We start from the raw sequence: 70,365 nt of genomic DNA on the forward strand, positions 1-70,365 counted from the left end.
CATGTTAATTGAGCACAAAATTATGCACCACGTGAATATAAACAGTTTTCATGAAGGCATGTCTAAACTTCTCAATAACCCCGCACACATAAAAACACCACGCACGCACGCACACACAAATGGGAACCACCTATTATCATGAACTAGCCACTACATGTTAATCTTATAGCAGTTGGTGTAAAAAAATTAAAAATCATCCCACGTGTTTAGCTTTGGTCCTAAACACAGATTCTAGAGAGTATCAAGAAATGAATATCATAATCCAAGAGAATCAACAGCTATCAGAAAAGAAAAAGAAAAAGAAATCCAAGCCAAAATCAATCAATCTCGCATAAGAAATATATAAACACCAGAAATGGTTGCATGAATTTGTATGGAAAATTTCCCCTCACCAGTTTCCTCATCAGCCCTGGATTTCCACCCTTCACACCGTTGAGCAGAACCCCACTGCATTCTATAACATGTGTTCTGCTCAATCACTGGATGGCTGCTCCAGTCTCCCTTAAGCCTCGGATTAAAATGCAATATCCTTGGTGGATCCTCACCATCCACGGCGCTCAATCCCTGCAACTCCATGATAAACTGTGATACCATCGTATTCTCTCTTCTCTCCGTCAGCATTGCAATCTTGGAATCGTTAACCATTTGCGCCCACCGAGGCCTCCCCACCACCGTAACATGGGACCCCAACGACAAGCCACAAGGAATCACCATCAATTTCCCTTTCTTCACAAAAATATCACCCGACAACAATGCCGAATTGGGGCAAGGCTCTGCATCTTGCTTCAGCGTCCGGTTCTCTGCCTCAAACTGGAATTTTCCAGATTCCAAATCCTTCAATACTTTCTTTCCCAACACAAATGCGTCCCTAGCTACTCTATGCAACTCCAAAAATTCATCTTTACTAGTACCATCATACTCATTATAATTGAAAACAAGGCCTGAAATCTTCCTAAACTGGCCCATTTTCCGCTCCGGTAGAAAAAAGACTCCACTTTCCATATGTTGCCTTGAAAACTGATTATCGTTTTGGGTTCTGATGAATGGATTGGAGACGTCGGTTACAGAGGGCTCTCCCTCTGGCGATTCTAATCCCAACCCTGTTTTTAAAACCATTGGAATCTCAAAGCTAACCAGTATTAGATACAGAACCAGCAAACCCATCATGACTTGAATCGGGCGTAGACGAGTTAGTGTGATGAGCGAGTCGAACTTGGGTCGCTTAATGGTACCCATTTCAAAAGGTACAAGGAAAAAAAAAAGAAAAAAAAACACCCAAAAATGGCTTCCGAGCCAAAAAAGTTTTTTGGGTAATTTGGTTTCTAAGCAGAATGCGACGACGAAAAGCAGATCAAAGTCTTTCCATATATATAATCTTATTCAAATGTTTGAAAAGAAAATATAGAAACTGAGCTCGCAATAGGACCAAGATGAAGGATGTACACAAGAAATGAATTTACATGAATGAAGACACAGAGAGAGAGACAGAGAGAGAGAGGAGCTAGAGTGGAAATGGATCACTGATAGTGAGATGAGATGAGAGGAAAGATGAAAACTTTTTTTTTCTATTGTTTTTTTTTTTACAACATCATATGAGATTGGGGAAGCGGTTAGAAGATGACGAACGTATTGTATGTAAAGAAACAATAAACGTCGCCGTTTCAAGCATGATTATTATAACTTTAAAATGTATTTATTCTGGGTGGGGATCCGCTTTGAAATTTCTATTTAAGGTAAAAGAACCTGTTCATGTCCTTGTATTCATTATCCTTATTTTTATTCGAAAAATGCTAGATGAACACCTTGTAGTGAATACCTTGATTTATATTTTTACTTAAAATTTTCCTAATTTCTCTTATTAATTGCAAAATACCCATGATAAGAAATAAATATCTAGTTGATCAAATAAAATTTTATAATTAATAAGGAAGAATGTAAACCAAGGTGTACATCTAGCATTACTCTTATTATTATGATTACTCCTATATACATGCAGCTGAGCTGGCAAGATATTATATATATACATTGTAACTGTAGAATTTGGAAAGATGAGAATATGAAGAAACAACGTTAACAGGCAAGCTTCTCTCAAAAACAAACGTTAACAGGCAAGCTAGTACTACTGATCTTTAATTACATGCATTATTTTTCCCAAGAGGCAATTTATTTATCTACTGGATTGTTAATCCCAAATCCTATTTAATTAGTCGCTGAATGAATTGAAATCAATACGAAATTCACGTTTGTCATTGGTGGTCGAAATAATTCAATTCTCACCACCATGTCCCTGTCCTTGGCCTTAATTATATATTAATTAATTAACCTCTGCATGAAATTTAATTAAACTTTTCAACCTACATCGTCCAATATTCTTCTCTAGCTCGTAATCAACTCTAATTTTCAGCTCAAAACTTAATAATATATAAATCATGAATTCCTGATATCATGTATCTAGCTAGGGGCCGTATATATTAATTATATATGATCGATCGAGTACAATGCTTTGCCTATATATTATGTCACCATTCTATTTTACTTTACATTTTACATGTAAAAGAATTAATTCCAATACTTGATGCAAATTTAATTTACTAATTAATTCATTCAGAAATCTGACTTTTTCATGAATATATATATATAGTTTGGAATCTAAAAAAAAAAAAGGTATTATATTGGCCAGATGTATCTGGAAGATGCATGTAGATGATTCTATTCATCTGGAAGAAGAAGAAAAACAATAATGTCATATATATATATATATATATATATATATATATATATATATATATATATAGTGCATGGGATCCATTCATTCAGAGAAAATAAGAAAAAGCAATGAAACAATATCCATGCAGCTAGCCATATATATATGCATCTAGCTCATCCGCATGCCCGTAATCATATATTCGATGATATATATATACATGCAATTATATATGTTATGTGAGATAATTTTAATTTGATGCTCGCTCAAACAAATCCTGCATGCAGCTAGAATTATTTAAAAACAAAAGTATATATATACGGTTAATTTAATTAAGGAGTTTGAATGTTGCAATTCCCAGGGCCTCCCTTCCCTTAAGAGTACGTAGTTTGATCGAGGAATTGCATCTGAAGCCAACCACACACCACGTATATATGGGATCTTTCTTCATACCAGGCGGCCAAACCCTCGCGCAAGATTCAATCATACTTGAGCTTAAAGTACTTGACAGCTGGCTTATGCAGTTTTCGTGACGGTGGGAACGAACGACGCAGGGACCGATACCGTGGTCTTGTTTATGCTGATCACATTGAACATAATATTACCCCCAATCTCCAGAAACAAGTCTCCCGTTCTCGTCACCCATAACAACTCATAGAAAGCACCGATCGAGTTTTCATGATATATACGTACTTCTCTCTCCATTGTTTGTTATGTTGAATGCAACATCACATTTCCCCGTCACTTGTGAAGTCGAACTGCGATATATATATATGGTCAATGAATCTAGAGAAAACTCATGATCAAATCTACCGTCGTCTAATTGGAGCTAGCTGAGTGTTCATATAAGGGAAGAAGGCGATGACGAGTAGTAGTACGGATATGAAAGCTGATACAAATATACGGTCCCGGCCAGTCGATTATATATTTTTGAGTACTACATGATAATTAATACATGTCGAATTTCAGACATGAATTCCAATGGAATAATATTATCTTCACGTACGGGTGCTGCTTCATCATCGTCTTCTACGTACCTCCAACGTTGTCAGCCTGTTGTATCCTTCTTCATCTGTCGGGGGATATTGATGCTGCAGGTTGCGCTCATGATGATCGCCCATTTAATTTATAATAATCAATTAATTAATTATATATATATATTAATCTTTTCAATCTGATAATAATTAAAATCAATCAAGAATGCAAAAATTAAGCGTAAATGGAATATTATTGGATTTGTTTGCTTCAAGTTTTCTGGAGATGATCATGAATTATATATGGATCATCCATTTGTCCAATTCCACTTATATATCTCTCAATGTATGTACGTACGTGTTTTGTCATCCGCCCACCTCTCTTTAATTAAAGGAGAAGTGTTTCTTTATTTACCAAGTTTTTTTATTTATATATATATATTAATGTTCAATAAGTACTACTGATACATGCCTCGGCTCTTTAGACATACTTGACCAATTGTAATTTTGAGGGAGACAAGCCAGGAGCTGTCCGCCCTCATCTTATATATATTTTTTATAAATACTAGCGATCGGGCACACACGCTGTGTCTGTGAAATGATTAAAGTTTAATATATTTTAATATGATACGATGATGTTTTTATTAAAATATTGTGTACGTGGGATATCTATTCATATTGAATATACTCATCGGTGTATTATACAATATATTTGTATAAAATAATTTTATTGTAGTCAACATCACCATCAAAATGGAAATCAGAAAAGCTATAAATGATTTAAAGTGAATATGTAAACTTGTAACAAATAAAATGTAAATAATCTGAGAAATAAAATATAGATTTTTTCATGATTTAAATTTTAACTTGATCGATAAATCCAAATATATTTGTTCCTATCTTTTGTGATTCTCATTCCTAATTTTAAAATTTGAAGTAATATTTTTCAAATTTTAAAATTCAAATATAGATTGAGTGGATTCTAAAATCAATAATAAATCTCTTATGATTCTCATTCCTAAATTTAAATTTTGAAGTAATTTTTAAATTTTAAAATTCAAATGCAAATTGAAATTGAGTGGGATCCTAAAATCAAAAATAAATAAAATTAAATAAAAATAACATATGAAGAAATTGAAAATTTTAATTTAATTTAAAATACTAAATATATTGTGTAAGAATTTTAGGATATTGCCTCCTCCTCTCTATCATAAGTGAGGATACAATCACAAATATTTTAACACTTATGTTAAAACTCACTCATTTTTCTGAATGAACAACAGGATAGTAAGCTTAATCAATATAGCCCACCAAATTCATAATGAAAAAAAATTAGTGAATATTGGGGATAATTCCTAAATATGTCCCTGTATCTTTTCCATTTTTCGTATAATATCCCTCTCACTTTTCATGTTCCAAATATATCACTTTTTCATTAAACAGTTTCTTGAATTTGTCCTTAAAACTAAATAATGCACATTCTACCCTTTATTTCCCTATTTAATTAAAATAGTGCATAAGCCCATCATGCTTCCGTAAGATTAATTAAAATTAAATACCTCTTTGACCATAGTGTCGTCGGGTCATACCTGCTGAGTTTTACGAAGTGCTCCTCACACTCAACCACGCAGTCGCAACAGATGGTTTCTGCACAAGCTCCTTCAACGACACCCAGCACAGGCTTAATTCGTTTTCTACCTTAAGGCGTATGGTATATAAAATTAATTATAAAATATGAGCATGGATGAACAAGATATTTAGGAAATTTATTCAGACAACATATTATTACATAACTCAACCTCCTTTGAAGAGGAGGAGATAACTAGTTTAGCTACTCATAGTAGCCTTGTTCTTGAAATACATAAAAGTAAAACTTAATACAAACTTAGAAAGAGAAATATTACAATGTTTTATTTGTAAGAAAACTGAAGAGAATGATCGATGTCTTCAGCTTCCTTAAGAGCCTGTATTTATAGCTGAAGTTCCACTCGTTTTTCCGAAAAACTTCAGGGAATCTTACAGCTGTCTTGAATTCTTTATGACATTATTGATGGCATCTTTTGCTAATGGGTAAGTCACATGCCCGATGACATCTTTTACTAGTGGAGGAGTCACATGTTTGACTTTTCCTTTTGAATTTATTCTCCTCATATGTCTTTTTTATTGTTGTCGGGGCATCTTTTGCTTTTGCAGTGGGCCCCTGGGAAAACGCGGTTTTGGTGGTCCCTGTTCATATAGTGACCCATATCCGGATCATCTACTAAACAGAACTTAGGCATGCAATTAACTTAATCAAAACATTAATCAGAATTAAGCTGCGGAAACCATAAACAATATACAATCCCAAGTCAAGGAATCTGTAAATATCCAAAAATTATACAACCAAATCGAACAGCTGTAACAATCTAATAACAACAAAATAAAACCTAGGCGAAGCTCCAGCTGGCCAACAACTGTCTAGCCCCTCTTGGATCCACCCGCCTCATCCAATCGCAAACCTGCCCCATGGAATTGGGTGTCCAGAAACACAGAGTATGAGACGTGAACATAAAACGCTCAGTACGAGAGTATGAGTATACATGCATGCAAAGTGAACTCCCTATAAACTCGAGGTCAAGGATCATATAATAGAGACAGATCGGGCCCTGGTATGTAGCACGTTGTGCCGTCGCTTCAGGAGGTGGCTCCCATACCATAACACCAATGGATTTACCGGACTCAAATCCATGAAAGTCCATCCACTAACAGGATAGGGTACAACCCTACTAATAGACATCTCGAAGGAGATAGCTCAGTATGCAAATGAATGCAGCATAAATCAATGACATATAAACCATGCAGTCACATAATACATGCATACTCAGTCAGAATATCTCGAACAGTACTTTCGTACCTCAAATCAGTGCAAGCTCTACTAACTCTAGGTCCACGCCTATAGTCTGCTCTACACTGCCAAATGATACTACTATCATTATAGTACTCTAAAAGCCTTAACTAAGCTATTGCATACTCTTAAATATTTATAGGAAACAAAAGCTATACCTTCGTCCGTCGTTAGCCCTTTGATGTCGAGTGCCTCAAAACTAGGCCACAACTCCGCTACGATGCCTGGATCGCTATGCCACTTTTGGATTCCCCACGGGACGCCTAGAATTCCCTAGATCTGAGTTAGAAGGCTAAGGAATTGAGAGAGAAGAGAGGAATTGGTGCACTCAAATGTGAGCTCGGCACCCCTTATTTGTAGACGACGATCGGAACCTCCGTTCCTCGATCGGAACGTCCGTTCCTCGATCGGAACGTCCGATCCCAACATCGGAGCTTCAGATCTCGCTTATCTGCCACGTGTTAAAATCTCACTGGTTGACTTCGGATAGAGGTGATCGGAACTTCCGATCCTGCCACACGTCATGTCTGACGTAATTCGATCGAAGCTTCCGATCGCTCCTTCGGAGCTTCCGATCCTGTTCGGAGCTTCCGAACTCACCTTCGGAGCTTCCGATCCTTTTCGGAGCTTTCGAACTCACTTTCGAAGCTTCCGAACCCTTCCCAAGTAATTATGATTAATTTCTTAATCTTTGATTTTGGTTACGGGCTACTACATTCTCCCCCACTTAAGATATTTCATCCTCGAAATCAGATCTTAAGTACTCAATGTAATACAGAAATCAGAAACATTCTTTATTCAAACCAAACGTTTACAGAGTTGCAACTGAATACAACTAAAGAATGAAATCAAAATAACTCAGGATGGTCTTCACGCATCCTGTCCTCAAGCTCCCAAGTAGCTTCCTCAGTGCCTCAGCGCTGCCACTGAACTAAAACCAAAGGAATGACTTTGTTCCGCAAAACCTTATCCTTATAATCCAGGATACGAATAGGTTTCTCAACATAGGTCAAATCCTTGCTCACCTGAACCTCAGACCACTGCAGAATATGAGACTCATCCACCACATACCGTCGCAACAGAGATACGTGGAACACGTTGTGAATACTGGAAAGATGCGATGGCAAAGCTAGTCGATAAGCCAAATCTCCAATACTCTCCAAGATCTCAAACGGACCGATAAACCTGGGAGACAACTTGCCCTTAAGGCCAAATCTGAGAATCCTGCGGAAAGGTGACACTCTCAGAAATACTTTCTCCCCGACATCGAACTGCAAAGGCCTACGCTTGGTGTTAGTATAGCTGACCTGACGATCCTGTGCAGTGTTAATCCGTTTTTTGATTTGATCAACAATGTCTACCGCCTGCTGGATAAACTCCGGTCCCTCAGCCTGTCTCTCCCCCACTTTTTCCCAAAAGAGTGGAGTACGAAAACGTCGTCCGTACAACGCCTCAAAAGGTGCCATCCCAATACTAGTATGATAGCTGTTGTTGTACGCGAACTCGATCAATGAAAAATGATCCTGCCAGGCTGAACCAAAATCCATGACGCACGCTCTAAGAATATCCTCCAAAGTACAGATAGTGCGCTCTGACTAACCATCAGTCTCCGGATGATAGGCAGTACTCAAACTGAGAGTAGTACCCATCGCACGCTGAACACTCCCCCAGAATCTAAAAGTAAACCTGGGGTCCCGATCGCTGACAATGCTCACAGGCACTCCATGAAGTTGAACGATCTCCTGAATGTACAACCGAGCCATGCGATCCACAGAGTACTCTCGGCTATAGGCAATGAAATGCGCTGACTTGGTGAGTCGGTCCACCACAACCCAGATAGCATCACAGTTCCTCAGGGATACCGGCAAATGGGTCACAAAGTCCATTGTGATAAACTCCCATTTCCATTCAGGAATAGGTAGACTGTGAAGCAATCCTCCAGGTCGTCGATGCTCTGCCTTGACCTGTTGACACACCAAATATCTCGAAACAAACTGATAAACACTGCGTTTCATTCCCTTCCACCAAAAATGAGTATGTAGATCCTTGTACATCTTGTTGCTCCCAGGATGAATACTCAACTTAGTGCGATGCGCCTGAGACAAAATCTTCTCTCGCAACTCTACATCCTGCGGAATCACAAGCCTACCAGACAAACACAAAAAACCATCTGACTGATAATGAAATCCAGACGAGATACCCTCGTTAGCTAGACGAACTAAACGCTGGGTCTTTGAATCAGACATCTGAGCATCTCGAATCCGCGAATACAAAGCTGGCTCAGATAATATCGCAAACATCTGGATACTCTGCATACCTTTCTTATGCTTGAAAGTATATCCTGAAGTACAACAGTCACTGATCGCACTAGACATCGAACAATTCTGAAGTGCGGATAGTCGCACCTTACGACTCAATGCATCAGCGATGAGATTAGCAGCTCCCGAAGGGTACTTAATCTCACAATCATAGTCCTTAAGCAAGTCCATCCAACGTCTTTGCCTCATGTTCAACTCCGCCTGAGTGAACAAATACTTGAGACTCTTATGGTCGGTGAAGATCTCAAATTTCTTGCCATACAGATAATGACGCCAGATCTTCAAAGCGAACACAATGGCTGCCAATTCCAAATCATGGACTGGGTAGTTGTCCTCGTGAAGCTTCAGTTGTCTAGAAGCGTATGCGATCACATGTCCATTCTGTGTCAGGACACAACCTAACCCCTGAAGAGAAGCATCAGTGTACACCACATACCCTCCAGATCCTGACGGTAATGCCAACACCGGCGCAGAAGTCAACCTCCGTCGAAGCTCACAGAAGTTCTCCTCACACTCGGAGGACCACTCGAAATCCACACTCTTGCGGGTAAGCTGCGTCAAAGGTCAAGCTAGCTGAGAGAAATTCAAAATAAAGCGACGATAATATCCTGCTAGACACAGAAAGCTACGGATCTCAGCAACCGTCGTCGGTCACGACCAATTAAGCACCGCCTCAATCTTACTTGGATCAACAGAAATCCCTTCCCTGGATATGATATGGCCAAGAAAAACCACTCGATCCATCCAGAACTCACACTTGCTCAGCTTGGCGTACAACTGCTCATCTCGAAGAGTCTGCAGTACCAACCGCAAGTGAGAAACATGATCTTCCGTATTACGCGAATACACCAAGATGTCGTCAATGAAGACCACGAAAAACTTGTCCAAATACTCCCTGAAGACACGGTTCATCAGGTCCATGAATATAGCCGGTGCATTAGTCAAACCAAATGGCATCACTAGAAACTCGTAATGCCCATAGCGAGTACGGAATGCAGTCTTGGCTACGTCCTGATCTCGGACTCTCAACTGATGATACCCAGATCTCAAGTCAATCTTGGAGTAAACTGAAGTGTCATGTAGCTGATCAAACAAGTCATCAATACGAGGCAAAGGATACTTGTTCTTCACAGTGACTCGATTCAGCTGCCGATAGTCAATGCACAGCCGCATCGACCCATCCTTCTTCTTTACAAAAAGAACAGGAGCTCCTCAAGGAGATACACTAGGGCGAATGTACCCCTTTTCCAAAAGATCCTGTAGCTGATTCTTCAACTCACACATCTCTGATGGAGCCAGACGATACGGTGCTCGAGAAATAGGCGAAGTACCTGGCATCAACTCTATGCCAAACTCGACTTCCCTAACAGGAGAAAAACCCGGAATCTCATCAGAAAATACATCTGGAAATTCATCCACAACAGGAATACTCTCTATCCCAATACTCTCAGCGGACAAATCAACTGCATAGATAAGGTAGCCTTCCCCGCCAGACTCTAGAGCTCGACAGGCTCTCAAAGCTGATACCAAAGGCATCGGGGGTCGCGCTCCCTCTCCATAGAAAAACCAGCTATCACTCCCCTCCGGATGAAAGCGTACTAATCTCTGATAGCAGTTCACTGAATCTCGATAGGTAGTCAGCATATCTATTCTCAAAATGCAATCAAAGTCGTCCATCGCAAGAACCATGAGATTCGCTAACAGAATGTTCCCCTCGAACTCTAAAGGGCAACCCATAGACGCTTAGCCAAAGCAGATTGACCCATCGGAGTAGAAACAGACATCAATACGTCTAGTGCAATGCATAGTAACTTATGCCTCTTAACAAAACGTGCAGAAATGAAGGAATGAGATGCACCAGTGTCAATAATTACAAGAGCAGGTATACCATAAAGCAGAAATGTACCTGCGATGACTTTCTCATTCTCCTCCACTGCCTGATCATGTCTCAGGGCAAACACCTGGCCAGAAGCTCGTGGCCTCAAATGAGAACTCCCAGCAGGCTGTCCCTGCGACCTCTGCTGAACGGTGGCCTGAGAACCAGAACCAGAACCGCCTCCCCCAGATAGTGGACAATCCCTCCGGATATGACCAGTCTCTCCAAAACGGAAACAAGCTCCAGAAGCTCTACGGCACTTGTCGGATGGATGGTTCTTCCCACAATGATCACACTTGTCCTTTTTTCCGAAACGGACAACACCAGCAGAGCCAGAGGAAGAAGAAGTAGATCCAGACTTCTTGAAAGATTGGGCACGGGGACCCAAAGAACTAGCAGGTCTCGACTGAGAGAAAGACCTGTTCCGTCGAATGCTATCCTCTTCCTGGTGACAACGGCTCACCAAACCCTCATAGGGCATGTCGTCGCCGACCGCCACACGCTCGTGGATCTCAGGGTTAAGGCCCTGAAGAACATATTATACTTCATCCCAGAGCTGTCACCAATCTCGGAGCAATAGGATAGCAGATCAAAGAACTTCTGCTGATACTCATCAATAGACATGGCTCCCTGTCGCAGACTCAGTAGCTCGCCCGCCTTCGACTGACGGAGTGCAGGAGAAAAATACAGCTTCTGAAAAGCTGTGCGGAACTCGGCCCAGGTGGCCACTCCTCTCGCCGCAACAAAAGGTGCAGAAGTAAACCTTCACCACCTGCGCGCACGTCCATCTAGAAGATAACCAAGGGTCTCCATCTTCTGCTCCTCGGTGCATTGAAAAGTCTGAAAAGTCGTCTCCATGCGGTCTAACCAGTTCTCCGCATCCTCCGGAGACTCACCTCCAACCAAGGGCTTAGTCCCCATCTGCAAGAATCGACGTACACTGAAACGGTCCTCATCTCGATGACGATGGCGGCGTTCCCGACGAGGCTCCCGGTCGGCATCACCCCAATGCCCACCAATACTGCCATGAGAACTCTGGTCATCACGATCCGCCATCTACAAAATTAACCTAACGGTTATCTTATGTAGAATCTAAATCCCAAGAATACTTTGCATGCTCTGATACCATAAATGTAGTGACCCTTACCCAGATCACCTACTAAATAGAACTTAGGCATGCAATTAACTTAATCAAAACAGTAATCAGAATTAAGCTGCGGAAACCATAAACAATATACAATCCCAAGGCAAGGAATATGTAAATATCCAAATATTATACAACCAGATCGAACAGCTGTAAAAATCTAATAACAACAGAATAAAACCTAGGCGAAGCTCCAGCTGGCCAACAACTGCCTAGCCCCTCTTGGATCCACCCGCCTCATACAATCGCAAACCTGCCCCATGGAATTGGGTGTACAGAAACACAGAGTACGAGACGTGATCATAAAACGCTCAATACGAGAGTATGAGTATACATGCATGCAAAGTAAACTCCCTATAAACTCGAGGTCAAGGATCAGATAACAGAGACAGACCGGGCCCTGGTATGTAGCACGTTGTGTCGTCGCTTCAGGATGTAGCTCCCATATCATAATACCAGTGGATTTACCGGACCCAAAGCCATGGAAGTCCATCCACTAACAGGATAGGGTACAACCCTACTAATAGACATCTCGAAGGAGATAGCTCAGTATGCAAATGAATGCAGCATAAATCAATGACATATAAACCATACAATCACATAATACATGCATACTCAGTCAGGATATCTCGAACAGTACTTTCGTACCTCAAATCAGTGCAAGCTCTACCAACTCTAGGTCCACGCCTATAGTCTTCTCTACACTGCCAAATGATACTACTATCATTATAGTGCTCTAAAAGCCTTAACTAAGCTATTGCATACTCCTAAATATTTATAGGAATCAAAAGTTATACCTTCATCCGTTGTTAGCCCTTTGATGTCGAGTGCCTCAAAACTAGGCCACAACTCCGCTACGACGCCTGGATCGCTATGCCACTTCCGGATTCCCCACGGGACGCCTAGAATTCCCTAGATCTGAGTTAGAAGGCTAAGGAATTGAGAGAGAAAAGAGGAATTGGTGCACTCAAATGTGAGCTCGGCACCCCCTATTTATAGACGACGATCGGAACCTCCGTTCCTCGATCGGAACGTCCGATCATGATCGGAACGTCCGATCCAGACATCGGAGCTTCCGATCTCGCTTATCTGCCACGTGTCAAAATCTCACTGGTTGACTTCGGATAGAGGTGATCGGAACTTTCGATCCTGATCGGAGCTTCCGATCCTGCCACACGTCATGCCTGACGTAATTTGATCGGAGCTTTCGATCCTGTTCGGAGCTTCTGAACCCTTCCCAAGTAATTATGATTAATTTCTTAATTTATGATTTTGGTTACGGGCTACTACAGCCCACCTTTTCTTGTCTCGGAAAAATCCTTTCGATCTGTTCGGGGTTTGAAGGTTTTTCCGAATTCTGGCTCCTTCTGGTTTGGACATTCTGGGCAGATATTCTCTGACCATCTTCCGATGTGAGCCATGTTACAGAATTTTCGGCGAGTTTCTTTACTCCCCGGCAGCTTGTTGTTCCACAAAAAGTTCCTCTTCTTTTCGAAGAGTTCTTCCGCAAAAGCCATAGTTTTTCCTGTCATTGTGTTTAACAGGAATGATCCATTCACAGAATTCTGATAAAATTTGAACGGAAACTTGACCTTGTCCATCTCGGTGAGACAAACCCAAATACCCCATGCCCTTCTGGTTGAGATTTCATTTTCTCCAAAAGTGGACACCAATGGTATTTTTTCAGATATAGGATCCTTGATAAATTTTTGATTATTTATGTCAGGTCTCCTTAGCTTGATGAAATGAAAGGACTCATGTGATCCTTTCCTTGTTGGTTCTGGAGCTGAACTAAAGAAGTATAGCTCGAGCACATCTCCTCTGGACAAATGATCATTATTTGCCCATGTTTCTTGGACTGTTTCCTGAATCCATTTTGGTAGCTGTGATATTTCCTGGAAGCCTGGTGAAATTGTATAAACTGAGGCGAAAGCCCCAAATTCATATCATAGATTTACATCCTTAGGATTGACATTGTTTTTTAGCCAAACCCTTGGATATATTCCTGCAACATCAACCCAGCAAGTGATTGGGTTAATTTCACTTCTTGTACTTAATTTCTCTCATTTTGTTGATAAACCTGAAATGGAGAAATGACAGCTGGGTTAGTATCAATCTTAGATTTGCCCTTGTCAGTGTTGGGCCTAAGATTGATCTCTTCCTCTTTTACCCCAGAGGCGGAGGGTTGATTTGATGAGTTATCCTCATCGATTGTTGCTTTGTCTAGATCATCAAAAGCTGATGATAGATTAGCGCTTGTTTCTTGATTTACAACCGGTGGCTGTATTTCTTGTTCTTGTAAAACCAATGGTTTTAACATTTCTTGTTTCTGAGAAACCAATGGTTTCTCTATGGCACGCATAATTGGCCCTTGAATAGCAGCCCATAGTTGAGTTTGAGCTTGCATACATCCTGTGATTCGGTTGGATACTTTGATCCGATCAGCTTGTTGTAACCTGCCCGCCATATCAGCACTTATGACAAGCTGATTGAACTCAGTTTGAAGCAACCCAAGGTGTTCCCTGAGATGCCTCTGCATTTTCATGATGGAATCTACGTCACTGCCTTCCATCTCTTGTTAAGAAATCTGCAAGAATATTTTCATGAGATTTAATAATAATAATATCAAAAATATAATTTTGACATAAAGCTTGCCATCTTAATAACCTAGCTTTCTCAGGTTTAAATTCAATCTTATTTCTTAAGAAAGCTTTTACCTGAGTGTTATCAACTTTCAAAGTGAATTTTTTAGCAAGTAAAAATAATGGCCATTTTTCGAAAGCCCTTTTAACGGCATAAAATTCCTTCTCGTTGATATGTCATCTGATAGCCTCAGATTCTGAAAAAAGACCGCTACAATATCTGCATGGTATTTCTCCATCTGGAGTGATTTTAGTAAGCACTGCTGCCCACCATTCGTCACTAGCATCCGTAAATAGCACCAGATCATCTTCATCCACGAGTATAGCCATTTTTGGGAGATTCTTACATATCTCCTTTAATTGGTTCACCCCTTTAGTATGGTCATCGGTCCATATAAATCTTGCATCCTTTTTTAACAAAGGACTGAACATCTTTCTGCACATTGTCAGATTGTTTATGAACATCCCTGCAAAATTAACTACTCCTAGAAAACTTTGGAGTTTTTTTACATCTTTGAGTTTATCTGGAAAATTCTTTACCTTTTCCACAATATGGGGTTGTAGAATTATTTCAGTTTCATCAATCTCAATTCCAAGGAATTCAATTTTCCTTGTTGCTATGACTGCTTTCTTTTTAGATAAAACCAGTCCTTCTTGTTTACAAATTTTAGAGAAAATATCTAAATGTTTAACATGTTCATCTATATTTTTTGATGCTATAAGAATATCATCAATATAAACAAACATGAACTGAAATAATCTTTAAAAAGATTATCCATCTTTCTTTGAAATATTTGGGGTGCATTAACCAATCCCATAGGCATGACTTCCTAGATATAATGTTCTTGTGGTGTAGAAAAGGCTGTGAATTTCTTACTGCCTTCTTCCATTCGAATCTGGTAAAATTCAGACTTACAATCAAATTTTGAGAACACTCTAGCATTTCGTACACAGCTAATTAGATGTTCTCTACTGGGTATGAAGTACCCATCAAACTCCAGGATTTTATTAATACCTTGGTAGTTAATAACTAACCTGGGTTTTCCTCTTTTTATTTCACCATGATTCCTGACCAGAAAACCTGGGCTGCTATATGGTGAAACTCCTTCTTTGATTAGACCAAGGTCCAAATGTTCCTTGATAATCATTCTCATATCCCTTTGATCTGTTATGTTCATTGAGATAGGCTTATATCTGACGAATTCATACTCTTTGCCTTCCTTTAGAGTAAGACTGGCTTTAAGTTGATTTCTATCCCACCATGCCAACGGATGCTCGTTGTAACTTTCTTTGAGCCTCTTTTTGACATCTTCAAGGGATACCTTATTTTCTAACTCTATATCTCTGTGATTAAGAGTTACCTTGAGAAACTCCATATCCTCTGTTTGGAGTTCTTATTCTGTTGTTATTTTCAACATGGTTTCTCCAAACCTTCTTGGATCTTTCATTTTTGGGTGGAAAAGTTGTCCTTTATCACCACGCTGGCTGCGAAATATTATCGGCAATTGTTGATAGAAAGCAACCTTGAGCCGTTGAACGATAATTTTATGATCACAAATTGTAGTGAACATAAGTCTTCTTGACTCATTATCTTGTGTGTACTTCTTAAACATTTGTAAGAAGTTATTTCCTAACAGGATATCAGCTCCTGTATCATGGAAATAGATTAGTGGTGTCTTTACCTTGTACCAAGGTGTTTGACCTGCTCCTCCCATAAGGATCTCTGCTTGTTTTATTCATTTGCAAAGAATTAAAATTCTTCGAGAGAAATCTCGTCCAGCAATTTTTGGCAATTCTTCTTCCCATTCTTCAGGAAAAACTCCTCTTTTTGCTGTACAAATTCCTGCTCCTGAATCAATATAAGCTGCAAAGTACTCAGCCTTATATTGTTCATACAACATCCCTATCGGAATGCATATGGAGAAAGGACTTGTTGTCATTTTTTAAAAGGATTACTAAATGGCCCCGCCATTTTTATCAGACTGTGTTGTAACACAGAAATCCGATTAAGACTATTCACCTTTAGTTTTCCTAAGGCCTCAGAAGGTAGAGTATGGTTACTCCTTTTCACTTCTTCAATGCGTTCTAGTAAATCATAATCATGACTTACTAATTTCAACAGTTGCTTCTTTCTCTGTTTGTAAACAGAGTTTTCGAATCTGATTAAAGGATTGTCCCTTATCCAATTCTCTTGGTTTTCCATCTCGTAGAATTATTATTGAATTCTTCAAGTCTTTTCTTTTGCCATAAACTCTATTCCTTTTTCAAGGCGTTTCCATGGTTTATGGTCCTCTAGAAACTCTAGGCCAAGAATGAGCTGATCCACTTCTTTTCCTGGAATTCCACAGATTTGAACTTCCAATTCTCCAATATTTATTAATCCTTGGTAAGTTCCTGTTACCTGCTGCTCTAAATAGTAAATCGAGTTACAAGAAAATTGGTTCCTGTGACTTGTAATCTCGAATACTATTTTGACTTCTTTCCATCCTTCTGGAGATCTAAGTTTTCCTATAATTGAAAACTCCTTTTCTTCTGGTGGAATTTCCTGAATAGGAGATTTTTCCCACCTTCGACTTGTCATTCGGTCACCTTGGAAAGATAACCTTCGGAATTCTATTTCAAGGTCTCTGTATAAAACCGGTTTATCTTGTATTTGAATGTCTGTTTCTTCAATTAAAGGAAACTCGATTCTTTCCGGGTATATTGCTTGAGAAACTTTCCCAAAGATTTCTGAAATTTCAATAAACTCATTTCTAATGAATAATTCAGAGTGATGAGTATTAGAAAGAGCATATGAAATTTGATAAGTAATAGAATATGGTCTATTACCTTCCTTCATTAATCTTTTTTCCTTGAAGTTTTGCTGCAACGTCAAGGCTCGACTAAAATCTCTGTCAGCTAAATTGTAGGCTATTCTTGGATAAATAACTCCTACAATTTTTCCTGCACATAGATTTCCTGAGATCGTACCTAGAACAGCATCTTGGATATTTTCCATTCTTTTATCACATACTACGATATCTATGGGTGAATCTATTCCTTCTTTAAAAGTTGTCTTGATCATTATTTGGATTTCTCCAATATGAATCCAAGACATCGTTCTTGCTACCTCACTTTTCAGCTTCTGCAATTCCTCTCTTACTTCTTCAAAAGGAATTAACTGCATCTCTATTTGATTACTTGTTAACTCCATAGGGATTGTCATTTCCCTTCTGGATACTTTGTAAATCAAATGATGTATTCTTTGTCTAAGTCCTAGGTTGCCTAAGACTCTTTCTACTTGTCCTGCCGAAAATCCTTGGTACTTTTGTAACGTTGGATTTTCTCTCATAATCCTTTGGACCATATTATGAGATATCGTGGTTTGGCTAAAGAATCCAGCCAAACTTTCATGTGTTTCATGCCGAAACACTTCCTCTTTATTCTGATTCTGATTCTGATTCATCCTCGGAATCTTCTTGACTAAACAATATCTCTTCTTCGTATATGCTTTCATCTGAGGTGATATCCTCAAATTGATATACTTGGACTAGATCTTGAAAGAAGACCGCATCATCCATATCTGGTGTTGCTTCAAAGAGTTTAACTCTTTTTTCTCGTTTTCTGGACAATTTGTAGATATATGTCCTCTTGCTTCACATGTCCAACAGTTGCAATCCTTGAAACTTTCACTTGCTCTTGTATGAGTTCTTCTGAAAGTTCTTCTTGATGGTAAGCTTGTTGTTGGGGATGTTCTTGTAGGTCCACTTCTTCTACCTAATCTATAAGATCTGGCCTTTTGTTTGGACCAAAATGTTCTTGGTTTCCAAGAACTTCTCATTCTTTTATTATATGGATTATTTCTGAATTTTTTCCTTTTAAATCCCTATGATCTGTTTCCAATGATCGTTGGAAGATCATTTTCTCTACAACATAATGGTGTACGCTTATCTATACCCTTTATTTTCTTGTAGTTCTTCTGTAATGCTGCCATATGTCACCATTCTGCCAATTTTCCTTTCAGAAAAGAGGCGCGTCTTGCCAAAGTATCAAGATTTCCTGGAACGTATTCTTTAATCAGCATTTCTCTCCAGGGACTTGGCATTTTTGCGAAAAATAGCTGAATAGCTATATTTTCCTCGACTCCCGAATTCCATCTGTATTTAGTGAATAACATAATGTATTCATCAACTAAACAGATAACATGTAATTCGAGGCTATACAGAACTTGAGTATATCTTTTCTTTTTCTCTGTATCTTGATTATTGAAATAGTCTACCCCTATGAATTGTGCTTTAAATAGGGTGGACATTCTTTCTCCAATCTCGCTGAGGGATTTTCCTGCTAAGATTGATTCCTTATTTTCTGGCATAGTCATCTCCCATGCGATCTTAACAGATCTCATTAGACTCATTTCTAGAAGTTTAATGAATCCTTCTTTATTGAGATCCAAAGTCCCTGCTGCAATTCTCATAGCTGACGTCCAGTCATCTATGAGATCTTCTCTGTTTTTGAAGTTCAGAACATCCAGGTTTAACATAACCCCATAAGGATGTATTGGGTCTAAAACAGTTTTTCCATAAGGAGTTTGATGTATTGGTATCTTACTCCTTCTTGATCTGGTTCCTGCTAGATGTGAATTTTCTCCAACATGAAACTCACTATGTGGTTCTTCTGTTTTAACCACATATCTAGGGGGATTTCCTATGGGTTGTTCACCTTCAGGAGAATTCATTTTTAGATCTACTACTTTGAAATTCGCAAAAGAATCCGCAAGATCTTGTAGATCCTAGAGATTTAATCTTTCTAAAGTAGTCATCAGATAGTATTTTTCTCTGATACTGCTTTTATAATATTAATCATCATCTCATCATCACTTAAAGGTTTTTGAACCATTTTGGTTTTACCTTTCTGATGTAAAAGAAGTTCGGTACCAAACGAGAGTGGTAACCTTCCTCCTGTATTTCCCTTCCTAGAACTAGAAATGTGTTCTAGATTTATGATTTTGGTTTGAAGATCCTTTAGAGTTACAAGAATTTCTTCTTGTTTCTTAAGAATTTCTCCAATCTGCCGAGGTATTTCATACAGCTGATTGTTGTAATATTGTACCGTCTTTTGAATTTCTCTAAGATCTCCGGAGAGTTTAGAGGAATCTGGTGTGATCTCTAAAAATTGAGAATTAGGAATCATATTTCTTAATCTCTTCAGAGAGTATAAAAGACCTAAGTCTTTTTTGTAAAAAATCTATTTTAAATAGATTCACTTGTTTATGAGATTTCATATAAATGAAACTCTTCTGGTTCAAACTCTCGTTTGAATCCATGGTTTGTTGAAAATCTCTTCCTCAACAAAGAAAAGTATGATTTAATTAATAATATAAAGTCTAAATAAAATTACCTAGGCTCTGATACCATTTTGAGCCCAAAGGAAATATTAATAATAATTGTTAGAATAAGGGTATTATAGGCAATTTTTAGTTTGAGAGACATATTAAGGAAACTATTTGTTAAATAAGGGACATAATTAGGAACGAATAAAGTGTTTGTATATTTTTGGGAAAGTTAGGAAACTTTGAGGACTTAATTGGGTTTTATCCCGTGAATATTGTATAAAACTAAAATAAAAAATTAGAAAATATAATACATTATTTCACAACAGTAAAATGGAAGTTTGCCTAAAAATAATAATACCAAATGTGGTTATATGGACGGAGTTCTTGATTTTCAAACATGTAGAAATAAAAGTCAGAAGCCATTAGACATGCAGTGAATAAAGGTAAGAAAAAGCATTTTTGGTGTTTGCAGACATTGTTGCTGCAAATCAAAATAACAAAACTAATAGACAATATGACAAAACAAAGGAAAAAGAAATAAGACATGGATCTAACCTAATAGAAAGAAAAAAAAATCATCATAATATTTCATATGATTATCGAATGTGAGACAAATTTTTTAAGGATTGCTGAGGAAAAAATCTATACTGTAAATACATTTACGAAAGCTTGACACAAAAATCAATATTTGATTCTAAGACTACAAAAACCAAGTGAGAACTACAAAATAGAACCAAAAATAGTTAATATATAGTATCACTTTTTAATCAAATTGTGAACACGCCACTAATTACCCGTTTAAGGGAGAGAAAAAATATAAAGTAAGAAGAAAAAACATTGATCGCTTCCAGAGCATTGCATATGAGGTATCTACGAAAATTACAATAAGCTTTTCGGTGAGTTCAAGGGAGAGAAACAATGGGTTTTCAAATCGAAAGAAGATCATTTTCAATTGAAAATATGATTTCCTACGTTCGCCAATTCATCAAGATTCAAGCATACAACTCTTCACTTCCCCAACAAAATTCTATCATTTCTTCTCATCATAAAAATCAAATAAATGCCTAGAAAGAATAAATAAACGATAAACGGCGTAAGTAGAGCCAAATTGAGAGAAAGTGGGGACGTGGTGTTGTTGCTTTTGAGAGTGGGAGTTTTGGAATGGATAAGTTTTTCAAGTGGAAAATTATTTTTTACTAAAATGCAAGCATAAATCAGTTTTCTTTGAGATGTGGAGCGTGAAAATGAGGGGATATTATATCACTTATAAAATAAAAGGGTAGAATGGAAAGAAAAGTTAGTGTCCTCACACTGACAGTTTCTATATGTCACTCAACTATTATAAAATAGTATAAATAGTATAGATAGATAGTGTCCCGAGCTGTTATGATTCTCACTCATAATTTTAAAATTTTAAACTTCAAATGAAGATTGAGTAGACGTCTAAAAACCAACCGTACGTATGAAAATTTGTAAAAAAGTAATTTAAAATTGAACTGGTAAATTAGATAGAAATTAACTAAAATAGAATGCAAGCGAAATCCGAAAATTTAATATAAATTTAATTTTTTAGCAAAAAAAAACCTAAGTAAAGAATAAATGGTTTTTTGTAAAAAAAAAAAAAAAAAATGTTAATGAAGAGTAAATTCAACAGCAAAAAAAAACCTAAGTAAAGAATAAATGGTTTTTTGTAAAAAAAAAAAAAAATGTTAATGAAGAGTAAATTCAACAATAAAACTGTGAATCGATAAAAAAATTTCGTAGTTATCACCCCTAATTTTAAATTTTAAAAATTGAAACACAGATTGAGTAGAAGGCACAATTCAAGAAAATAAGGCATGTAATTATTTTTTATTTCTAAAAAAGCAATTATTTTAAACTTAAATCATTTTAGAGATTTTATAGATCGGGAACATGTTTAGATTTGTAAAAAATAGCAATTTAAGATTATTAATTAAACTGAAATATTTTAAAATCATTAGATTTTAGTGACCGAGGCAGAGGTTTACATTTTTGAATTGTTATTTTGAAAATTAAACTAAACTATTTTGATTTTAGAGATTTGAATGATCGGGGCACACATTTAGATTTGCTAATCTAAAAAAAAATCATTATAGAGATTTTAGTAGATTTTAATAATTATTTTGTAGCAAAATAACGTAATTTTTTTTTAAAAAAAGAAATTCAAAATTCAACTGATTGCAAAATAATCGGAATATATTTGTTTCAATTTTTGCGATAATAAAATTTAAATTAGATAGCAATTCAATAAAATAGAATGAAAGCAAAAATGCAAACATTGACTACAAATTAGATTTCTTAGAGAAAAAAAAGCCTAATTAAACAGTAAATAGTTTTTTAAAAAAACATTTTTATTGAAGATTAAATTCAAAAATAAATCTGAGAATGTGTATCAAAAAGCTAATGAGTATTATATATTAATTTAAAAAACTTCTTTTTTAAAAATGGTGGGCATATGTTAACTACTTGATTTTTGAGATTGTGAAGTTCTCTCCTAAATTAAGCATCAGTTTTAACCATAAACCCAAACTACCCCATTACCCATAACTCGGGATCATGACAGAGCCATATAATATAATCTAAGAAAAAATTCAAAGAAGTGAAAGCTTAATTGACGCAATTTCAAATAATTTTCAGTAGTCGGATTTTTCAATGGATTTTAAATTTCATCTTCAGTGCTTCTTCCATCTACCCAATTTCATCAAACAACTCAAACGCTAAAATCCCATTTGAATCACGGCTAAGGTTTTTCTTACGGTATAGTCCTTAATCATTTTACAAATGTAAACATAAAGGTCGTTTGAATCATGATTCTGGATAACCCATCTATACCAAAATCCAATATTTAAAAATAATCAAAACATAAAATCAAACCAAACTCTTGGGGTATTCCATTGAATCTAAATACGAAACACACGACAACACAAAATGGAAGAAAAACTAACCTTAGTTTGTGCTAATTGCGTGACGATCGGCAATTGGAAGAGTTGTCTGATTCCGAAACATGGTCAGCAGGGGGCGACGGTTGTAATAGATGGAAGACGGGATGTTAAAAAACCATTAATCAAAACCAACGAACAAAGTTTTAGAGACCGATTTCTGTCAAAACCAACGAACAAAGGTTTAGGGGAAGAAAAATACCGATTTCAGAGGAATTATTCGACTGAATTGAAGGTTGCAAGCAAACACGTCTAAATTGTGGGTTTTTCGTTCATCTTCATCAGCAAGCTGCACAAATTTGACAGATGAAGAAGCCTTAGAAAACCAATAATCAAAATTAAAAACCTACAACAAAGATTTAGAGGACCGAAGAGTACCGATTTCAGTGGAAAACTTTGATTGAATGGAGCCGTAGTGAGCAGAAGCATGAGAATTGGGGAGATGAAGCGTACGCTCAAGAAACCTTCAATAACATCGTGGAAGAGAGAGAACGTGTGCGAAGCGTGATAGAAAAAAAAATAATGCCGTAAAAAAAATTAATAATAGCTAATGTGAATGAGGGGTAAAAGTGGTAGAAAATATGATGTCCTCATTGTGCAGTTAATATATATCTATCATCTTTTATAAAATAGTAAAGATAATTTCATGAAAAATAAAAATAATTTGCTTTATTTATATTTTAAAACAATTACTTTAAAAATTACAAGCTTATTTCGGAAAATATAAAATTCCTAAACAAGCAACGATATAATTAAATTGATGTTTTAATAAATATTTTATGAAATAAATTAGTTGTGGTGGATAAAATTATAAGAAATATTTTGATAAAAAAAAAATTTTAATGAGCTGTTGGATGGAAATGAATTAATGTTATATTTGAGGTAGAAATCTTATTATTTTGAAATTAGTGATGCATTTATTAAACCACATAAAATCAAACCAAATACATTGGATGACATATAGATTTCAAGATTCTGAAAAATGGGAAAGTGTTGAGCATTACATGTTCAAGAGTTGGAAAAAAAAAGTATTTAATTTTTAAGAAATGATAATTTTAAAGTTAAATGAGACTTTTCACATTAAATGTGTTTAATATGATATGCAGCACATGACAGATGACACAATGGATTGGAATTTGGAAGTTGCCCCCTTTCATTTATAATAATAATAATAATAATAATAATAATAATAATAATAAATAATTTAATATAGATTTTGGAGCTTCATCTGCCATCCATCTCACAGTTTGTTTCTTCTTCAAGCTTCATCCATCTCTATCATGCCTAGATTTAGGGCAAACAGGAATGGAAACAGATCTATGGTGATCTGGTGGTGGCTCTATTGATTTCATAATTCGGATAATTCTAATTTTGAATTCAAACAGATCCAAGGGTTTGGTTTGAGATTCAAACAGATTTTGGATTTTTTTTCTCATCCAAAATAAAAATGCCGGCGCATGGGGATTTGGACAGACAGATAGAGCAATTAATGGAGTGCAAGCCGCTATCGGAGGCGGAGGTCAAGGCTCTGTTCGATCAAGCGCGAGCCATCTTAATGGAGGAATGGAACGTGCAGCCGGTGAAATGTCCCGTCACTGTTTGTGGGGATATCCACGGCCAGTTTTATGATCTGATCGAGCTCTTTAGGATAGGAGGAAATGCCCCCGATACCAATTACCTCTTTATGGGAGATTACGTCGGTGAGTTAACTGAGGATTATAATGTTTTAGATCCATCGTTGTCCATGGATCATCCAGTTGCTTTACTTTATTTGTGAGATTAGAAAGTTGATTTCTTTAGCTTCGGATTGCTCTGCAGTCTGCACCAGAACCTCCTTTCCAGCTGCCTTTTATGTATTTTTAATTTTGGATTGGTGGAAAGAGTTTCATATCATGCCACTTTTCTTGTAATGCAGACCGTGGGTACTACTCAGTGGAGACTGTTACACTTTTAGTGGCTTTAAAGGTTCGTTACAGAGATAGAATTACAATTCTTAGAGGGAATCATGAAAGTCGGCAAATCACTCAAGTGTAAGACCCTTCTCTCTCTGCTGTGCATCACATGTTAAATTAATCAATGGTGTGCTGAAATTTTGGAATGTATCAGCTTCTTGAACACTGAAGAAATCTTTGATACAAGCAACTTTTACTTCGGCTGTGTTATGCATTCCAAAATTTTGAAATATAGTATGACATACTCGTTAGTCATGGACTCCTGATTGATTTATTAATTTACCACTTGTGCATGCCAGTTATGGGTTCTATGATGAATGCTTGAGGAAGTACGGCAATGCTAATGTGTGGAAGTATTTCACTGATCTTTTCGATTATCTACCCTTAACAGCACTTATTGAGAGTCAGGTGTGGATGATAAGTAGGCAATCCAGTTTTTTTGATTAGTCAAAGGATTTATTTTATCGTATCATGCCTTGTATTGCCCTTGTAGATATTCTGTTTGCATGGAGGTCTTTCACCATCTCTTGATACCTTAGACAATATCCGAGCTTTGGACCGTATACAGGAGGTATGAATTAATTTAGCATTTTAAATGTGTTTATTTTTTACATTTATTTCACCATCTGTCTACTTGTATCGTTTGGTTCTTTGGTTAAAAGTGAACTGTGAATGCGTCTTTTCTCAAAATTTTGGCTGTTCTTGCATTGTTAGTTATAAATTTATAGTGCTTAGCCATCAAACAATAGGCTTTCAATTAGGATAGAATGGCTTATTGTTTGGCATTGTATTTTATCAACTTTGTTATTGATGAACTTGTAGGTTCCACACGAAGGACCGATGTGTGATCTCTTGTGGTCTGATCCAGATGATCGATGTGGCTGGGGCATATCACCACGCGGGGCTGGTTACACTTTTGGACAGGATATAGCTGCTCAGTTCAACCATACCAATGGCCTCACACTAATTTCCAGAGCCCACCAGCTAGTCATGGAGGGGTTCAATTGGTGTCAGGTTAGTCATACAATCTAATCTAATCTAATCTAATCCAAACATACAAGTGTGCATCTCCCCTCAGTCCAAACGTCTTTTCGTTGCTGATATCGACTTGTATTAACTTATTGTTAGGATAAGAACGTGGTGACAGTTTTTAGTGCTCCAAATTATTGTTACCGTTGTGGGAACATGGCCGCTATACTCGAAATTGGGGAGAACATGGAGCAAAACTTCCTTCAGTTTGACCCAGCTCCACGGCAGATCGAACCAGATGCAACACGCAAGACTCCAGATTATTTCTTGTGAACCCATGACCTCTGCCAACTGTTTGTTGCTGTCATTCTTTTGTTTTTGAGTTTTGATCTTCTCCTGAACTATATGCTCGAGATTTTAGCCAGAGAACTGACGGAGGAGGGGGAGAGGTCTTTTTCCTTGTATATTTATTTTTTCCAGCAAATAGGAATGAAGATGACGAGGTGATATTACGTGTTCAGTAATTCACAAATTACAATGTTGTAGGATGCATTTTTCCGTTTTATCCAGGTGATTGGTACTCCAACAAAATTACATGGAACAGAAATGTCCTGTCCTGGAACTTGGCTTTTAAAAATTTTGAAATCGTCGAGAATGATTTCTTTTTAGGCTGGTTTTTGGAGTAAATTACACTTCTGATTGAATAATGCTATATCTTTTCTACCATCTGATATACAAGGGAGAGATAACATTCATAAAGAACTGCCCGCTGATTGTGATTAGGTAGTATTTGAAAAAGTTTCTAGGAAACACTTCACAGCTTTTTTTTTTTTTTTTTTGTGAAATTTTGTAAATAAAAAGCTGAAAAGTGTTTTCTAAAATCTGTCTCAAACACTATCTTAGTCTCGTAGATTGCATTTCATTCCACCAAGTTGAGCAGAATCACATTTATTTGACAAAGTACTTGTTGCTCTAAATGCTTCGATATCCAAAGTAACCAAATGGCAAGACAAGAAGCGCTTTTTTTTTTTTTTTTTAAGCACGGACAAGAGGATTTAAATCTTTAAAATTAGTAAATCACTCTAAAAGCATAGGGACCAAAGAAATCATGCCATGTCATGTCCTCGCCAGAAGCACAACCAAATGAAATCCCTGTATCTTGAACTTATGGCTTTTTTTAATCCTCTATTTACAGAAAAGAACAAAGAGTGGAGATCCATAATGTGTGAAAATCAAAGAATTGACGCCTATGGTGTAATTTGTCCTTTACAATGTTCATATATATCTATATAAGTCACAGAGAATGTGTCTCCCATGGCAGCAAACCACTCAAAGGATCAGCCATAGTGGCCACAACAAAGTCTCTAAGTCCTGTATCCCAAACCTCACAAAACTTCTTAGCCCAATCTGGCGGTTCAATAGCCTCTGTTCCTAATCCAGGTACTCTGTCTCTTGAACCTTCGTTCTGGTTTTGTTGCCAATCAGCAACATACGTAGCAACTCTTCTGTGAAACTTTGTTCTAAAAACTTCCCACACCTGATATTTGTAATGATTAATCACAACAGTGCTCTGAGGCAAATTCAGATACTTAAATCCCTTTTTAATGTGGAAATGATGCACCACATTGAGCAGAGTACTATGCAATGCATCTGGTCTAACTATTGATTTATGCCTTTCAGGGCTCTGGAGCCGGCAGGTGTAACCCACCATAACTCCTTTTGGGGACAGTGAATTCAAGCCTGATGGTCCAAAACTTCGGCAAGATGTTCTGATTTCTGCGATGGTCTTTGATGATGATGATATATTAGCTACTAAGGTGCGTAGCGAATTCTGAGTTGCATGACCTAATGTCCTGAATCTTCGTTGTCCAGGAGATGCATACGGTAAGTAAAAGTACTCGTCCACATCCATGAATGAAACCCAATGGCATTCATTCTTTGCTGTGAGAGCACAGTGAGAGAATCCTGCTTCTTGTGTCTTGATCCATGGCCATACATGTCTGGTTACATTATAATTCTCTTGGTCAAGTTCTCTAATAACTTCATCAGTTCTATCATCACTGCTGTTATCGTATATAAACCATCTTTCAACTCCAAGCCAAGCATGATACAGAATCCACTCACGGATGGCCGATGCCTGGTTCCACACCATTGTACACACACAAAGCCCGTATTTTCCTTCAATCCTTTTCTGTCTTACCGACTTAGATATGAAGATATTGGCCACAGATGGCATGAGTACACGCTCATGAGCTTCCCCATGCAGACGAGGAGTCACTCCAACAGTTACTTGGACTCCCTGAGCCTTGTCATGGTTGCTTTTCAGGCTCATAGGCAATGGACATCTTAAAACCTCCTGAGCAGCAGATAAAGCCTTAGTAGTGATAGTAAACATTCCATTTCTTTCCCATTTCCCTAATCTAAAATGGCAACTAAATTGACTCGAGTAAGATTCCCTATCTGGCCTCAAATTCAATCCTTTCACGAACACAACAGCAGAGTCCCCGTCCACTGTGGCCGCATACACCACATTTTCCCAAGAATTAAGAGTCTGATTTTTCACCCAGAGCTCATTTCTTTCCCCCAAAATTTCACTTTTACAACGCCACATCAAATTTACAACAGCTGAATAATCTACTGAAGGAAGAGGACACCTCACAACCAACCTGGACTCTTCGTATACATCTACAGACAGCACCTTTTGCTTAGTAAATACAACCTTATTCTTCCCACCAAAACTCCCTTTCCTATACCTATGCACATCATTTTTCCTACAATAAACACATTCTAATTCATCAGCAACATTCTTGGCTTTCAACCAATCTCTCTCTCCACCGCTCAACAGTAGCGAAATATGATCAGGGAACAAAACCCGGTTCTCTATTTCTAATGGGAACAATAAACTTCTAAAATCTTGGTCCGATGTAGCAGTACTTGTTGAACTAGAAGAAGACAGTAGTGATAAGCCTGAGACCACTAAAACCGGCCTAAAAGCAGAAGAATCTAAGGGAACCATATTGGATAAAAGATAAAGAAAGGTGAGAAAGTTTAAGCATAGTATAGAAGATCTCACAGACAAGAAGCAAACAGGAACATTGAACGATGTATAAGACTGCCGTTTTCTCTTGCGGCGTTGATCTGGAGAATCCATTTTCCGTTTGAAGGGTATTTTTGTTAAGACTTAAGAGGAATGATCTGTTAACAAGAATTTACGGCACATAATGAAGTGCCGACAATGATTTTGTTCTTTAATCCAACTTTTTAGTGTTTCATTCTTCTGCGGAATATAACTGTTAAATGTCGGGTCGGGGAGAAGAAATCAAGAAAAGGTAAAGTTTTCGGGCAGTGGGACCATTTGCTCAATTTGATTATATATAGTAATTTTTCCGAGAAAACGTATGTGATGTCTTTTTTATTTTATATAATTGTATGGAATGCCATATTTTTTTTTTAAACAGTATGAAAGTCTTAAAAAAAATTATGGAATGTCTTATTCTTGGTTTTGTACATGATGCCATGAGCAGCATGTTCTTTCATAATTGGTCCAAATTAATCGGTCTCATGTTTTAAAAAAAAAAATTTGTATCCAGAATCAAGGTCACCACGTAATCCATTCACCAAATTAAGTTTTTAATATATATTATACTTTCAAATTTATGAATTCCAAATATAATCAAATGCATTTTTTTACTAGAGATAACATCATATACTTTAAATCCATCATTTTAATATTTATATAATATTTCATGTTAATTATGAGTATAAAATCCACTCAATAATTGTCAATTGAAATCATTTTATTTTATATAACTAGTATAAAAGTACCGTATGAATTTAAAAATTTGATATATTATTTAATTGTTAACTATAAATAAAATCGAAATTCATTTATTTGAAATTCTTTTATCTAAATATAGCCTGAAAGGCTAAAAGACAAATATAACTCTTCGTCATATTAACGATATATCATAGACAGCTAAATAATTATAATAAAAACTAAACAATATGGCTGGAAAATTTTGACGTGGAATTAACAATAAATTATCGTTTGAAGGAATATCACATCATCATGCTAGGTATGAATTATGATCAATCACCAGATCATTAAATTTTAACCGATTTTCAAAATGTAATGCTAAATAATTGAATTAAGTTATCTTAAAACATTTCCGATTATAAAAATAAATGGTTATCTTCTCTATCACTTATGATATTATTATTTTTTTGAGAATCAACCACTTTAACATTAAACTAGAACAGAGTCCAAATGCACAGATTTGCTAATATCACTTGTGATTTACCACGGCCAACGTTATGTGATTTATTTAAGTTAAAAAAAAATGGGAATGGGAGAAGGGTGGGCATGGGCCATTATAATATAAAAATAGAAAAAGAAACAAGGGGAACATGGCTTTGAGCATCTTCACATGCTTAGGATCATATTCATGGTCCCCTTCCCATGATTTTAGATAACATAATGAACTCTTACCCACATGTATACCTGTAACTTACCGTAGATAGAATACTTGAAGCCAGCCATGTTATCCCACCAATTCACTTATCGGAGGCCTATCCATCACACTTGCTGCTTTCACTGCATTGCTTTGCAGCTGGCGGTCAATATCTGGCAACTTTGGCACCTGCTTTCCAGCAAAGTACCCACAAGATTCCAGACAAAAAAAGATTAGACTATCAGAGTTCGTTATCACTTGGATTGTACACTCACTTAAAACCACCAGTGCTTTTACGTAAGCCAAGAAGATCCAAACAAGTGAATTCTCAATGGTGGACTGAGAACGTGTACCTGAGCTAACAGGTCTATCGTTCGCCTTAAAAGCCGAGCTAAATCTCCTTCATCCATGGCACAGTCCAACATAATTTCTTTCCAAGTTAGTCCAGAAGCCCAAGCTTCAACCATGCCTGAAAATTGGCTATCCAAACAGCATGGGATCTGAAAATCATTGCCATGTAAAGTTCAATATAACTACAAAATAAAACACACATGCATTCCAGTAAAGACCGTGAAATTACCTTCACCCCATGCTTTTCCTGGAGTTGTAGTAGTGAACTCCTTTGTTCATCCAAAAGAGAGATCATATTCATGACAGTAGTCGAAGCTTCGTATATGTAGCTGATGAAACGAAATGAGAAATGATCAAGAATCATTCTCGGAGGTGTAACAGACAAATACCAAGTAGTTAGAATGACATAGGCATGTTGGATAAAACATCACTTTACCATTTATAAAAGAATCAAATACCATGTAACACTGCTCTACTCACAGAAGAAAGAGAGAAACTACACGCACCTGTTATTTTTCCATGGTCGAACTTTTATCCCTTCGGATACTAGACTTCCGCAGACAGCAGCAAGCTGTGCAGGTTTCAGGTCAAGAAGAATTTTATTCCTCAGAACCATTGCTAACCAGAGTTCGTTTTCTCCACGAATTGCGGCTGCAGTTTCACCCAGAGGAAATATAGCATGTGTGTTGACGTCCAATGCCCGGATTTCATGTATGATATTGCTTATCTGGAAGGCATCAGAAAAGGGAATAGCACCCATTTTCAGGTAATAAAATTGATGAAAATTTCTGTTAGTTTTTAGTGTATCCTTACTCACCTGCAGAAACTCTTTCCAACCAGATGGTTCAATTTGTTCTATGCGAGTAATCAACCGTCGTGACCTAGCCTTCAAGCGTCGTATCTTCTCTTCAGTAAACTTTGCTATATCTATGATCTTTTTGTAGTCTTTAAAGCCTTCCGTACGTGCTATCTTTTTCTTCAGCCGCGAAACTCTGTTTCTTTGGTCTTTATAGCGTTCTACCGCATTTTGGTATGTTTCAGTGAACCCTACAACCTTTTAACAACACAAAAGATGAAACATTTGACTTTATACAGCTTTAACTGAAACTGTGACAGAAACCTATGCATAACAAGTAATTTTAGTACCCCAAACCGGTTAATTTCACTGATGGATGGAGAAACTATTTCAACATATAGCGCAGACGGAAAAACTTCTTTGGCTGATAAAAATAAAATGCCCCGGAGAACATTGAAGGCAAGAGGGGGGAGTTGAATGGATAAGCTGAAACCGGGGTGTGGCCAAATGAAAGTTGAATAAAAAGTTGTTCCATATCATAGCATGCTGCTACATTTGAGGCCCAAAAAACTATGCTTCGTTAGGTGAATTTTGTAAGATACTGGATTACCTGATCCTCTTCAGAAAGACTACTCAAGACTGGTACATTCAAACTCCAAGACCAAGTCTCAAGAGAACCGTCCATGCTCCAAAGACCACCAAACTCAGATTCTGCAACCCTTTGCCACTGCATCTCTTCCTTATCAAGCAGAAGCATCATTATTTCACGCGCCAAAGCGTCGCCTTTAGCCAGGGCAACATTAGGAAATCCACTTCGATAGACTGCTTTGATCCACTTCTCCGTGAAAAGATACCAAGAATTATCTGAACTGAGAGCCACATGGTAAGAGGGTTCAATCTGATGTTCAGATTTGGTTTCATCTAAACAAAAATCTTTATTTAATGCAAAAGAGTCACGCTCAAGAACCTGCGAGGAGGGAGGCAACAGATTATCACGGAGATCTTTAAAGAATGTGAAAGGTCGGTAACACATTGAACTAGAATGTGCTAGAAATAGATGAATTCTTTTGTTCTAATCTTTTAAAGTCAAAATCAGATCTATCAACTCAATGTGAAGGCAACAGAAGCCACCACCAAGCAGAGACTAAGAGGTAACAGTAACACAAAAGAGGAATGATCAGTATAATGCAAAATATAGAAGATACAGACCAACTTGCTTCAGAGAGATGTTTCAATAATCACATGCAAAGGTTCCTGGGCTATGCGAGCACACAGATGAATGGCACTAAGTGATTTAGCAATGTGAGTAGCATTTTCCAAACTCAATTGCAATGGAGGAAGAAGAAGGGTACATAAAGTCAAGCTTACCATATTATTTACTTTTGAAGTGTTTAAAGAATCAACCTTCCCCAAGTACACAGCAGGGATTAGATGTTGAAGACCATCTGAATCCGTATGCTGCAGACACATAAAAGGTAAATGTTCACTTCCAAGTTCCTCAAGTAAAGGCTTCCAAGAAAAAATTCTCTCAAGTTCCATCCTTCTTCGTAATTCGGTCCTGAGGCGTTTTTCTTCCTAAGAAGGAAATAATTGTGATGAGTGCATAGAATAAGGAAAAAGTCAAAGATGATAACCTTAAACAGTCAGGAGCAACAAAAACTATATTCAAGAACTGTAAGAAATAGAAATACCCTTAATTCTTCCTGAAGATCCGCGATCTCCTTGTAAGCTGATGGTGACAGTAGTTTTCTACTTTTCTTATCGATGGCTTCATCCGTAATTTCTGAAGTCAGCATCTGTATCTCATTTTGTATTCTGGCAAGCTCCTCCTTTGAAGTAAGCATGACATTGCTTCCAACATAATTTCCAAAACTTTGCTCAACTAACTTCCTTGCTTCTTCCAATGTCCGCCCAGATTGCGAGGCATCCCCTTCGACAGATTCAGGCGATCTTCGTGTAACTTTAGCACCCTGCAGAATATTGATACATGAACTCCATAGCACCACAATAATTTGGTCAGCGTACACAAAGATTAAGAAGATACCGCAAGAAGATTGAGCACCATCCCATACGATGCTGTAAACTGTGACACAAGAGGTTCAAGTCCAGAAAAGAGAACTTTGCAACATTCTTCAGCCCCTTCATACGAAGTCTGGACAAGAACAGCATGACCCTTTTCATCAATGCCTCTACGGCCAGCACGTCCTGCCATTTGCAGTAGTTCATTCGAACTTAAAAGAGTGCGTCCACTTTCAGTCCTTTTGCTCAGAGTTGAAATAACTGCTGTCCTAGCAGGCATGTTAATTCCAGCAGCAAGCGTTTCCGTGGCAAAGACAACCTTCACAAGCCCCCGTTGAAACAACTCTTCAATGAAGGCTTTCCAGAGTGGAAGACAACCAGCATGATGTGCAGCAACACCTCTCAATAGACCTTTCACAGCTGATTCCCTCGTAGCATCAGGATATTGAAGACGGAACCTCTTCAAAGCCAGTTCTACTTCAGTCATCTCACATTCATCCAACAATTTGCACTCTTCAAGATACTGAACAGAGACATCGCATCCTTTTCTGCTAAAGATAAACCAAACTGCTGGAAGCATATCCCTTGCATTAAGATGCCACAATGTGTCTATAACCTGGGGGACCTATGATGACAAAATAAAAAATAAAAAATAAAATTATGTGACACAGATAAAGTGTTCATTAGCGATAAAAAAGGCTTAGTCAATACTTGTGAACGACGGATAGAATTCATGTCATTCTTAGAACTTGAAGGCAGATCATTCTCGTATCTTCTTGATTTCCTTCTTCTAGAACTTTCATTCTTGTATGAATTATCCCCTGATGAATCAAGCTGTATATTTTTGAGTGAAAGCATCCTGTTTCCGACCATAAAACAAAGAAAGCCATTGGTTCGACTGAATTTTGATTTGGAATGCAGCATAATTCCTTCAAAGTAATTATGAGGCACATAGTTTACTCAGAGTAAATATTCCAATTACACGACCATGAAACATCTTATTTCATTTAGAGAAAAAGAGAAGAAAAACCAGATGTTGCAAACCAACAGAAAAGTTTTGATGTAGTTCATCACATGGCAAGATTGCTACTCGAAAATTATTAATTCAACACAAAAGCATCAAAAAAGAGTGGAATCAAAGGACCACACATTTAAGTTAGGTTTGGACCCTGGAACATAAATGTATTAATTCCTGCTGCAGATTCAGAAATATCTAATCGACCAATGAATCAGACACTGACAGTCACTATGACAAGTAAGGTTCAAGACTTCAAAATTTCTGTTTTCAGCATTTTAATTCATTCAATGATGTGACACGCTTTGAAACTTTGATATTTTATAAGCATACTTCGGACAAAGATCATGTAATTACAAATGATACTCCCAAGCAGTTAAGAGAATAAGATTTGCTAGAACTTCCCAGCACTACCACAGAATACATTACATTGAATAGCTACTGAAAAAAAGGAGAGGAATTATTTAAGCCGGCTATAGCTCATAATAAACAGAGTGAGAGAGATGGTATATAATCACCTATTCATCCCTGTGCCTTTCTCATTAAGAAGCGGTAACATATCTGTCTTTGTCGAAAAATGCCAGGTCAATGGAACTGGACGTTTTGATGAGGTTACAAGCTCAGTTTTTCCATGTATCTAGGGACAGCAGCAACAAGTAAGATTGGAGGAAAGGAAGAAATAATAAAAGTACATAAATGTCCATTAATCCAGTATTCTCGTGCTCATAATTTATAACATAGTAGCTCCAACGCCTATGCTTTTTAATTGTCCAGTGACCCGTACACTCAACTCTTTGAACAATACAATTTTGATTTACGGATCAAAAAAGATGAATCATAAGTAGCTGCATCTTATCTCTAACACGCATCTCAATATGACACAAGGAACATCAGATGTTCACTGGTCACGAGAAAACTCGATTCTGCAAATTAAATCACGTCTTTCTGCAATCTGCACCACATACGAAATGCTGCTTTCAAGTTTTGACAGCGGTTCAACCGGAAATCGAAAGGTATGAAGTTGAATTTTTTAAAAATTAAAATTAGAAAGTTATAACAAACTCCCAGAGGAAACAGCATTTGTTGGTAATATAGCAAAGAAATGCAAAGTAGACCAGCAGCTGCGGTACCTGACCTATCCAACCAGCCAACTCATCTGGATTTGCCACTGTTGCTGACAGACAGATGAGTTGAACATCTTTAGGGCAATAAATAACCTATATGAAGATAGCACCAATTAACAACATATTGAATCAGTAATATTACAAACTTCTTCAGGAGAAACTACGCACAATCTCTTCCCAAACAGTACCCCGAGATATGTCACTCAAATAATGCACTTCATCCAAAACAATCACATCCACATTGGAGAGTGTACTTTCAGAGGAAGCCAATCCAACACTGTGTGAGAAAATTTATCAATTAAAACGACAAAAAAGAGAGACATAAATTCTCGGTTTTTGTTAAAACGAAAAAAAGTGAGAGGGAAAAGGACCTGGATCAAACACTTGAAATAACAATGAGATTTCTGCTATAAAGGTACTATGAAAACTAGTTAACAAAAGTGAGTGAAGGAACAAAATACTTTATAAATGAGAAGTTCGAGGTTACTCTATCAGCCAAAAAATCAATGGTGCCTGTCATGCCCTATTCTCCGTTGACATAATAATATGAAGAATATCTAAAAACAGAGCAAGTAAATAAGCAGTTGAACTCTCTAATGCACCTTTGATACAACATGTTGCGCAAAATCTCTGTAGTCATGATCAAAACCTGAGCATCTCTGTTAACTGCAGAATCCCCAGTAAGAAGGCCAACATCGTTATCACCGAATGTCTCACTGTAAAATCATATACCAATATTTGAACCCATTGATGTCCCAAAATTATTAGAGACAAGACAAGCAGAAGTGACAGATCTAGGAATTAGAGTAGGGTGGACTTGACCTTGATGTAACAAATGATATATTATTATCAAAAACTGAAATAGATTATATATACACACATATATATATATATAACAAACAAAATTCATTACAGTGTACTGTTTAATGAAGTTGTGCCATAGCAATAAGAAGGTGGGCGGGGTTTGGGTGTGGAGAGGATGGGGTTTAATAGGCTAAATAAAAAACTTACATAGTAATAACAAAAGAATTTAAAAATTGGGGTGGGATACAGCCCAATATTGGCCTAAGCTAGATCTGTCCTTGCTAGCAATCTCAACTTCACTCACCGAAACTCACGAAATTTCTGATTTGACAAAGCCTTGAGAGGAGTAGTATAAAACAGTCTCCTTCCTCGGGCTACAGTTGCGACCGCTGCAGACTCAGCAATCAAAGTTTTTCCACTACTAGTTGGTGCAGAAACTACAACTGAAGAACCTCTCAAGAATGCTTGAATTGCCACCCGCTACAAAAGCAGAGTACATGCCGTCAGACTTTGCATGCACACAATAGCAAAGACATGTCATGCGCTCAATGCACACTCCAAAGATTACCAATCATACTATTATGGAACTTTATATTAAATGAACTTTCATGAACTCATACTGGCAAAATTTGACTCATGTTGCGCTGGTATGGTTGAAAGGAACCAACCAATTCAAATTGGTAAGCTCAAAGATATTCTATCATATATGGTGAGATCCTCACCAAAACTAAACACTAGCAAATCAATAAATGAAACAGTTCAAATCTTCTTTGTAAACCATCAGTTACTTAAGTGATCTCCTAATTCTTAGTTACAACATTCATTAAGACATAAACAACGTACATCCACAGATCTCCATAACCACTGCAATTACACTAGGCAATTGCATCTTCCAGTTGACAGCTGAAAATCCAGCGAGAAAATGAAAATCATATATTCATGCGCGTTGCTTGTTGTGAAACAAACACAAACCCGGGCGTAAAATAATATAATAAAACCTGAAATTTATCAATTCTGAAGCTGTAAATGGAGGACAGCTCTTCGACATCAATGATCTCCTCACCGTACTCCCGTACTTCACTCCGAAGCCTCTCGACTCTCTGCCACTTGAACTGCTCAATCCTCGATTCCCTACCAAGAGTAGTCGTATTAGCATCATTATCCTCTGTAACGCCGTCGTGGTCATATTCGTCTTGTTCACCGTATTGGTCAAATTCTCCGGAAACAAGCTCGTACTCTTCGGCAGCCACGTCATCTTCGTCATCATCCACATCCGTTTCTGGTTCATTCTCTTCGTCGGAGAGCTGAGACGAGGATTCAGTTGGGAAAATTGACTTGGGAAATTTGTAGCGAATCCTGAACCTGAAGTTTTCCGCAGTACGAAAGGATAGTGGAAATTGGAAGTGGGGAGACGGTCTGAATAGAGGGAACGGAGAGCAGCTTTGTCGAGTGAAAGAAGACGGGTGCGAGACTGAAAATGCTGTCATGGCGGGAGAGAGAGAGAGAGAGAGAGAAAGAAATCCCTTGCCCCCCGTTTTATTTATTTATTTTTGCGCAACAAGATAATGATAAATTACACATTTAGTCTCTAAGTTATTATCGACTTTTCAATTTTGGCCCATATTTTCAGGTTTTTTTTTTTTTTTTTATATATATTTTCACTTTTCATTTAGAAAAATAATTTATATGTTGTTGCTGCCAATGAAAGCCCGTTTTGTTTGATTTACATGCAAATTTTCGTTCACACTCTCACTCACATTCATTCATCTTTGATTAGCTGAGCTCTCCTCGATCTATTTCCCCATTTCTCCCCAGTAATGCAGTTTTTAATTCAATCTTTACTCCCTATTAAGATAAGAAGCCATTAATTAATTCTTCTCTGGTAAAAAAATTAATGGCTCTTTCAAGATTTTGCACAAGCGTAAGATTTCTGATCTTGTTTCTTTGTTTCCCATTAATATCGCTGTGTTCCAATATTCCCAGCCGTGCTTCAACGGTTAAGGGTTTCGACAGCATTTACGGATTCTCCGAGGCCCCGGAGTACGGCAATGGCGTCAACTGCCGTTCATCTGATTCTTTGATTCACGTGGCGACGACCCTGGACTCCGAGTACCTCCGGGGTTCAATGGCGGCGGTGCACTCAGTCCTCCACCACGCGTCGTGTCCAGAGCAAATATTTGTTCACTTCATCGCCGCCGAGTTTGACGAGGCCAGTCCTCGGATACTGAACCGACTCGTCCGATCCATATTCCCCTCGCTCAACTTTAAAGTCTACATTTTCCGAGAAGACACGGTGATAAACCTCATCTCCCCCTCCATACGCTCTGCTTTGGAGAACCCGTTAAACTACGCTCGAAGCTATCTTGGGGGAATTCTGGACCCGTGTGTGAAACGGGTCATCTACCTTGACTCGGATCTTGTAGTGGTGGACGATATCCGCAAACTCTGGGAGGTCCGAATCCCAGAAAAGAAGGTAATCGGAGCCCCGGAATACTGCCACGCGAACTTCACCAAGTACTTCACACGTGCGTTCTGGTCCGATCCGGTTCTGAGCCGGGCATTCGGGTCAAGAAAGCGGTGCTATTTCAACACGGGCGTGATGGTGTTGGAATTGGAGAGGTGGAGGCGGGGTAAGTACGAGATGAAAATCGAGAATTGGATGCAAGTGCAGAGAAAGTACCGGATATATGAGCTGGGTTCATTGCCTCCCTTTTTACTCGTATTCAGTGGGAATGTGGAGCCCATCGATCATAGGTGGAACCAGCACGGCCTAGGTGGGGACAACGTGGCGGGATCCTGTAGGGCGCTGCATCCTGGTCCAGTGAGCCTGCTGCACTGGAGTGGCATGGGGAAGCCTTGGGTTAGGCTTGATCAGAGGAGGCCTTGTCCATTGGATTATCTTTGGGAGCCTTATGATTTGTACATGCCTCATCACCTCAGGGCCTTATGATTTGTTTTCATTGAACGGGGCTGATTGTTTTTCGATCTCCTTTTTTTTTTAGTCGGACGAGAAAAATTAACAAAAATTTGAACTTTAGTATGTAATTTGTGAAAGATTTGATTATATATGCCACTAAACGAGAGGCTAACATGCATCTAAACATGAGGCTAACATTAACTTATTATATTAACCCAACAAAAAAATGGTGCAGTAGCTAGCTAGGTAGAAAAGTTCCAAGTTCTAACATCCAAAAATTGATCACCATTTCTTGTTATTCCTCGGACGAGATAATTTACTTAATTTCACAACGCCGAAAATCTTTCCTATAATTCAAATGCGACTTTCAACTCTGGACAATACAACACTTGGTGTTTTGAATAAGCATGTCGAAATCATTTCAAATTTTATTATTTTCGTGTTATATTTTCTATTATATACAATAACATGTGCATGCATGCATGTTTCCTGCATGACTCATAATTATAATGAGTGTTGAAGCATCCAACTAAAAAATTACCACCAACAATAAAAGACAAAGATGTATCAACGAGAATGTTCATCCTCCGAGGTTCCTTCTGATTCTAGTGACATCTTGACCATTTATCTTAAATCCCTTCTTCAAAACTTCGTCGGGCACGAGCGGTTTCGACGTAAATGTGGCTATGGATGAAATTTGCGCTCCTGGATTCTGACTACTTAATCCGGACACAGCCAGTGCTGGGTTCACAAAATCAAGGTTATATAAAAAATGAATCAAACCTCTTGGAAAGACAAAACAATCACCAGGTCGTAATTGTTGGGTATAAAGATGATTTGTTGTATCAACAAAGCCGACTAAAAGTGAACCCTCGAGTAGAATTGTGACCTCTGACGCTCGAGGGTGAGAATGAAGCGGCACGAGGCCATTACTCGCTATGTCAATTCTTGCCATGACCAAGCCAAAAGAGTTGAGTCCGGGTAAGTTGTTAGTGTTAGTGAGGGTAATATTGAATCCAAATTGGTTCATATCACCTGGCTTGGATAATGTAGATGTAGCGAAATGAGAAGCCAATGTTTGGTCCGGGCTTATGCATGAGACACCATTGGAGAATAAATTTTGACGGTTTTTTGTATCTGCGACACAATAGTCATGAAGTGGATCTGGATCAGATTTGATAGAAACCATATTATAAAATAGAACGAAGACAAATTTGAATAGCGAAACATAGTTAATAATTTTCATGCTAAATTTGTTGTGAGAATAGAAAATTTAAGCCAATAAATTAAGTTGGATTCAAACTTCATGGTTATGATTGTAATTTATATCCACTTGGAAAATATTGAGTAGCTTCGGGGCATCGGAGGAGGATGCGGGAAAGGCAAGTCATAGAGGATTGAAAGTGAAACAAAAGGCATAAACCTAAATAATATGAAGTTATAGGTTAGAAAGGTGCATGCAAAGAGGGCTTTTATTTAGTGTCCATGTCATAATTTATTACTCTATTACTCTTATAAATATATGAGTTTCAATTGTAAATTTTCTAATTTACCCTTCTTTATCTTACATATTATTAATTAAATATTTTAGTCATTCCCAATGTTTTTTTAGGATTTTTATTTCATTTTCTAGGTTAGTCAAGAGTAATTAATTTTTGTCCATTTATTTATTAAAGATATATTAATTGTTAATATTTAATTCATGTCTTAAATCTATTACTCTTATTTATTATCTATCAATTATCTATTATCTATTCTATTACTCTTATAAATATATGAGTTTCAATTGTGAATTTTCTAATTTACACTTCTTTATCTTACATATTATTAATTAAATATTTTTATCATTTTCAATGTTTTTTTTAGGTTTTCTATTTCATTTTCTAGATTAGTCAAGAGTAATTAATTTTTGTCCATTTATCTATTACTCTATTAATCTTATAAATATATGAATTTCAATTGTGAATTTTTTAATTTACCCTTCTTTATCTTACATATTATTAATTAAATATTTTTGTCATTTTCAATGTTTTTTTAGGTTTTCTATTTCATTTTCTAGATTAGTCAAGAGTAGTTAATTTTTGTTCATTTATTTATTATAAAGATATATTAATTTTTAATATTTAATTCATGTCTTAAACTAAAATTTTTTATATTATATTATATTAATTGAAATATGTCTTAATTAAATTAAAGATATATTAATTGTTAATATTTAATTCATGTCTTAAATCTATTACTCTTATTTATTATCTATCTATTATCTATTATCTATTCTATTACTCTTATAAATATATGAGTTCCAATTGTGAATTTTCTAATTTACCCTTCTTTATCTTACATATTATTAATTAAATATTTTTATCATTTTCAATGTTTTTTTAGGTTTTTTATTTTATTTTCTAGATTAGTCAAGAGTAATTAATTTTTTTCCATTTATCTATTACTCTATTAATCTTATAAATATATGAATTTCAATTGTGAATTTTCTAATTTACCATTCTTTATCTTACATATTATTAATTAAATATTTTTGTCATTTCCAATGTTTTTTTAGGTTTTCTATTTCATTTTCTAGATTAGTCAAGAGTAGTTAATTTTTGTTTATTTATTTATTATAAAGATATATTAATTGTTAATATTTAATTCATGTCTTAAACTAAAATTTTTTATATTATATTATATTAATTGAAATATGTCTTAATTAAATTAAAGATATATTAATTATTAATATTTAATTCATGTCTTAAATCTATTGCTCTTATTTATTATCTATCTATTATCTATTATCTATTCTATTACTCTTATAAATATATGAGTTCCAATTGTGAATTTTTTAATTTACCCTTCTTTATCTTACATATTATTAATTAAATATTTTTATCATTTCCAATGTTTTTTTAGGTTTTCTATTTCATTTTCTAGATTAGTCAAGAGTAATTAATTTTTGTCCATTTATCTATTACTCTATTAATCTTATAAATATATGAATTTCAATTGTGAATTTTTTAATTTACCCTTCTTTATCTTACATATTATTAATTAAATATTTTTGTCATTTCCAATGTTTTTTTAGGTTTTCTATTTCATTTTCTAGATTAGTCAAGAGTAGTTAATTTTTTTCCATTTATTTATTATAAAGATATATTAATTGTTAATATTTAATTAATGTTTTAAACTAAAAATTTTTATATTATATTATATTAATTGAAATATGTCTTAATTAAATTTATATGTCTATATATATATATATATATATATATATATATATATATATATATAAAAGTGACACTTTAAAAGTGAAAGTTAAAGAAAATAAAATGATTATATAAGTAGTTAATAATATGAATTTAGTAGAGATAAAGTGGTAAAATAATATGACATATGATATTTAATATGAAATAAAAGTGGCACTTTATTTATTATCATTTTTACTTAATAATTAATATTATTGTCTAATATTTTTGAAAATTTTAAGGACTAATAATGTAATCAACAACATTAATATTTTCTTGTTCAAGGTTATTTCATCCCATGTTTTTAGGGTTGTGTGTATTTTCACATATATATTAAGAAAGTGTTTGTAAAAATAAATTTTGTAAATAAATTTTTCATTTTGCCCATATTTAATGAAATTTTAATAAAATAAAATAATTATAAAAGTAGTTAATAATATGAATTTAATAGGGATAAATTGTTAAAAGAATAGGACATATGATATTTAATATTAAAACTAAATTATATAATTGAGACCGATAAAAAAATAAATGTAGTTTAAATAAGTGAGACATAAAGAGTATGATTATAATTAAGTTTCATGTTGAAATGTGTACTACAATATAATACTTGGCTAATAGAATCTTTTTTTTAAATAATACTTGGCTAATAGAATCAGTTAATACTAATAACATAAAATATTTATACAAGTAGTTAATATGAATTTAATAGGGATAAATCAATAAAAGAATATGAAAATTTAAAAGAATTAATAAACAACATAAATATTTTATTGTTCAAGGTAAAAATATATATTAATTTCGTCCGATTTATTTAGGCTTGTGTGTATTTTCACATATATATAAGAAAGTGTTTGTAAAAATAAATTTTGTAAAAGAATTTTTTATTTTGCCCTTATTTAATTAAATTTTAATAAAATAAAATAATTATACAAGTAGTTTGTAACACCCGGTATTTCTAATTACATAAATCCGCCTGCATAATTAGGATATTTAATTATTTAAATTTATGTTTTATGGGTTAAATAATTATGTGAATTATTTATGCATGATTTAAATTTATTTTTAAGCATTTAACCCATAAATAGTGATTTTTATGATTTTTTAGTATTTTTATTATTTAATCGCGTAGACGGGACCGTGGACGGACGAGATGACAACTTTCTAGCCAAATTATTTTACGAGCCTTTTTGAAGCCTTAAAATATTATTTTGAGTTTTATTATCCCAAAATTTTTAGTATTTAATTTTTAGTTAATTTTAGGGGTCTTTTTTTATCCAAAATTAGTCAAAATATTGACTTTTTAGTATTTTTAAAATTCCCCTAAAATTATATTTCGAGATTTATGTTATATTATCAGATTTTTAAATATTGATTTAAGAGTTTAAGTTGCATATTAGTTATTTAAAACCTTTTATTTAATTATTCAACCTATTTTTTTCTAATTAAACCTAATCATATCAACCTAGCCGACACTTTCTTCCTCCCATATCAGCCGACTTTCACCCCCATCACCTTCTTCCTCATCGATCCCACCTTCAAGGAGACTCCATAGCTACTTTTTCGAAGGTTCCAAGCAAGCCAAGGCACCCCGTCGTCGTCCCGTCGTCCCGAAGCCCGTCGTACACGTTTCTAACTCTACAACTCGGTGAAAGGCATGATTTTCTTCTCTTTTCAATCCTATATCAGTGTATGTATGTGTGTGGGTGTGTAGCATCGAGATATATCATTTTGACAGCAAGTTTTTTTTTAATCTTTCTCTTATGCACTCGGTTTTGGCTTTGTGATGTTCATGTCCACGTTTTTGGCTAACCATGGCTCGTGTGATTGCTGGTCAAGGTGATGTAGGGTCCCTAGGCCAGGTAGGAGTCGGGGGTTAAGGCTGGAAAGGGCTAGGAAAGGGAGGAGACGAGCTGCACCGTGACTGGTGCAGCAGATCGCGCAGCTAGGGTTCGTGGAAGTGGGGTTCGGGCTAGGTGCAGGCGCAGCATGGGGTTCGGGCCAGGGCATGGTTCGAACCGGCAGGACCCTGGGGAGGTCCTGCCGGCGGGGCTCCGGCCACGGTGGCCGGAGCTGGGCTGCAGCAGGCCGTGAAGGCCTGCTGCCCGTACGGCCGAGACAAGGGGGGGGGAAGGATGGTTAGGGTTTCGGGTTCTAGGGTTAGGCTTGGATCCGGGTCGGGTCTTGGGTCCGGGTCGGGTCTAAAATAATATGGGTTAAGTTAAGTGGGTCCGGGTCCGGGTTATTTTATTTGGGCTCGGGTATTTTTATTTTTTTTAGTCTTTAAGTTAATTAGGAATTAAATGGACTAATTAAATTCCCAAAAATTTAATTAGTACCATTTAATTTATTTGGGGTTCATTAAATTATTTTGGGTTAATTTAATTATTTTTGGGCTTTTAATAATTTTTATTTAAATTTTTAAGTTGGCCAGAAATTTTTATGTGCTTGGGAGCCCATGAAAGTTATTGGGCCTGTTAATGGGCTTTTGGGCCCATTGGGCCAGGGTCAGTGTTATTGGGCTTAATTTAGTCTTAATGGGCCAAGTCTTAAGTTAAGTTAATGGGCTTGAGTGTAGGGCCAGCAGTCCAGAACCATCCATGAGAAAAATTGCATGTGTCCTGATTATATATTTAATTATTTTTATGCATTTAAGTTATTTTAATATTTATATTTTAGTAAGAAAATTAAATTAAATATATATGAAGGACACACAATTTATTTAAGTACATGCATTCATGAAATCAATTTTTATGATATGATTTAATTTCTATGGTTGAGCAAAATAAAATATTTTAGGTGGAAATTGAAGTAGTGTGGCCATTTATGTATGGGCAGTTTCTGCCATTTATGTATGGGCAGTTTTCTGCCATTTATGTATGGGTGGTTCGCCACCAGCCTCGTACGATGGTTTCCTAGACTGATCAGTCGCACTATGGGTCACACTTACGGATAGGACCATACGATGTTCAGAAAACAAATGCTCAACAACTTATGTATGTATGATATTATGTATGTTTATTTATGAAATTTATGTATTAATTTTTTTAAACATGCTCATTCATGTATACGTATGTATTAGTAGTAAATTGATTTAAATTATTTTAAACCCTTGTTAGTATGCATGTTGGGCCTCTAGGCTCACTACACTGATATGGTGCAGGTGAGTACGTAGAGGAGCAGGTTACTCCTACCGGTGGTGAGGATCTATGAGCTATGCTGCAGTAGCCCCGTGACCGTGACAGCTTCTATGTCAATGTCATGTGATACATTTTATTATTTTATTTGGGTTGAGGTGTTTGAAATATTTTATTAAATATTTTTAGTGCATGCACATTTTTATTTATTTTATTTATGCAGGATATTTTTAAATTCTAGGGTTGACTCAGTTGTTTAATTATTTTTAAGAATGCATTTTATTTAAGTATTAAAATTATTTATTTATTTAGTCATGAATTTATTTTTAGTATTTTTATTTGGTGCATATATGTATGGGCATATATGTACTTATATTTATTTAGTAGTATAAAAAAAAAAAAAAAATTTCCGCATATTTATTTATTAGAGAGTTAGGGTCGTTTCAGTTGGTATCAGAGCACGGTCCTTGGAGGGGTCACTACTGCTATGCTAACTCAGAAATCCACGCTACCGGTCTGTAAGTTTTAATGTTTATAGTATGATTTAAATTTCTAGAATTTAAGTTAGCCTTAATTTTAAACACTTAGTTATGCAAGGCGATTTATGTAAATAAATATGTGGTGGTGCAGAATGCCTCCCAGACAGGTGAATCGACGTGGGAGACCTCCACATCCACCTCCACCTCCACCGCCACCTCAGCAGCACCCTATTACAGCACTGGAGCAGGCCAGTGCCACTATGATGGCGGGTATTACTGCCTTGCTGGAGCAGCAGGCAGCCCGTCCCAGACTGTCCCACGAGGAGGACGTCGCAGAGAGGTTCCAGAAGAAGGGGCCTAAGGAGTTCTTGGGGACCACCGATCCGCTGGTGGCTGAGGGATGGATTCGCTCTCTTGAGTCCATCTTCGACTATATGGGGATCACAGACACCGACAGGGTGAGCTGTGCGACATACATGATGCGAGGCGATGCAGCCCTTTGGTGGGAGGGTGCAGTCAGAGGAGTCCATCTACCTACACTGACATGGGCTGAGTTCAGGCGTATCTTCTACGCCAAATATTTCACTGAGGATGTGCGCAGTCGCATGATCCGAGAGTTCATGAGTCTCCGTCAGGGGGACAGATCTGTGGTTGAGTATGTGAGCCAGTATGAGAGGGGCTGTCATTTTGTGCCCATGATTGCTGATAGTCCACAGGAGAAGCTGCGACAGTTTGTTGAGGGCCTGAAGGCAGAGATCAGGCATGACGTACGCATGGCAGACGTTTTCACATATGAGTCTGCAGTCAGCCGAGCTTTGCGTTCTGAGGAGGGTCGGACAGCGATCCAGAGAGAGCAACAGAGTAAGAGACAGTTTACGCATACAGGGTATCAGCGACCATCTTCGCAGCCACCTGCGAAGAAGCAGTCTACAGGGCCATCTAAGGGCCCGATTCAGCAGAGGCCTCAGGGGAAGCCACAGCAGCAGACTAGGGGCGGGGCCCCTACTCCAGGGAGATATCCAGTGTGTCCGAAGTGCCAGAAGATGCATTCCGGGCAGTGTCTATTGGGAGCAGGAGTCTGCTATCGTTGCAAGGAGCCAGGGCATCAGATTGCCAACTGCCCGCAGAGGCAGAATGTCAGTGGGCGAGTTTATGTGATGCAGGCTGAGGAGGCAGACCCAGATACCTCCTTGATCACCGGTATACCTAACCCCTAGAAATTTTTTCAATACTTTGCTTTTATTTAATTGCAATCATATTTGAATGCCTGTTTCTTGAGTTTAATTATCAGCATGCTAGGATAAGAATTTTGGTTCTTTGTGATTAGAATTAAGGTATTGTAGTGTTTTAACCTTGGGAGCATAGTGGTATGAATTGTTGGGAATCTTCTGCGTGCAGGGAGAATTCTAGTTGGAGGTAACTCCACGTTTGCGTTGCTAGATTCAGGAGCCACGCATTCGTTTATCTCCCGGGATTTTATCAGACGGATAGGCATTACACCAGAGGTTGTAGACAGTGGTTACGATGTTACCATGCCATCCGGTCAGATTATCACTACCACTAGTGTCGTCAGGGATCTGGCATTGGAGCTGCAGGGACACTCCATCCGAGCAGATCTAGTGGTTCTTCCATTGACTGGGTTTGACATGATTTTGGGTATGGACTGGCTATCAGTTAATGGAGCATCGATTGATTTCCGGCGTAGGACAGTGACAGTGAAGCCAGCAGGAGGGGAGATGTTTACTTTCTTTGCATCTCAGTCTAGCAGTATTCCTCAGATGATATCATTTGTTCGTGCGAGGAAACTGTTGCGCAACGGATGTCAGGGTTTTCTTGCTAGTGTGGTCACTACCTCAGATGTTTCTAGCAGATCTTTATCAGATATAGATGTGGTACGTGACTATCCCGATGTTTTTCCTGACGATGTTGCAGGAGTTCCACCAGTGAGAGAGGTGGAGTTCAGTATTGAGTTGTTGCCGGATACTGTGCCTATCTCTAAGGCACCGTATCGACTTGCTCCTACAGAGATGAGAGAGTTGAAGGAGCAGATTCAAGAGCTGTTGGAGAAGGGTTTTGTTCGCCCTAGCTTTTCTCCATGGGGAGCTCCAGTGTTGTTTGTGAAGAAGAAGGACGGTAGCATGAGATTGTGCATTGACTACCGAGAGCTCAACAGAGTCACAGTGAAGAATAAGTATCCACTACCGAGGATAGAGGATTTATTCGATCAGTTGCAGGGAGCTTCGGTATTCTCCAAGATCGATCTGCGATCTGGCTACCATCAGTTGAGGGTCAGAGATTCAGACGTGTCTAAGACTGCCTTCAGGACACGATATGGACACTATGAGTTCTTGGTGATGCCCTTTGGGTTAACCAATGCTCCAGCAGTGTTTATGGATCTTATGCATCGTGTCTTCCAGCCATATCTAGATCAGTTTGTCATTGTATTCATTGATGACATATTGATCTACTCGAGGAGCATTGAGGAGCACACACAGCATTTGCATACAGCCTTGCAGACGTTGAGGGAGCATCGACTGTTTGCAAAGTTCAGTAAGTGTGAGTTTTGGTTGGAGCAGGTGGCGTTTCTAGGCCACATTATTTCTAGAGATGGGATTGCAGTGGATCAGTCCAAGGTGCAGGCAGTGAGGGATTGGGGGATTCCAAAGAATGCTTCAGAGATTCGTAGCTTCTTGGGTTTAGCAGGATACTATAGGAAGTTCATCAAGGGTTTTTCCTCTATTGCAGTACCCTTGACTTCCTTGACCAAGAAGAACGCGAAGTATAGTTGGAGTCCAGATTGTCAGCGGAGTTTTGATCAGCTGAAGGATGCACTTACTTCAGCACCTGTGTTAGCTATGACAGTGCCACATGAGGAGTTAGTGGTGTACACCGACGCGTCCAAGCTTGGGTTGGGCGCAGTACTTATGCAGAGTGGCAGAGTTATCGCATATGCGTCGCGACAGTTGAAGATTCATGAGCAGAACTATCCGACGCATGATTTGGAGCTTGCAGCAGTGGTATTTGCGTTGAAAATTTGGAGGCATTATCTTTACGGCGAGAAGTGCAAGATTTTCACCGATCACAAGAGCCTCAAGTACTTCTTCACCCAGAAGGAGTTGAACATGAGGCAGCGCAGATGGCTTGAGCTTGTTAAGGACTACGACTGTGACATTAGCTACCATCCGGGTAAGGCTAATGTAGTGGCAGATGCTTTGAGTCGAAAGTCGTCAGTGGTATCATGTTTGACTGCACAGTTACCACTACAGACCGAGATTCAGAGATTTGGTTTGGAGTGCTATCCGAGGGGCCATGCACCGAGTTTGTCAGTGTTGACGGTGCAGCCAGTGTTGAGAGATCGGATTAGAGAGGGACAGTCCACTGATGAGGAGCTACAGCGATGGAGACAGAGAGATGAGGCCAGAGGTAATCTCTTGTATACAGTGGAGGATGGCATCGTTCAGTACCGTGGGAGGATGTGGGTACCGAACGTTGATCAGTTGAGAGCCGAGATTCTAGCAGAGGCTCATGCATCTCCGTACTCCATTCACCCCGGAAGTACGAAGATGTACCGAGATTTGCAGTTATTGTATTGGTGGCCTGGGATGAAGAGTGACATCGGGAGAGTGGTGTCAGAGTGCTTGACTTGTCAGCAAGTCAAAGCAGAGCATCAGCGTTCAGCGGGACTTCTTAGACCTCTCCCTATTCCGGAATGGAAATGGGAGAATATTACGATGGACTTTGTAGTTGGCTTACCGAGGAGTACCAGAGGGTGTACAGCGATTTGGGTGATTGTGGATAGACTCACCAAGTCAGCTCATTTCTTGCCGGTAAGGATTACTTACACTTTGACACAGTATGCAGAGCTTTACATCAGAGAGATTGTTAGACTGCATGGCATACCAGTGTCTATTGTATCAGACAGAGATCCGAGGTTCACCTCAGCGTTTTGGAAGAGTCTGCACACAGCTTTGGGGACTAGACTCTTATTCAGTACAGCTTTTCATCCCCAGACAGATGGTCAGTCCGAGAGAGTGATCCAGGTTCTCGAGGATCTTCTGAGAGCTTGTGTCATCGATTTTCGAGGATCTTGGGAGACTAGACTGCCATTAGTGGAGTTTACCTATAACAACAGCTTTCAGTCGTCTATAGGTATGGCTCCATATGCAGCACTGTATGGGAGGAGATGCAGATCTCCGGTGCATTGGGATGAGGTTGGAGAGAGGATTTTGTTGGGTCCAGAGATTGTGCAGCAGACAGCTGACATAGTGACGCAGATTCGAGACAGGATGAGGACAGCGCAGAGTCGGCAGAAGAGTTATGCAGATGCCAGACGACGCGATTTGGAGTTCGCGGTAGGTGATCACGTATTCTTGAAGGTGTCACCTATGAAGGGAGTAGCGCGTTTCGGGCGGAGAGGCAAGCTTAATCCGAGATACATAGGGCCATTCGAGATCTTGGAGCGAGTTGGCACGTTGGCCTATCGTTTAGCTCTACCTCCAGGGCTAGCGGCAGTGCACAACGTATTCCATGTATCCATGCTTCGGAGATATGTCTCCAATCCGTCGCATGTATTGGATTTTGAGCCCTTACAGTTACCACCAGATCTTGTTTACGAGGAGAGGCCAGTGCGGATTTTGGCTAGAGAGGAGCGGAGGCTTAGGACGCGGGTCATACCGATGGTCAGAGTCCAGTGGCTGAATCACTCGGAGGAGGAAGCTACTTGGGAGACCGAGGAGGATATGAGGACTCGCTACCCGGAGTTGTTCGGGTAAGTACTTTAATTTCGAGGACGAAATTCAATTTAAGGGGGGGAGAATTGTAACACCCGGTATTTCTAATTACATAAATCCGCCTGCATAATTAGGATATTTAATTATTTAAATTTATGTTTTATGGGTTAAATAATTATGTGAATTATTTATGCATGATTTAAATTTATTTTTAAGCATTTAACCCATAAATAGTGATTTTTATGATTTTTTAGTATTTTTATTATTTAATCGCGTAGACGGGACCGTGGACGGACGAGATGACAACTTTCTAGCCAAATTATTTTACGAGCCTTTTTGAAGCCTTAAAATATTATTTTGAGTTTTATTATCCCAAAATTTTTAGTATTTAATTTTTAGTTAATTTTAGGGGTCTTTTTTTATCCAAAATTAGTCAAAATATTGACTTTTTAGTATTTTTAAAATTCCCCTAAAATTATATTTCGAGATTTATGTTATATTATCAGATTTTTAAATATTGATTTAAGAGTTTAAGTTGCATATTAGTTATTTAAAACCTTTTATTTAATTATTCAACCTATTTTTTTCTAATTAAACCTAATCATATCAACCTAGCCGACACTTTCTTCCTCCCATATCAGCCGACTTTCACCCCCATCACCTTCTTCCTCATCGATCCCACCTTCAAGGAGACTCCATAGCTACTTTTTCGAAGGTTCCAAGCAAGCCAAGGCACCCCGTCGTCGTCCCGTCGTCCCGAAGCCCGTCGTACACGTTTCTAACTCTACAACTCGGTGAAAGGCATGATTTTCTTCTCTTTTCAATCCTATATCAGTGTATGTATGTGTGTGGGTGTGTAGCATCGAGATATATCATTTTGACAGCAAGTTTTTTTTTAATCTTTCTCTTATGCACTCGGTTTTGGCTTTGTGATGTTCATGTCCACGTTTTTGGCTAACCATGGCTCGTGTGATTGCTGGTCAAGGTGATGTAGGGTCCCTAGGCCAGGTAGGAGTCGGGGGTTAAGGCTGGAAAGGGCTAGGAAAGGGAGGAGACGAGCTGCACCGTGACTGGTGCAGCAGATCGCGCAGCTAGGGTTCGTGGAAGTGGGGTTCGGGCTAGGTGCAGGCGCAGCATGGGGTTCGGGCCAGGGCATGGTTCGAACCGGCAGGACCCTGGGGAGGTCCTGCCGGCGGGGCTCCGGCCACGGTGGCCGGAGCTGGGCTGCAGCAGGCCGTGAAGGCCTGCTGCCCGTACGGCCGAGACAAGGGGGGGGGAAGGATGGTTAGGGTTTCGGGTTCTAGGGTTAGGCTTGGATCCGGGTCGGGTCTTGGGTCCGGGTCGGGTCTAAAATAATATGGGTTAAGTTAAGTGGGTCCGGGTCCGGGTTATTTTATTTGGGCTCGGGTATTTTTATTTTTTTTAGTCTTTAAGTTAATTAGGAATTAAATGGACTAATTAAATTCCCAAAAATTTAATTAGTACCATTTAATTTATTTGGGGTTCATTAAATTATTTTGGGTTAATTTAATTATTTTTGGGCTTTTAATAATTTTTATTTAAATTTTTAAGTTGGCCAGAAATTTTTATGTGCTTGGGAGCCCATGAAAGTTATTGGGCCTGTTAATGGGCTTTTGGGCCCATTGGGCCAGGGTCAGTGTTATTGGGCTTAATTTAGTCTTAATGGGCCAAGTCTTAAGTTAAGTTAATGGGCTTGAGTGTAGGGCCAGCAGTCCAGAACCATCCATGAGAAAAATTGCATGTGTCCTGATTATATATTTAATTATTTTTATGCATTTAAGTTATTTTAATATTTATATTTTAGTAAGAAAATTAAATTAAATATATATGAAGGACACACAATTTATTTAAGTACATGCATTCATGAAATCAATTTTTATGATATGATTTAATTTCTATGGTTGAGCAAAATAAAATATTTTAGGTGGAAATTGAAGTAGTGTGGCCATTTATGTATGGGCAGTTTCTGCCATTTATGTATGGGCAGTTTTCTGCCATTTATGTATGGGTGGTTCGCCACCAGCCTCGTACGATGGTTTCCTAGACTGATCAGTCGCACTATGGGTCACACTTACGGATAGGACCATACGATGTTCAGAAAACAAATGCTCAACAACTTATGTATGTATGATATTATGTATGTTTATTTATGAAATTTATGTATTAATTTTTTTAAACATGCTCATTCATGTATACGTATGTATTAGTAGTAAATTGATTTAAATTATTTTAAACCCTTGTTAGTATGCATGTTGGGCCTCTAGGCTCACTACACTGATATGGTGCAGGTGAGTACGTAGAGGAGCAGGTTACTCCTACCGGTGGTGAGGATCTATGAGCTATGCTGCAGTAGCCCCGTGACCGTGACAGCTTCTATGTCAATGTCATGTGATACATTTTATTATTTTATTTGGGTTGAGGTGTTTGAAATATTTTATTAAATATTTTTAGTGCATGCACATTTTTATTTATTTTATTTATGCAGGATATTTTTAAATTCTAGGGTTGACTCAGTTGTTTAATTATTTTTAAGAATGCATTTTATTTAAGTATTAAAATTATTTATTTATTTAGTCATGAATTTATTTTTAGTATTTTTATTTGGTGCATATATGTATGGGCATATATGTACTTATATTTATTTAGTAGTATAAAAAAAAAAAAAATTTCCGCATATTTATTTATTAGAGAGTTAGGGTCGTTTCATAGTTAATAATATGAATTTAATATGGATAAATTTTTAAAAGAGTAGGACATATGATATTTAATTGAGAACTAAACTATATAATTGAGACAAATAAAAAATAAATATAATTAAATAAGTGAGACGTAAAAAGTATGATTATAACTAAGTTTCGTGTTGATATTTGTATTACAATATAATACTTGGCTAACAGAATCAATTAATATTAATTCTTATAAAATCGTAAAAAGTTGCATGACATAGAAAATCACACTAAATTCAAATCGATTTTTAAGTGAGACAAGTTATTCTTATATCTAAGTTAATTAAATCCCAAAAATGTTTGATTATAAAACTTTTTAACTTGTTTAAAATATGATTGTTCATTCTCAAAAAAAATATTTTTTTCTTCACATTTTTTGTCTACTCAAATTTTTATTGCAGATAATATATTGAACATACTCTTCTTAAAAATTACATATTAATTATCACATGCCATATGAATGCCTTTTATGGCATGTACAACAATATGTGTTTTATATGTATATCAAATTTAAAACAACTCAATTGAATTATTATTGAAGAAAATTAAGAATAAAAACAGATTCAAGTCAAAAATTGAGATCGAATATTATTGAATTGTCAAAAATCACGTCATGGACTAACAATATATAGTCAAAAATTAAATGTTAGTGCACCAAAATCAAATTTAACAACTCAATGGATTAAAACTCAAATTTGAACAAGTTAATGAATCCAATAATCATTTATCTGAAAAAAATTAGTGTAGCAAGTCAAAATACAACAATTATCTAATGATTAACATGATTTATCAGAAAAAAAATAATACGTGATTTATATTTACTTTATCAATAGAAGATCAAAATTCATCTCTAAATAAAACTTTTAAATAAAGAAAAAATAGTTTTTTTTTGTTCACTAGCTTATTTAATATTATGCTTTGATCCACTAAGTTTACAAAGTTTATTTGTGATACGCTAAATTTTAATTCGGCTACTTCTGGTCTAATTGGGGATGTGACACTGGAAAATACTGATTTATAATAAAAAAAAATACTGACACGACGTAAAAATGTTGAAGTGAGATCGAACATTGTTGAATTGTCAAATATCACGTCAGCAATTGAACTAACAACAATTAAAAATTAAATATTAGTGCACCATAACCAAATTTGACAACTCCTACAAAATTCAAATTTGGACAAGTTAATGAATCAAAAAATTATTTCTGAAACTACTGTTTTTTTTAATCAATATAAGTAAAATTATCATTTAAAATAAATTGTTTATGCTGGGGTGCAATAATAGTCACTGAGAGCATTAATCGAAACATGACGTTTGAGATTTTGTATTGTTTAAAATTTTGAGTCGTATTGTTACCATCAACTATAAATTTTTGGTAAAGTGAGACGTGTTCGGTTATACAATTAATATCAGAGTCAAGCTCATAGTTTTGATTCATATTAATTGAAAGCACAATTATTGATAAGGTGATTGTTTGGGTACAATAATTATCTCATTGGGTTGAACAATTGAAACATGTGTTTGTTTGAACTGCGATACGATCTAAAAAATTTGCGTTACTCAATTATCACTAATTATATCTTTTAGTAAAACACAAATCTCTTGATCCTACAATTTGTAACAAATAGATATATTTACGTTTTTCAATAAAAATATAACATATGTTATTGTTTTAAAATTGTTAGCTAAAAAATAAATCCAACTCAATGCATAAACATATAATATCACTAAAAATACCGTCAATCAGAAACCGATAAATATAACAAAAAAAAAGTTAAATAGGTCATTTGACCACTTCAGTAGCTAATTAGATATTGAATTATGGTGACTGGAGTTTGAATTTGTCCGTAAAATGTATAGCACTTGATTTTAATAAAGCTAAACATTCGAAATTTGATAACTTCGATCTCAATTAAATAAAATTGTTGTTACGTGCAACACACATACATTTTTCTAGTGAAGGTAAATATAACCCGATCAAGCCTAAAAATCATTTAGTATATGAGATGTTTAAAACTTTATTTTTTTTAAAAAAAACATAAAAAACTAACTTATGTGTATTTGTGCAGTTGTACTTGTATATATATTACCCATTTGTCATTAAAAATTGAGGCATTAGTTATCATGTATTAATGGTTCAATCGTTTCAATTACTTTAGATTATATACTTGGATCGATGAAATCAATAAAGATGTTGATTTATATAGGGCAATTTGCGCAAAATCCCAAAACGCAAACATGTTTTGCTTTGGAGTCCCTAGTCATAAAATGTAGTACAAAATAATACAAGATGTGGTATAAAACCATACAAGATATATTACAAATTAACAAAAAATGTGGTACAAAAAAGTGGCTAGGGAGTGCAAAGCAAAACATGTTTGCATTGGGGATTTTTGAGCAATTTGCACATTTATATATTTGAAAACCATCAAGATCTAAATTGAAAGAGATAAAATGGTAATTTCCATGCAAATGTTTCATATATATAATTTAACCGAAACACATCAAGTAAATACTTAGACTTATTCGTTATCGATCGTTCATTTCCAACCGTCATCACTTGTCGGGTTAAATGTTGCTAGATTTTTAGTATTTATTTTATAAGTTTGCATGGATTTTTGTCAAGGAAATATTATTTAGGAACATTAAATCGTATATAAAATTTATTTCATGAATGCATGTACTTAAATAAAATATGTGCCCTTCATATATATTTAATTTAATTTCATACTAACATATAAATACTAAAAATAACTTCCATGCATAAAAATAATTAAATATATATTCAGGACACATGCAATTTCTCATGGGTTGTACAACAACAATAAAACAAATGTAAATTCCTAACATACACCTACAAAATTGGTCATGGCAATCGATCATCCTTATCCAATAACATTGCGATTCCTATTTAGGTGGCCTTGGATTTTTGTCTGGAGAGGATCTTGGGATTCCCGGGGGCTGGGCCACTTTAATCTCAAAGATGCATGTTAAGTCCTCGTAAGTAAGTTCATAAAATATACTTGTTAGAATATGGTCATGGCCCATGCATGTTACTGTTATAATATTAGTAATGGCACGTGCACGTGCATGTGCATTGGATTTGGAGGATATTTATTTAATGAGAAAACTGCGAATATGGTTATGTATGTTTGTTATTTTATGATTTTGATCCTCTATATTTTTATATTTTAATTTTAGTCCTGCATGTTTCAATTTTTGGTAATTTCGGTTCTTTTTATTCAAAAATGTTTACGTGATACTGTGCACGTTAGCTCCACATCAGCACTGAATTGGTGACACGTCAACGTCACGTCGAAAAAAAGACGAAAATTGCCAAAAAAATAAAAATAATAAACTACAACTGAAATATAAAAATATAAAAGACTGAAATCGCAAAATGACAAACGTAAAACAAAAAAAGCAATTTTTTCATTATTTAGATGATAGTGAATTATGATATTCTTGGAAGCAAGTTTTCGCAAGAAATTGAGAAATAATCTTTAATATCCACCAACCTTCACTTGACTTCTCCAATCCAATCAGTTGGTTCAGCTTCATTGATCCAATTAGGTCCGCACGTGCCCCACCCTCCATTATTGATATATCTAAGATCTGGCACGTGCCACACAATTTTTTCAGTTTCTTGCTGAAGTGGGCCTTCAGTTCCAGCTTCTTTCTTCTCTCTTCTCTCTTCTCTCTTCTCTCTTTTCAGTACCATCATCATTGCTTCAACATTGACTCTCTTTCAAATCTTCTTTTCTTAATCATTCTTTAGGTAATATTTTTCCATCAATTTTAGCAATCTTTCTCTCTAATAAAAAAGTGATTTCCTTTTTTATTTTTAATCTGTTTTTGTTTTTTGGTTACTTACAAATGTTCTTGAATGCGCTCTATGCAGCCACGAAGATTGCGATGGTTCATCTTTTTTGCTCACTTTAGGAAGTGGGTTCGCAGTTTAAAAGTTGAAAGGCAAAAGACCTACCTTTTGTACTCCCTGATCTGAGAATCATGTCCAAGTTTTACAGTATTTGTTCTTTTGTCAAATTCAGTCATGTTTTGTGCTGATGGTTCAGGTTGTCTTATCATGTTAGGGCTTTACAGAAGAAATAGGAAAAAAAAAACAAAATCTTGTGTACGTGAAAAGTTGTGATTTCATAGATAATGTGTGTTGTTTCAATTGGGTTGCATGTCCTGTCTTTTTTTTTTTTTTTTTGTCTTCATCAGAACGTCTTTCTTATTCTTGGTTGCATATATGTACCGATGATTTAGCCATTATATGGAAGAGTTAAAGAGTGAATCTTTGGTTGGATCTTTAGTCCTTTCCTTTCGAATGGTAATAGTGGCCCGTTTGACTAATAAGTTTGTTTTTTCTTGTTTATCATGTGTCTTTTTATTGTTGATTCTTTGTAAATTATCCATAATCGAAATTTCCTGGCTCGGTGCTTTCCATTTTAGGTGTTGTAATTCTTTCGATGTGTAAAAACAACTGTCTAAAGTTGAGGTCTTTGCCTTGATGAATAGATGGAGGAGTCAGTTAAATCTGATTCTAGGCTGGAAGTGTCTGTTTCTTTTGGTAGGTTTGAGAATGATACACTTTCCTGGGAAAAGTGGTCATCTTTCTCACCCAATAAGTACTTGGAGGAAGTTGGAACCCTATCGACTCCTGGGTCCGTAGCCCAAAAGAAAGCATACTTTGAAGCCCACTACAAGAAGATTGCTACTAGGAAAGCAGAGCAATTGGAGCAGGAAAATTCAGTGGAGCATGTCCATACAAGCCAAGATGAGACAACCATCGTAGATCATCCGAAAAATTCATCTGAGATTGATGCTAAGTTTGAAACACGCAAAGGTGATGGTTTAGTTGTGGTGGGAAACTGCAGTAACGTTTTTGCCAATGAGGCCATGGTTGACGAGGCAAAAGATGATGAAATTATATCGACTGTAGTCATGGGTCATCGAGCCTTTCCTAATGGTTTGGTTGACGTGACCACTTCAGAGGAGGAAAATGAAGATGATGCAACAGCAATGGGGAGTCGAAACTGCATGGTCCAGGAAGCTGGGGATGAATTTAATAATCTTGTAGTTGACCCTGTGTTTAATTTCAGTGAAGAGGCCCTAACAGTTGGGGAACATATAACTTTAAAGGACTCCCAAAAAATTGTGGAACATGAGCATCCACCTAAAGCCAAAAGTAGAGCTGCACAATTAACAGAACTGAAGAAAGAAACTTCTAAGATCAATCCACGAAATATACCCAAGGTAAAATGCCGTATCTTTTACTCCATCTAATAAATATTCTTTGAAGTTTTTTGTGATTTTGTGAAAAATGCTTGTCTAGGCAATACCGACTAAAATGGAGAGGAATTTGACCGGCAAAAACAAGGTCATATTACCGGCTGTTAAGCCGTGGCAAGCTTCCACACCAAAATCTTCTAAGCCTGCATTAGTTTCCACACCCATATCCTCATCCCAGTCTGGGATAAAAAAAATTACAAAATCACCATTGCCAGAAAGCAAAAACTTTCTGAAGGCAGAGAGCAAGAGAGCTGCTCCTACATCATTGCACATGTCTCTCAGCTTGGGGCCTGCAAATTCGTCGGCCGTTATGTCTATGACTAGAAAGTCTTTAATAATGGAGAAAATGGGAGATAAAGACATTGTTAAACGAGCATTCAAGAGTTTCCATAATCAAATAAAGGGATATCCTACTGATGAAAACTCTAGTACATTGCGTCAGGTTTCCTACTTTTATTCATTGCCTTTCTTCTATTGGCCATTTATTTATGTGATTATGTTTTGTTTGTGCCATAGTCCTTATGGTAATGACTTATTTCCGTAATATATTTACGGGCAGGTACCACCAGCAGCACTAGAGACTAAGATCCCACCTTCTCCGACTCTTAGAGAGGAAAATAAATGGTAATCTACTTTCTCATTTATCTACTGCACAAAATCATTCTTTTATGGAAAGCGGAACCGATGAATGAATAGATTCAGAGTGGCGTGATTGCTTCCAATTTGGAATCAGAGTCAAGTTAAAAGTTTTGTAATATGCAAAATCTCCCCTCATTTAAAAAATAACAGAGGGAAAGAAGTAACATTCTCTTTAGCAAATTGTTTGATTTGATTGATAGCTTTCTTCTAACTCATTATGAGGTTTGATCAACCGAGGAAACCGGTCCTTACGAATAATTATTGCCCCTTGTAAACAATTCTTATTATTCCCCATTTTTTCCCCATTCTCGTTTGACGCTTGAAGAAGTAACTGATAGGCATTCCTTATTGGTCTATTGTAGTACACAGTTTAAGCTGGCGATCTAGAATGTGACAAAGAAAGTTTTATTTGGGGTAATCAAGTCTTGTTGTTTTGCAAAGACGACGGTGCCTGTTACAGTTCCTTTAAGAATTTCTCTCTTAAACTAATAATTGACCTCAAATGTATGTTTATGATACACTTGCAATCTATTCCAGTTAATCCTACGGATGAACCATTTCGTTTTCCTTTACAATTGGTTCGTTATCTTAGCTGTGACCGTGAAATTGATTTACCACTCTATAGGCCGAGGAAGGTTTCAGAAACACCTGTGTCTCGAAGGAATAAATTGGGACAGCAGTTGAAGCCTTTTCCCTCAGGGTAATATTTGTTGTCTCTCGTCTTTTACTACAGGTATGGTAGAAATTTGCTTTTCATATACTTTTGAGGTAAGAACATATAATGTTGTTCCTTTTCTAAAATTTTAAAATATGTTGGTCAGGTACAGTGTGGTGGTGGTTGTTTCTGTGCGTGATATTGCTTTTTAAGGTCAAAAAGTTATCGGTAATTAGAAATTAGAAATTGTTTACTTGGTACAGTTGTACATTACCTGTACTTACCCTTTGTACATTTGATAATCTTTATCCTCAATCCGTTGAACACATGTATTATTTATCCTAGATATGATTTTTTTTCCCATATTCAACATGAAAATGATTTGTATTTTTTAACAAAATTATTTAGATACAATAGTTCCGCATTTGGTTTCAGGTTATATTATAATCAAATGATTGCATTGGAGGATATAACGTGGGTCATTCCTTTGTGTGTGAACTTCTATTATATCCATCTTGATATGTGCCACCGATAGTCTGCTACGCTGTGCTGATATTGCCAGTAGAAAATAAATGCAAATTTCATCTACGTAGTCAGCAAGATAACCCCCAGAATTTGGGCTATGAATTGGATTGTTGTTGGAATTTAAAAGTCTAGATGAAACTGTTCATCTTTTTCAGCATGTTGGAGAACTTGTCAAACCTTTTCATTCATACATAAAAATAATCCTTCTTTAGTAGGTTGTTGTTGTGACTTTTAATAAGATTTCCATTTAAGACCTTCTGTTGTTGAAGTTGTTGAGAGAATGTAAATTATGAAAGTAACAGTGATCTGTTCCTCATTCTTAATACAATACTTTTTTTGGTAAGTTGCATGATTATCTGGGTCATTTAAAATGTTTTTTTAACTAGGATTGCTTCACTTTCATCTTGACGATCCTAAGTCAACGGCAGGTCAAATAAAATTTCTGTACTGGATAGAAAAAATAACATTGCCATCTCACCATCTATTGGCATGAAAGGTGATGATAGATCGGAGAAAAGAAAAGAGGTCCTTCAGCAAACCTACACTTTGTCTTATGACTTTACATTCATCATTTGTGCTTTAGTTTGAAATAACTGGTGTAACTAATTATGATCTTGAAGCAGTTTATAAGGAGTTTGGAAGCAAAATCAATTTCCAGAGAGGCAGAAAATGCACGACTTCGTGCAAAATCAAGGGTATGCTCTTATAGACCTTTTAACAATTCGTGTTTCTCCATCTACTCAACAATGCACATCTGATACAGGAGGAAAAAGAGTTTGGAATTAGAAAGCCGAGACAAAATCTCAGCTTCAAGGCCACACCTTTGCCGTCCTTCTGTAATAGGGGACTAGGAAATGGACATGTAGAAAAGGTGTGACTCTATTTCTCTTGTAGGGCTAACTGGCCAAATATTGTGTGGAAAGTAGTAGAAAGATCAAGCTCGCATACGGTTTAATGTTCCTCTAGACGTAAGGAATGTAATTGTCCAATTTTACCATTTTTTCATTTCTGGGAATTCATAAATGTTGATGAATTGGCCAGTGACATTAAATTGATGTGCACAAACCATAGATGGTGACCTGATATAATTTTAGTCCATACAACAAGATGTTATATGCAAAACAGTTGGGAGGGCTCGCCGATGACAGCGGACTTATTGTGAATATGGTGTTCGCAGATGTTATCATAATGTAAATCAGCTCTGATTACGTTAAATGAGAAAATTTGCTAATTGTTACATGTTGATTGGAATAGCATGTTCTGTCCCAAGGCTAAAATTTAGTGATGCCACTAAATCTTAGGTTTGCTTTAGTTGTATAATTTACTCGCATCAGTCTTATCTCTGGAGATGATCATGCATTGTTGCCTTTTGACCCATATTTACAAATTAGGTGAAATATGATGTTATCTGTTACTATGAGCTCGGATAGTTCGACGCTACCCTTCGGGCAGTGCCCGCAGGGTGCATCAAATGGCCCATTTTTTTATCCACGTTGGATGGAAAAAATGGGCCATCGATGTTAGCATATGGGCACAAGCATCGAATTTTCCAACTCAACCCCATTCTGGTTAGAATCTGAAATTACTTTGTATTTTATTTCTGCAACTGTTTCATTAGGACGTTTATCACCATAATGAATTGTTGTTCTTTAAGCACATTTTAAGCCAATTTTGACACCCCACAGATATGACCATTATCTGCAACTAGTTCAGTTTGACAGACATGATATGGAAGTGTATTTGACGGTTTTGTTCATGCTACCCGCAGGGTACTACCTTGTGGGCGACGTGTAACCCCATGCTTGGTTAAAATCAGTGGGTCCCATGGGGTCCACTGATTTTAACCAATCAAAATCCGCCACGCCACCCACAGGTAGTATCGACTTAACCGTATTTGACATCCTTTTTCTTGAGCCCTTGAAATTTTGCGTGTGTTCTTTGAGACTATAACTATATCTTGTCTGACTTGTACAGTATCCCCCAACGAGAACCAGAGGCAAACACACTCACTCACATGCATCTGTCCTAGTTGTGTGCTAGTTAAGCAAATTATAAATAGAAACAAACATATTCCTATAATTTGTGAAATTCTGTCTGATCGAGCTTGTGTCAAAATATTTATTTGCTGCTCAGATCCATATCTCAAGCTTGGTTTACTCTGAGTCATGAAAGGTTTCTGCACGCTCTTGGCATCTTAGTTCTGTTTTAACTTCTATCAACAAACTCAGATTTTGCATCTTTGAAATGATTTTGTAGGAGAGTACTGACAGTACAAGGACCCATCGTCTACCGGTATCCACGAATCAGTAAAGATACATCCGTACCAGACTAATCGATTGCTTGTGGATATCCTTTTCAAGAGGTGGGTCGTAAAATGCTGAAAAAGCGAGACACTGGATAAATATGGCTTCTTGGCTGCGGCAAGCCTGGGATGAATTTCCATACTCTTTTTTTTTATAATATATATAATTAATATTTGATGTTGTGTTGCACCTTGTAGAGAGATTAATATAGCTTAGAATGTAGATATAGCTGCAGAGAGAAAATCTAGCATTTTACATGTTTTGGAACAATCAAATATACGTAGGTGGTTATATGTATAATTCGGCAGAGTAAGATTTTCCGATCACATATGGATCTAGTATTATATAGAAGCTGCAGACATGCATGAAATATCCTTGGGAAATTTGATGTTTGAGTAGGAAATTTGATGTTTTTCAGTGCATGCTTCTATTTACGTCCGCACATCACAAGGACATAACGCCAACTACTTCAAGAAGAAAAACAAGCCTTCAAATTTAAATTCCGTCTTCTTTTTCTTTTTTTTTAGAAACTTACTTCTGAATCATTATCACGGCTTGAGTAGCTGGAACTGCTCTTTGAATGATCTGACATGAAATTATTTGGCAGTTTTGGGAATCGAAAGACTCTAGTCGACCCCCATCGTATTGGTCCTCCAACAGTTGATGTAGATGTCCTCTTCTGCATGTTTCTTGCTATGTCAACGCAAACTTGGTCTATCATTCCAAGAAAATCTTGGACAATCACAAGTAGTTGAAGAAGATTTGCCCCTTTGTTCTTTGAGGATTCTACTTGATAGTAATCTGAAGTTTTCTTCACAAGTTCCATTACTCTCGTTTGCTCTTCCTGCAGTACTCGTATTTCTGGTTCTGCTGTATCAAGAAAACCTTCCATTTCACGCCCAAATCCTCCATAAGATCCACAATTCACCACCATTTTCCGTATTTCATTCATTCGTAGGGATAATTCTGAGCTTGTTTTGAGCAGATGATCGTAGTCTATTGTTGCTGATTTCTTCACATTTGAGAATTCAGCACTTAAGCCTCCAATTACTGGCAATCCAAGAATTATGTATTCCTTTTCCTTTTCATCATCTGATAAAGAGCCATCATAGCTTTGGCTCCCGGAATAGCTGCTTAGACTACGGCTAAAGCTGTGGTTTCTCTTTAGCACACATCGTCTCCCCTCTGCACGAACCACTTCTTGGACAACGAATTGAAGTAACGTTGTTTTTCCATCAGTGCTTTTCACATCAGATAGCTTTCTTAGAGCAGTAAGGTTAAAAGCCTGAGCATTTCCTTTAGCTGCTCCTGCGTTTAGTCGATTCCCGGCCTTAAGCACTGCTTCCAAGAGTTTCAAGAAAAGCCCTCCAGTTCTGAGTTCTCCACAAGCTGATTCAAGTGAATGTAAAGATTCTTTGATGTGTAAAATCTCCAAGTCATAATTTGACCTGTAAAGCATGGTATTGAAACAGGTGAAGCATGATGGAACAGAGTTGAGGATGTGGTAGAGGAAAGATTCAGCATCTGCAAGTCTTGTGGGAACTCCATCAAATGCAAGAATTTCAGATTCTTCTTCACTAGTTGGTGCTATGCTCCTTAACTTTTCTAGTACGTCAATAGTTAGGCCTTTCCCCTTTAGCAGGGCGTTGATAATCTCCTTTGGTGTGATACCGAGAGAATTAACCACAGCAGCTATGTGCTGAGATCTTCTGGAGTCGAGGATGAGAACCTGAGATGGAGGACTTGATTTATCCCCTTTTGGACTTGCTGGCATGTTCGCTTCATTGGGAAATTTCCGGTTCACGGCAACATATCCAAAGAGTGCTTCCATTATATCACCATCAAACCTGGATTCAGATCAATCGAAAACGTACAGATTAATGATAAGGCAAATACTTTTTTCCTAACGATGTTTGAAAAACATTTTTCAAGATTAGCAATGAAGCGTTACCTTAAAGAACCCTTTTCCATATTGCCGTATGGCAGCGGTGGTGGTGCTGGGCTGCTTTCTTTTTCAACTGCCCTCGAAACAGAGGATTGTGGTGGTGTTGACATCTGAACGGATTCAATCTCTCTTGTAGACATAGGACTTTGAGAAGTTGCAGACATTCGTCTAAGCAAAGGAAGTTCTTGAATGTTTGGCGGCTCATACTTCCATTTTTCATCAGCTGACACGGTCTTTTCTTCTTTTTTCTCATCTTTCGAATACTGTTTCTTGAAATCGTTGTTGTTTTCTCCCTCTTCCAACTTCTTCCAATACAACACATCCAGACCGTTTTCATCAACAATCACTGCCTTAACTTTCCCATGGAAGTGCATAAAATTCTCACTCTTATGCTTGAGGGGTGCTGCAGAATTTTTTATCTGGTTCCGCCGCCGTGAGTGCCTTAGCAGCAGAAAGAAAATCAGCCCTGATAAGACAAGAGTGCTGACAGCTGTCACACCAATGGCTTTCCCCACAGCGGCGGCCTTCGTAGACCTTTTTCCTGGCTTGGGTGGTGGCAGTGATGGTGGAATCGGATTGAACGGTACCGTAGAAGAGGGATAGAAAGTCTGAATGTTTTGAGGAGAAGCTGATTGAGCAAAGGACCGAGGAATGTTGAAAACGATTTGCATGAAGAAGAAACAAACAGTTGCGGATGTTTGGAATTTTGCGGCCATGAAGTTGATTAATTTGCTCCGAGTTGAGTTGGTTGCTTTGGTATGTATGTTCTATAAAACATACATTCAACTGAGATATCGTATGCTGTATAGTATTGATCAAGTGGTGAAGTATGTGTTGTTATCCATGTCTCACCAATCACTCTGCGACTATGGGCATGGCATCAAAGCCAGAGTTTGGCAAAATAAGATATATTAAGGGAGCTTTCAAGTTAATGAGCTAGAAATGTTTTAAAATTAACTACTATTTGAATAATTCAACATAGATACATGATGTAATATGACGCGCATGCAATATCTCCTTGTCGTAATTGTTTGGGATATTTCACCTTCCTTTCCTTGCTTATGATTCAAGTTTAATTTGCAGCGGCTAATTAAAATTTTGAATTAGTATGTCTCTTTGTCCGTGTTTGACAGCTTAACTAAAATTATATATATATATTAATCCATGAAATTAAACACTTGCTTGCATGTACTAACTAATTATGTGAGAAAGTCAGAAGGAAGGCCGCATCAAAATAACGTACATATTAATTAATTAAGCAAATTTAATTACATCATTTGCCATGAAACAGTCATATCTTCCTTGTAAGTACGTGTGGAAAAGGTCCAAGTGTAGCTTAATTGTACATCATCATTATTATTACGTACCAAACACACAAGGTTAATGACAGCAATCAAGAAATTATTAAGCTAAGTAGGCGTAAGCTCAGTCCTCATAATTAATAAATTTCCTATTTTAATTAATTACTTAGATGAGTGATCAGGTCGTTCTAATTCCGAAGTAGACGACCTCCTAACAGGGGACAAAACAAATATCCATTTACATATATATATATATATATATACATATATCCAACGTGTTGACCTCAAAGTTTAGGATTAAAAAGTAACTTGATAGCTAGTGTTAATCTAATTCAGTGATTATCGGAAAATACAAATGCATATATATTTTCTGAAAATTATCATTAATGAAAGCTTTTCATATATATATATATATATATATATATACTTGTAATATCGGATAATACATGAGACTTATACAAGTTAAATTTGCAATTATATATGAATACACCAATATTTTTTTATCCTTCCAGTATAGGATATATGTCACTAGCTAACATTAGATATTTAAATGAACTGCAAAGAATGAATGAATTTTTATCTTTCTTTTTTTAAAAGAAAAAAAAAAAAGTAGTTTACCTAACATGTTATCAAATTAATGTTTAGGTAACATAAGCACATATAACTTAACATGCAGTATAGAAAAATTTTTAAATCAAAACATATATATATATGTATGAATTAAATGGCCCAGGAGCAACAGTAGTAGTCGTGATATTCTGCAGGGTGGCTAGTCTGAAGAGTCGTCAAATGATCTCGCCTGAATCGATTGATGAATTTCTGGGCTCTGTCGTTGATATCTTCGACCTCCGAGAGACTCCGCCAGTGCTCTTCCCTTTGACGGTGATGATACAGACATGGACATTCATACCTGCTTCTCATCGGATTGTACAAGGATTTCGGCTCATCATCCGATACAATATCTTGCCCCCCGCGAAAACATTTCAATATCACTTTCTTCCACGCCTCAATATTTATTATGTAATAATTTCTTGTTTTCCTTCGCCTCGGGGAATATCTTGTCATTTGCATGCTTTAGCTAGCTAATTCTTTTTAATTTTATCGCCCTTTTTTTTGTTTGTTTAACATAATAACTATATATATACATATGTATTAGGGCTTTGCTTCAAATTCATTTTATGGAAGATTAATCTTTTGATATCGTTGCCATTTATAAGTTCATAATAATTGAATCTTTGGCTTGCCCCAAATGCGGATTCAAATCTTTCTATACAAATATTCTCTATTTGTACATACATTAAAATCTAGGCCGTAACTATAAGAGAAAATATATATATATATATATAATTAATTATTATTATATTGGCAAGTTTCCATAATCCATTTTTGTAATGATATTATCATATATATGTCTATATATTAACTAGAAAAATGCACGTGCACACACGTTGGAGTAATTAGAAATCGAAACAAAAATTAGTTATCTCAACAAAGTTATAGCATATGGGTAATACCCAAACCATGCATCCAACAGTTAGTATTTTTACACATAGGCGTAATTAATTATATATTGTTGACATGGCAAATCATGGAACATTAGATCTATCATTGGGATATTACCCATATGCTAGGTTGAAATCTAACCTCAACAAAATAATAATGACAATAGTATTGTAACTTTTGACAATTTATATTAATTATTCATATGTAATATTTAAATTTGAAAATAAACACATTTGTTTAATTTTTAAATGATGTATGGACTTCTCAATTTTTTTTTATCTTATCTTCTATATCGTATCATTTTTCTTTGTTATTTTTCTCGTTCTCTCAATAATTTTTTCTTACAAATTTACTAAGTATTACTCCATAAAAAAATGTTGCGTGATCAAACAAAACTCGATATTAATGGAGAAAAAAAAAATATTAATTAGTCATTAAGCTAATACATAAAATGTGTCTTTAGAAAAAGCAGATATAATACGAAGAAAGCCCATAAACTACATTCATCGTGTTTGGAGAAATAATAATTAGTCATGAAGGTAATGCATAAAATTAAATGACACTAAACAACCTAGAAGAAACACATAAAATATTAAGAAAGCCTATAAACAAAACTAGCTACCTAGTGTGTAATATATATGGAGATTAATGACATAAATGTTAGGAAGACGGGAATAAAATTAATTAGTGAGTGTTTGGTTGAACTTATAAAAACTGCAAAACAGTTTATAAACACTTGATAGTATAGTAGCATATACGTACATATATATATATAAATATTATTTGAGCCGATATATATTGGATGGATATCAAGATTATTTAATTAATGTCGATAAACAATTTCAATAGAAGCCAAGTGAATTTGATCAGGAGTAGTACTACTAGTCCTCCTCCAGATTATCCATTAAAGTCAAGTGCATGTTTTCGGATGGTTTCCAGTGGCGCTTCCTCTTATTTATGAACCAATTATTTATCTGCTTCTGATCTAATCCTGTCGTTTCGGCCAACCTTATTTTATCTGCTTCCTGCAATTAATTATAAATCGGATCCAAATTAATTAAGAACATCATCATATAATAATATAATATAATTAAATTAAGTTTAATTGTATATATATAGCTAGGTAGCTAGTGATGATAATTGGTACCGTTGGGTATGGCCATTTAAAGTGAAGATTCCACCATTGGAGCAAAGTTTGTGTAGCTTCCTTAGGCAGTTTGCCTTTCTTCTTCTTTTTGGAAAACTCTTGTTTCAAGCTACTTATGTGGCCTCCATATCTACGCAGGAGCTCCTTCTTAATATCAAGATCCATGGATTCCACCTCGTCGGAGGATATACAACAACCATCTTCATCATCTGCATGCCCATGCCCAATGCATACAATTCAAAAATTGACAAGGGTGGGCCGGGCCACGCAATAAAAGGGTATGGGCTTCCATAATAAATATATTGGGCCCAAACAAGACAAGAGAAACTCCAGAGCTTGTCTTAGTCTATAGCTATAGTGACAATTAATAATGTTGGCAGCTGGCACAAAATTCAACGACATGGAAAATATGCCCCCCCCACCCCCGTGTGCATGTGAATGTGTGGGCCGATCCGCAGCGCAAACCCCGGGAGTCCATGTGAAACTACATCAAAATATCTACATATATATATATGTCAAAAAACAAGCATCTCATCATACATCATCATATATATATATAAATATAATTGAGTACGTTTCACTTTCACCAGTGGTTCCAAATAAAATAAAATAAATCATATTCATGAGACACAACGGGACATCAAACCACAGTGACAGTCCCAGCTTCCCTTAAATTATATATATTAATTAATTAATGTTCAACAAAATACAGACACTAGCTAGCTGTCCGGTCAACCATCGATGCGGACAAATTCACTGACAGCATCAACGCACCTTATTATATATTAATTAATAATGTGATCAGCTCTCTAGCTAGCTAGGATCGACTAGGATTTAATTGATAATTCAATCCCAGGAAATGAAACATCTAATTAATTTCTTACATTAACATAAATCATCACATTCTAATTACTTCACAAGGAACATGATCGGGGATCCATATACATGTACGTGGCCAGACCACGTACCCTTTAGATATATATGGGATCGGAGACATGAACACCCAGCTTGGAGAATTAAGCTAGCCTCAAATATATATTATTGTTGCAGCTAGCTTTCCAGCTTATTTTTACGTACATTAAAAAAAGTACTCCATGAACACGATATATATCAATTTAACGTACACACACACACACACACACACACACACACATATATATATATATATACTCATCAAATTAATGTTGAACTCATTATTTAAATATACACATGCATAAATATCTTATCAGAGGAACAAATGACAGAAAATTGGAATGGCTGCTAGTAAAGTGATCATGCATTAATCGCCGGCCAGATTGTTAATTTAATTTCGAGATGTATATAAATTTTTATCTTGCTAGCTAGCTAGCTCTTGGAAGTTTCATCCAGCTGATTCCCAAGAGCAAATTATATAAGTTTGTTATATCCGTTGATATATATTACCAATTATAATTAGTAAATAATCATTTCTTAATTTTCAATGCTAGCTAGCTAAATATTGAGATTTGAGGGCATGTCTTTTTATTCGA

The 70,365-nt window shown here is 36.6% G+C and overlaps 10 protein-coding genes across 17 annotated transcripts in view; 4 read left to right on the forward strand and 6 right to left on the reverse strand.

Moving 5' to 3' along the window:
* The window catches only part of LOC140881745 (hydroxyproline O-galactosyltransferase GALT6-like), a 3,607-nt gene extending 2,039 nt beyond the window's left edge, over positions 1–1,568 (reverse strand). For both annotated transcript variants that reach the window (XM_073287289.1, XM_073287291.1), the window contains exon 1: positions 393–1,568. In XM_073287289.1, coding sequence (XP_073143390.1) covers positions 393–1,236 — 844 coding nt within the window. In that variant the 5' untranslated portion in view covers positions 1,237–1,568. The remainder of the gene's footprint in view (positions 1–392) is intronic.
* Positions 1,569–24,021: 22,453 nt separating this feature from the next.
* LOC140880066 (serine/threonine-protein phosphatase PP2A-2 catalytic subunit-like) lies at positions 24,022–26,632 on the forward strand. Its single transcript, XM_073284158.1, has 6 exons — positions 24,022–24,513; positions 24,729–24,843; positions 25,065–25,173; positions 25,259–25,336; positions 25,588–25,779; positions 25,894–26,632. The coding sequence occupies exons 1-6, from the start codon at positions 24,261–24,263 to the stop codon at positions 26,065–26,067; spliced, it is 921 nt and encodes a 306-aa protein (XP_073140259.1). The 5' UTR covers positions 24,022–24,260; the 3' UTR covers positions 26,068–26,632.
* Positions 26,633–26,802: 170 nt separating this feature from the next.
* On the reverse strand, positions 26,803–29,429 carry LOC140883086 (glycosyltransferase family 92 protein RCOM_0530710-like). The gene has a single exon (XM_073289396.1). It carries the CDS (start codon positions 28,883–28,885, stop codon positions 27,029–27,031), a length of 1,857 nt encoding a protein of 618 aa, XP_073145497.1. The 5' UTR covers positions 28,886–29,429; the 3' UTR covers positions 26,803–27,028.
* Positions 29,430–29,746: 317 nt separating this feature from the next.
* LOC140879809 (DExH-box ATP-dependent RNA helicase DExH15 chloroplastic) lies at positions 29,747–37,809 on the reverse strand. The gene is made up of 16 exons (XM_073283722.1): positions 37,293–37,809; positions 36,599–36,774; positions 36,093–36,206; positions 35,659–35,767; positions 35,497–35,583; positions 34,885–35,003; positions 34,063–34,210; positions 33,377–33,976; positions 33,024–33,302; positions 32,701–32,907; positions 31,943–32,299; positions 31,354–31,590; positions 31,043–31,263; positions 30,766–30,865; positions 30,539–30,685; positions 29,747–30,374 (listed from the first exon to the last, which is right to left on the reverse strand). Exons 1-16 carry the CDS (start codon positions 37,779–37,781, stop codon positions 30,276–30,278), a joined length of 3,489 nt encoding a protein of 1,162 aa, XP_073139823.1. The 5' UTR covers positions 37,782–37,809; the 3' UTR covers positions 29,747–30,275.
* A 198-nt stretch (positions 37,810–38,007) lies between these two features.
* On the forward strand, positions 38,008–39,296 carry LOC140881063 (probable galacturonosyltransferase-like 9). The gene has a single exon (XM_073286057.1). The coding sequence runs from the start codon at positions 38,189–38,191 to the stop codon at positions 39,242–39,244; it is 1,056 nt and encodes a 351-aa protein (XP_073142158.1). The 5' UTR covers positions 38,008–38,188; the 3' UTR covers positions 39,245–39,296.
* Positions 39,297–39,645: 349 nt separating this feature from the next.
* Positions 39,646–40,475, reverse strand: LOC140881064 (germin-like protein subfamily 1 member 1). The gene has a single exon (XM_073286058.1). It carries the CDS (start codon positions 40,455–40,457, stop codon positions 39,792–39,794), a length of 666 nt encoding a protein of 221 aa, XP_073142159.1. The 5' UTR covers positions 40,458–40,475; the 3' UTR covers positions 39,646–39,791.
* Positions 40,476–50,349: 9,874 nt separating this feature from the next.
* LOC140878221 (uncharacterized) lies at positions 50,350–50,835 on the forward strand. The gene has a single exon (XM_073281828.1). It carries the CDS (start codon positions 50,350–50,352, stop codon positions 50,833–50,835), a length of 486 nt encoding a protein of 161 aa, XP_073137929.1.
* Positions 50,836–57,151: 6,316 nt separating this feature from the next.
* On the forward strand, positions 57,152–63,305 carry LOC140879494 (protein WVD2-like 7). 6 transcript variants are annotated; one of them, XM_073283228.1, is made up of 11 exons: positions 57,152–57,319; positions 57,443–57,513; positions 58,066–58,803; positions 58,883–59,281; positions 59,399–59,463; positions 60,104–60,178; positions 61,087–61,183; positions 61,282–61,353; positions 61,422–61,529; positions 62,427–62,531; positions 62,915–63,305. In XM_073283228.1, the coding sequence occupies exons 3-10, from the start codon at positions 58,066–58,068 to the stop codon at positions 62,466–62,468; spliced, it is 1,596 nt and encodes a 531-aa protein (XP_073139329.1). In that variant the 5' UTR covers positions 57,152–57,319; positions 57,443–57,513; the 3' UTR covers positions 62,469–62,531; positions 62,915–63,305. The 6 variants fall into 6 exon arrangements, with proteins under 6 accessions (XP_073139329.1, XP_073139327.1, XP_073139325.1 ...); XM_073283226.1 differs by lacking the exon at positions 62,427–62,531 and having other exon boundaries at positions 57,443–57,531; XM_073283224.1 differs by lacking the exon at positions 62,427–62,531.
* A 155-nt stretch (positions 63,306–63,460) lies between these two features.
* On the reverse strand, positions 63,461–65,912 carry LOC140879493 (formin-like protein 4). Its single transcript, XM_073283223.1, has 2 exons — positions 64,913–65,912; positions 63,461–64,808 (listed from the first exon to the last, which is right to left on the reverse strand). Exons 1-2 carry the CDS (start codon positions 65,620–65,622, stop codon positions 63,485–63,487), a joined length of 2,034 nt encoding a protein of 677 aa, XP_073139324.1. The 5' UTR covers positions 65,623–65,912; the 3' UTR covers positions 63,461–63,484.
* A 2,567-nt stretch (positions 65,913–68,479) lies between these two features.
* Positions 68,480–70,365, reverse strand: part of LOC140882498 (homeobox protein knotted-1-like 6) — a 3,435-nt gene continuing 1,549 nt past the window's right edge. For both annotated transcript variants that reach the window (XM_073288548.1, XM_073288547.1), the window contains exons 4-5: positions 68,858–69,066; positions 68,480–68,735 (exon numbers count right to left, since the gene is read on the reverse strand). In XM_073288548.1, coding sequence (XP_073144649.1) covers positions 68,592–68,735; positions 68,858–69,066 — 353 coding nt within the window. In that variant the 3' untranslated portion in view covers positions 68,480–68,591. The remainder of the gene's footprint in view (positions 68,736–68,857; positions 69,067–70,365) is intronic.

The sequence above is a fragment of the Henckelia pumila genome, chromosome 2 (assembly GCF_033568475.1).
Source record: "Henckelia pumila isolate YLH828 chromosome 2, ASM3356847v2, whole genome shotgun sequence".
NCBI classification, from domain to species: Eukaryota; Viridiplantae; Streptophyta; class Magnoliopsida; order Lamiales; family Gesneriaceae; genus Henckelia; species Henckelia pumila.

What these genes read in the sequence shown, in the direction of transcription:
- LOC140880066 (XM_073284158.1), top strand. Translation starts at nt 24,261, where the DNA reads ATGCCGGCGCATGGGGATTTGGACAGACAGATAGAGCAATTAATGGAG. An exon ending in CAGCACTTATTGAGAGTCAG is followed by an intron (nt 25,174 to 25,258) that starts GTGTGGATGATA and finishes TTGCCCTTGTAG; the next exon opens with ATATTCTGTTTGCATGGAGG. An exon ending in AGGGGTTCAATTGGTGTCAG is followed by an intron (nt 25,780 to 25,893) that starts GTTAGTCATACA and finishes ACTTATTGTTAG; the next exon opens with GATAAGAACGTGGTGACAGT.
- LOC140883086 (XM_073289396.1), bottom strand. Translation starts at nt 28,885, where the DNA reads ATGGATTCTCCAGATCAACGCCGCAAGAGAAAACGGCAGTCTTATACA.
- LOC140879809 (XM_073283722.1), bottom strand. Translation starts at nt 37,781, where the DNA reads ATGACAGCATTTTCAGTCTCGCACCCGTCTTCTTTCACTCGACAAAGC. An exon ending in CAGAAATTTCGTGAGTTTCG is followed by an intron (nt 36,207 to 36,598) that starts GTGAGTGAAGTT and finishes ATGATTTTACAG; the next exon opens with TGAGACATTCGGTGATAACG. An exon ending in GTACTGTTTGGGAAGAGATT is followed by an intron (nt 35,584 to 35,658) that starts GTGCGTAGTTTC and finishes ATCTTCATATAG; the next exon opens with GTTATTTATTGCCCTAAAGA.
- LOC140881063 (XM_073286057.1), top strand. Translation starts at nt 38,189, where the DNA reads ATGGCTCTTTCAAGATTTTGCACAAGCGTAAGATTTCTGATCTTGTTT.
- LOC140881064 (XM_073286058.1), bottom strand. Translation starts at nt 40,457, where the DNA reads ATGAAAATTATTAACTATGTTTCGCTATTCAAATTTGTCTTCGTTCTA.
- LOC140878221 (XM_073281828.1), top strand. Translation starts at nt 50,350, where the DNA reads ATGAGGACAGCGCAGAGTCGGCAGAAGAGTTATGCAGATGCCAGACGA.
- LOC140879494 (XM_073283226.1), top strand. Translation starts at nt 58,066, where the DNA reads ATGGAGGAGTCAGTTAAATCTGATTCTAGGCTGGAAGTGTCTGTTTCT. An exon ending in ATCCACGAAATATACCCAAG is followed by an intron (nt 58,804 to 58,882) that starts GTAAAATGCCGT and finishes ATGCTTGTCTAG; the next exon opens with GCAATACCGACTAAAATGGA. An exon ending in GATCGGAGAAAAGAAAAGAG is followed by an intron (nt 61,184 to 61,281) that starts GTCCTTCAGCAA and finishes ATCTTGAAGCAG; the next exon opens with TTTATAAGGAGTTTGGAAGC.
- LOC140879493 (XM_073283223.1), bottom strand. Translation starts at nt 65,622, where the DNA reads ATGGCCGCAAAATTCCAAACATCCGCAACTGTTTGTTTCTTCTTCATG. An exon ending in ATGGAAAAGGGTTCTTTAAG is followed by an intron (nt 64,809 to 64,912) that starts GTAACGCTTCAT and finishes ATCTGAATCCAG; the next exon opens with GTTTGATGGTGATATAATGG.